At 36.9% G+C, this 72,089-nt stretch overlaps 3 protein-coding genes across 4 annotated transcripts; 1 reads left to right on the forward strand and 2 right to left on the reverse strand.

Annotated features, from left to right (window-relative positions):
• The first annotated feature begins 24,186 nt into the window (after positions 1–24,186).
• Positions 24,187–34,314, forward strand: LOC122274536 (GDP-mannose 3,5-epimerase 1-like). Its single transcript, XM_043083570.1, has 6 exons — positions 24,187–24,314; positions 32,573–32,669; positions 32,764–32,905; positions 32,968–33,106; positions 33,623–33,828; positions 33,981–34,314. The coding sequence occupies exons 1-6, from the start codon at positions 24,187–24,189 to the stop codon at positions 34,142–34,144; spliced, it is 876 nt and encodes a 291-aa protein (XP_042939504.1). The 3' UTR covers positions 34,145–34,314.
• A 2,153-nt stretch (positions 34,315–36,467) lies between these two features.
• On the reverse strand, positions 36,468–39,006 carry LOC122318052 (rust resistance kinase Lr10-like). Of its 2 annotated transcripts, XM_043135179.1 has the most exons (3): positions 38,981–39,006; positions 37,652–38,771; positions 36,468–36,759 (listed from the first exon to the last, which is right to left on the reverse strand). In XM_043135179.1, the coding sequence occupies exon 2, from the start codon at positions 38,686–38,688 to the stop codon at positions 37,666–37,668; it is 1,023 nt and encodes a 340-aa protein (XP_042991113.1). In that variant the 5' UTR covers positions 38,689–38,771; positions 38,981–39,006; the 3' UTR covers positions 36,468–36,759; positions 37,652–37,665. The 2 variants fall into 2 exon arrangements, with proteins under 2 accessions (XP_042991113.1, XP_042991115.1); XM_043135181.1 differs by lacking the exon at positions 38,981–39,006 and having other exon boundaries at positions 36,468–36,771; positions 37,652–38,949.
• Positions 39,007–42,244: 3,238 nt separating this feature from the next.
• LOC122318053 lies at positions 42,245–43,188 on the reverse strand. The gene has a single exon (XM_043135182.1). It carries the CDS (start codon positions 43,147–43,149, stop codon positions 42,313–42,315), a length of 837 nt encoding a protein of 278 aa, XP_042991116.1. The 5' UTR covers positions 43,150–43,188; the 3' UTR covers positions 42,245–42,312.
• Positions 43,189–72,089: the final 28,901 nt, after the last annotated feature.

Consider the following 72,089-nt stretch of genomic DNA (forward strand, 5'->3'; position numbering starts at 1 on the left):
GAAAGACTGGATAGAGGGTTAGCAAACAAAGGATGGCTTGACCATTTTAAAACTCTAAAGGTTGAAAATATGGCTGCTAGAAGCTCGGATCATAGACCATTATGCTTCTCATATGGGCAGTAGTCTCCATTCTCAAGAGGGGGCCACCAGTTATTCAAATATGAAGTGGCATGGGGTAAAGATGAAGGCTACAAGAAGATCATCAGGGAAGTATGGTTGCACGAGAGGCCCAATGATGATTCTATCAGACATGTTCAACATAATCTTAGAATGAGTAGAGTGTCTCTTTCAAGATGGAGAAGATCTTCTAACTCAGATTTTGATAAAGTCATAAAAGAGAAGTCAGCAATCTTGAAACAGCTGCAGGATGATGAAAACCAGCATAATGAAGTTGAGATTGTGAAACTCCAGGAGGAACTGGGGGTCTTACTACATAAAGAGGATCTCAAATGGAGGCAAATGGCTAAAAAGCATTGGTATCAAGAGGGAGATAGAAACACACGGTTTTTCCATGCATGTGTTATGCAAAGGAGGAAACAGAACTTCATACAAGAAATTAGAGATTCTGAAGGTGTTTTGAGAAGTAATGAGGTTGATATTGCTCATGCTTTTAAAGAACACTTTCAGAATATCTTTTCATCCTCAAACCCAAGGGCAGAAGACATTGAGGCTTGTCTTCAATGCATAAGTAGCAGAGTGTCAAGGGAGATGAATGCAGATCTAGTGGCTCCTTTTCAGCAAGATGAGGTCTCTAATGCTCTTCAACAAATGGGGCCTTTTAAATCTCCTGGTCCTGATGGATTTGGAGTAGATTTTTACCAACACCATTGGGATGTCGTGGGTCCTAAAGTGAGTAAGGCTGTATTAGAAGTGCTAAATGGGGGAGGTATGCATAGTGACTTGAACCAGACAAATGTTGTTTTGATTCCAAAAGTAGAAGCCCCTTTTTCTGTTAATGATTTTAGACCTATCTCTTTTTGTAATGTTCTGTACAAGCTTATAGCAAAAGTATTAGTGAACAGGCTTAAGCATGTTTTACCTCATATAATTTCTAGTCTTCAAAGTGTTTTTGTACCAGGCAGATCTATAATTGACAATGTGATGGTGGCCTATGAGATCCTACATACCATGAAAGCAAGACAAAGGGGAAGAGAGGGAAGCATGGCACTAAAGCTCGACATGTCTAAAGCCTATGATTGAATAGAGTGGTCCTTTTTGAAAGCTATCATGGAGAGGCTAGGTTTTTGTGAAAAATGGATCCAGTTGGTGTTGGCTTGTGTGGATTCAGTCTCATATTCTATTATTATTAATGGAAAGGTGGGAGAGAGATTCACTCCAACGAGAGGTTTAAGACAAGGAGACCCATTGTCTCCTTATCTTTTTATCTTATGTGCAGAAGGGCTTAGTTCTATGCTGAGTCAAGCTGCTTTTAATGGAAGAATCAAAGGGGTAGCAGCGGCAAGAGGAGGGACCCGTATTAATCATCTTCTTTTTGCTGATGATTGTGTGATTTTCAGTAAAGCAAGTAGAGAGGAATGGCTAGCTATCATGAGGTTCTGAAGCTGTATGAGGTCTCTTCAGGCCAAATGTTAAACAGACAGAAGACAGCTTTGCTCTTTAGTTCTAATATAAGAGATTCAGTTAAGAGGGATATTTTGCAAGAAGCTGGTGATGATTCTCTAGGGGCTTATGGTAAATATCTGGGTCTTCCTACTATGATTGGTAGATCTAAATATGAAACTTTCAAAGGCATTAAAGAAAGGGTGTGGAGGAAGGTCAGCAACTGGAAAAACTCATTTCTGTCAAGTGCTAGGCGTGAGATACTTACTAAGGCTGTTTTACAATCTATTCCAACTTATACCATGAATGTGTTTAGATTCCCAAAGAAGCTGAGTAGAGAGCTTAATTCTATGTTTGCAAGGTTCTGGGGGCATGGTAATAAAGAGGGCAGAGGTATTCATTGGAAAGGGTGGGATAAAATGGGAAATAATAAGAAGGAGGGGGGGCTGGGGTTCAGAGATATTGATAATTTTAACAAGGCTATGCTTGCCAAGCAAGGGTGGATGCTACAAACAAAGGTTGATTCATTGGCAGCAAGGATTTTTAAGGAGAAGCATTATAGACAGGGCCAATTTGTTGAGGCTAAGCTTGGATATAAACCTTCCTTTATGTGGAGGAGTTTATTGGCCGCACAAGCCTTGGTCAAAGCAGGAAGTGTGTGGAGAGTGGGAAATGGTAAGAGTTTGCCATTTGGATTGATAATTGGCTTCCCAATGTTGTAGGTTTCAAAGTTAGATCCCTAGTCAATCGGTTAGAGGTTGACTCCAAGGTGAGCTCTTTTATTTTTGAAGATATCCATTGCTGGAATGAGAGGTTGATTGGGGAGATTTTTAGTAGAAATGAAGCTGCTCAAATTTGTAACATACCATTGAGTTGGTATGGAGAGGAAGACAAAATTCTATGGGGTTACACTAAGGATGACAGGTTTACTGTGAAAAGTGCATATCATTTGTGTAATGACATGGAAAGGGAAGGGTCTGGTGAGTGTTCAAATAGACAAGATCAGAAAAAAGTATGGGAAGGAATATGGAGTCTTGATGTTCCTAATTCTGATAAACTTTTTCTGTGGAAGGCTGTAAACAGCATCTTGCCAACAAGATAGAACTTAAGTCAGAGGAGAGTTATTGAAGATGCTTCTTAGCCTATTTGTGATCTAAATGATGAAACAGTTGATCATGTGCTATGGTCGTGTCCAGCTGCTGCTGATGTGTGGGCAGAAAAGGACAGTGGCCTGCAAAAGTGGATTTGTGAGGAAAGGGAATTCTTCAAAATCTGGACTGATATGCAGGAAACTTTGCAGAAAAACAAGGTAGCAGAGGCAGTTATGATCTTGAGAGGCTTATGGTCCAGAAGGAATAACTTGGTCTTTGAAGGCAAGTTTGAGAGTCCAACCAGAGTTGTCACCAATGCATTATCCAGGCTTAAGTGCTTTCAAGCATCTCGAGCTGAGATGAAACTGATAAAGGACTCCAACACAAAAAGAAGGGAGGATACCAAGTGGAAGCCACCTGATATGGGAACCTCTAAACTAAACTTTGATGCGACCATAGATAAGGTTGGAAACAGGATGGGGTTGGGCATAATAGCAAGAAACCATTTGGGGGAGATTCTGTTTTCCTTTAGTGCTTCAAGACTGTTTCATGGTACCTCTGATATGGCTGAAGTTGCTGGACTTTGGAAAGCTATGGATCTAGCAGTGGAGCTGGATATAAGGAATGTAGTGTTTGAGGGAGATGCTGAAAGAATCATTAAAGGGGTAACAGAGGAAAGGGGAGTAAATGCTTGGATGGATCAGATGTTCAAAGATATGCGTGGCAGGCTACTAAATCGAATTGACTGGTCTGTGATGTTCATACATAGAGAAGGCAATAGTGTGGCTCATGAACTTGCCAAGAGAGCCTTGAGAATTGAAGGGGAATGGTGTTGGATTGAAGAAGGACCTGCAGAGATTGTTAGTCATATTATTAAAGAAAAACCTTGCTCTAATGTGGAACTATGAGATGGTTTTTGAGTGATTGTAATCAGGTACTGTTTTTGCACAATTTATGATGAATGAATGAAAGGTATTGTTTGATGATTCAAAAAAAAAAAAAAAAAGCACGTGTTTTTCGTGTGCTTGCCTGAGTTGGCGAGTATTGTTACTTTTTTGTGTGCTCAGTCAGGTTGGCGAGCACTATTATTCTTTAATGTGCTGCCCCTGTTGCGAGATGCTTTTACTCACCTCAATACAAGCAATCTATTTACAGTAATACATAAACTCAATCTACTTACAGTATTCATAAAAATATTATAACTATTACCATATGATATTATTTGGGGAAAAAAAGGGAATTATCTTCATCTTATTTCGTACAATAATTAAAAATATATATATTTATTTTTAACAATTTAAAATAAATATGATGTCTTATCGCTCTCCCAATCATATCTATGTCTGAACGAGAGAAAATTAACTTGAGCGTCCCACTGAGATAACTCGGAGTGTCCACGTTATTTTATAGGATAGCACAGTTAGAAAGCATTATGGATCTAAAAAAAGAGAAACTTTTCTAACCAAAACTAGTCTCCTAACCAAAAATGCTGACGTGACTACCATGTTATGAGCAAACAGAGGACGAAATGTGTCATCTTATATACATTCAACATTTAAAGATTTAAAAAATTTAGCATGCCACATCAGCATGAACAATAAAAAGAATTAAAAAATTTTTAAAATCAAGTGAGTCTTAAAATCTGAGAAAATCAACAAAATAAAGAATTAAAACACAAAGAAAGGAAAAACTATTCACTTTTTCTTTTAAAAAACCATAAAATTAATTTTCAAAAATAACTTCAAATTCAATAAATTCATAATTAAAAGAACATTGAGATTGTTATTAGAAAATAAAAAAAAAATTAAAAAGAAAACTAACTTACCAAATTAAAAAAAAAAAAAAAGAATACAACAAACTATCCAGTGATGAGGAGTGTCCATGCGTGGCTATCCCATTGGACAACAACTTCTTTGGACCACCTGATGTAGGTTGCCCCCGTTGAGTTTAATATTCAGGCCACCCCTTGAGCGGTCAAATCTGGACAGTCTAGAGCGGCCGCCGGCAACCCATGAGCGTAAAAAGTTTGCTACTCTCTGTTTGTTTTGTTTTATTTTATATATATATATATATATATATATATATATATATTTATAAATTTGATAAAGCAGTTAATTTTTTATTACCTAACTTATCTTAATATAATTTTTTGTTTATTTTTATAACATTTATAACCATTTAAAACAAATTCTTTATGAACTGATTAAATTCTAAGTGTTTAAAGGAAATTCAATGCTTTTCTTCATATTTCTGAGTTTTTTCTAATATATTTTAATGTTTTCTCCATTTTAATGTTTGTAAAGAAAATGATAGTATGCCCCATGAGTTTGCCTCCTGATTTTAACCGCTCATGTATTTAATTTTATTTTTTCAATAGTTAAGGAAGTAACTATTCGTATATTGATATTTTTTTATTTTTTTAAAATATTTAAAGATGTTAAAAAATTGTGGGAAGAAAAAAAGGAAAAAAAATAAAAAAGTTACATTTTGTACCAGGAGGCGTGACCAGTGATTAAAGCTGGACGATACAATAGCATCAATCTTGTTTAAATTTTAATTTTTTTAATAATTTTATTACTTTTATAATTTTATTAGTTTTATTTTTTAACTAATGCTTTTTATATTTTGTGTCTATATAATTTTTTTTTTAATTTTCTAAGACTTTATAATTTTGTCTTTTTAAATCATTTTATTCTTTTCTGATTTTTTAGATCTTTTTAATATTTATGATGACGTGGCATGTTTACTGTGTAGTTTTTAAAATTTTCAAATGTCTACTATACATAAGATGACACAAGTCATCTTTTAATTTGTCATGATATTGTAGTCTATGGCCACGTCATTTTATCTTACTTGACAGGGGTCGGGGAGGGCATTGGGTTACCCAAACTTGACCTACCCGCCCAACTAGGAATCGGCTAGCCAAGGCCCAAGTTGGCTCTTTTTTTGGGTTGTATTTACCGAGTAGGTGGCGAGTGGCCCATCCGCTGTCTTGGGTTTTATTTAACCACTTGATAAGTTAATATAAATATAACATATATATATATATATATATATCTGTGTGTGTGTATATTTTATATGTATTTCAAGTTCCAACTCTTTATCCTTGCTATCATTTTTCTTTGGAAAATGATATAGCTACCAAGAGTGGGTCTCGATATGAGTCCCAACATTTTTGCTTTTAAGTGATTAAGAAAGTGTTTTTTTAATGATGTTATGAATTTTATTTTAAAAATGTTTAAGAATATAAAAAAATGTATGAAAAAAAAAAGCATTTAGTCTTCTCGGGACAATTTGTCAGGCTACATCCTCAGTGAATGTAGCATGACTCTTTTTCTTTTCTCCATCTCTCATCTCCCTCGGTCTATAGCTTCTATGTCTTCTTCCTTTCTCCTCTTTACTTCTTATCTTCATTTTCTCTTATTTCTTTTTCTCCGCTTCTATTATTTTGTCACTCTCTCATCTCCCCAAATGTTGAGGGTCTCTCAAATCAAATGTCTCTTAGGTTAAATCTACAATAAGATTTGATGATTTGATCAAATGAAACGTCAAAGCTACTTTGTTTAGTGATCAAATCTCCCTAACTTGCTGTTGTTTGGTGATCTATTTAGATTGATGATGTTGATAATTTTCCTAGAAGTGTTGGAGCTGTGGATTTTGGATGCAGAGTTAATTTGGATAGATGGTAGCATTGAAATCCACCCGTCCATTTAACGAGAGCAGGCAATTGGATCCCGACATGGGCCCTAACACTTTTCTTAATTAGTGATTAAAAAAGTGTTTTTGAATAATATTGTATATATTTTTTTAAAATGTGTAAGGGTATAGAAAAATAAATAAGAAAAGGGAAATTACGTTATCAATTTTTTTTTATAAGTGTAGCAAGACTCTTTCTTTTTGGATAAAAAATAATGATATATACAAATTCCAAATATGCAAGGCATGCACATGCTTTGATGAAAAAGTGGACCTACCATGAATCATTTTTTCTTGACGAGCTACTATACTTTTCTACAAAAGACTTGCATGAAACTTGTGCATTTGGGGCTTGTTCATAGTATTACTCATTAATAAAATAAAGTACAAAAACTTGGGGGTGAGAGACGCAACAACCAGCTCAAAACTAATGTTACAATGAATGAAATAAAAACAAAAACTGACAAGGGAACCTAACGGTTCCAGTACCATATTTCTCATCTTGCTGTTGAATGAGAACCCATAAACATTTAAGTAAGCATTGGGACTATCTGAGTTTTAAGGCATTTGATGAGGATCTCCTAAACATTATAAAACAGAGTATCTAAACAAAAACAAGTCATCTAATTCTAAAATATAGCAAACCAGTTTTATCAGGCAACCAAAAGATACTATAGAGATGCTTTGGAAGTTGAGAAACTACAGAAAAGGATACATAATATTCAGTAGAACCTAAGTATGCAAATCTATCTGCTATACTATTGCCCTCTCTGAAAACATGAAATACATCATGAAAGGTTATTGAAATTGTGGAATGAGATAATATCATGCCAGGGCTCAAAAAACTACTTTAGTGTCTACCTTCCTTTTTGGAAGCATTTGACCACAAGCAAGGAATTAGTACCAACTATTAGATCGAAGATACGAATTAAGCTGGCTAGCATAGTAACATGCCATCGATCTCTTAAAACTGAAACTTCCAAGCTAGTCTTTAATAAAACCATCACAGCAAGCAAGCCCCGAATATCCCTTTTGAGGCACCATCAATGTTTAATTCTATCTTACCAGAAGGGAAACCATCTATCAAACCAGCAATAGTTTTCCTTCTTTTGTTGCAATTTTTGAGACGTGCATGAAAAAGTAATCTCATGCAGCCATTTAGCAACTTTCCAAATAATGACTGAAGGTGGCTTAATCATATCATCGTGCCTGGCAGAATTTCGAGCTAAGCACAGCTCCCAAAGAATTAAACATGAATCAAGATGCGCAAGAATAGAAATCAGACTGCCATTATTAAAGAAAGAACATCATGTACCTAACTTGTCCCTCCAATCCAAAGTTATATATAATCCAGAGACTCCAAAAATGTTAACAAAGTGAGCCGAAAATTGAAGATGCAAAACAGCAAGAGCTAAAGCAATACAACATACTCCAATCTTGTTGTCCAAAGGGACAACACCATTCCATAATTTCTAAACCAACACATAATTTCAGGTGCCAAATGGGATTCCACGTTGAGCGCTTCAATATTAATTTTCTTATGAATTTTCTTTTTTGGTTTTTAGTTTTTCTTTTTAATTTTCATTTCGTTTTCTTTCTTTCTTCTACTCTGGCATACTTAATTAATTGAATCCTTTTGAATGAAGCTTCCAATAACTCAAGAGGCCATGTCATGTGTCATTGGTTGTCATACTGCAAAAATATATATGCTACCTATATTAATCATATCCACCCAAAAAAAAAAAAAAAAAAAAAATAGATAAACTAAATAGATGACTCATGTCTTAGAAGCAAAAGAAAATCAAGAACTTAGAAATGTACGGATTCAAAGTTCTTGATTTCAAAGGGTAGATCATGTACGAATTATGAATATAGGATTATTTGACAGGATTTATTATCTTTCAACCAAAGCCCAAAAAAACGAAAATTCAGGGCTCGAAGTCACCTGAAGGGAGCAAGGTTTAGCTAAGGCTTGGATATAAAAAATATTTCATCTTATTCCATCTTATTTTTTAAACTTTCTCAAATTTTTACATAAAACATAATAAACAAATCAATTTTTTTAAATCTCAAAACAATAATAATATTAAAAAATAATATTCTAATAATATTTTATTCAACTTTCAATTTTTATTTCAACTTGCTGTCCAAATCTCCCTGACCCACCAATCATTGGATCTCATGTTATTGTTGAAATTAAGAATCATCAGAAGTTGATCGACGGCATGCTCTCATGTGTAAAAAGTCAGCAAACATCATGACCAATCAATATTAGTCATTAATTCACGTGTAAATACTGGGTAAATTAATCGACATTCTAAATTTTCAAAAAATCTACATAAAGTTGTCCCTTAGTACTTGAGATCATAATAATTCTCCCAAATGATTAAATTCTTAATCTTATTGAGACTTTTCAAAGCTAGCTAGTTGCTTTCGATCAAAGTCTGCACTAGAGATTACAGGGATTAGCCTCAATTTAATCCCACCCGCCATAAATTGACAAAAATTAAAGCCATTTTATATAATAACAGTAGCTATACATATACACCTGCAAAATAAATGGCTTTAAGTTCCATTCATGACTTTGCTTCACAGTCACTTCAGTGGAAAGTCCCATTAATGGCACGTAACAAACTCCAGTACTCCAGCAAGCAATGATTTTATGTTGCTCTAGTACTAGTACTTAAAATGCAGTCCCTCTGACGAACCATATCTATTACGTACGTGCGTACACGCCTATCCACATAATACATATTACATACCTAGAAAAGCAACAGAAGAAATAAGGCATGGTGAAGGTTCATTCATGGCGTAGAAAGTTGACCTTGTTTACTTGCAAATTTATATCCAGTAAATAATTAACAAGGACAAAAGATAGGAGGAAGAAAGACACGTGAGATATTAAGGGAAGAAGTTGTTGAAAGCTTGGAAATTCTTTTTGGTATGGAGATTTGGGGTGAAGTACTGAAGGGTCGAGGGTTTCACAATTTAATTAAATAAGATAAATTACCTTGCAGATGTTGAGGGTCGTAACATTATAAATTAAATTGTTTCAAAAATCGGTGAGTGGTATTTCTTTAGCAAAATGTGTCAGAATTTCGATAATCGGATTCATTACGGTCGATTCCTATGAGTAAAAAATGTTGATTTATTAGTGAGGTTCGAACTGATTTGAAACCAACTAATTAGGCAGTGAGAGAGAACATATATCATTAATCTAATTATTTAATGATATGTTTTTTGGCAGGGGATCACTGATCACAAAGTGGAGAACGTACATGATGAAATGTGGCGCCTTTAACCCCTGCTTGTATTGTGGCAGAAGTTGTGACTCCAAGATGTTGGCCGTTCGGGTCGTACATCACCAGCGCGATGTGTGTGCATACAGGCAATACAATAGTGTATAGTTAGTTCACAATGAAAAAATAAAAATGGCAACTATTAATTCTAACAGCACCATAAATTAAAACAACTTCACTAAGCTAATATCCATAAGCTACGAGTCTTCCAAATTTTGGCATAAAAATATTACAATCATCCAAATAAAATCAAGTCAAATAACAACACTTAAAATAAAATGGGGAAAAGGCCCCAAATCTTCACTCCTATGCATCAAAGTCAGAGAGGAACCACAAGTGGCAATACCAAAGTGAGATTTCACAAAATCTTCGTAAGTGAAACCAAAACTAATACTCAAAATACAAACAGGTGAAAATGTGGCACCCACAACTCCCACTGTAATTTGGGGGAAATCGTGGCACTGGGTTGATAACAACATGGGTTACGCATTGCCAATCGTCAAGTGATTAGTGTGTGAACATGTAATTAAGTGTACAATAATAATCTTAGCAGAGAAATAAAATATGGTTAACTAAGTACCATAATTTTAAAAATAGAATCATGAAAGTAAAAGATTCTCAAAGAGGTTATACAGTTATCCAGCAAAATAAAATAAAAAATCAAAAAAAAATAATCAAAAGGGGAAATAAATCCCTTGATCAACAAGCAACAATAAGTTACTCATCTGGCGGAGCCGATCCCTCAAGCTCAATGTCATCATCTATATCAAAATCTACAATTCTATAAAACGGAACCATAGGATATGTGATGCTCCCAGATTCCGCTTGGGATCGAATGAATATCTGGAGCGTCAGGACATGCAACACAAGGTTATCTGCCCCTGTTCATGACATATAAGATGCAATATTCCTAACATGCATCTAGCATTATGAAATATTCGCAGTGGATAATTTTCTTTTGAGCAATACTATGCACCAAACTTATAATATCCCAAATAGTTAAATCGTAATCCAAACATACTTAACAAAATAAACATCCATGATTTCAGTACGAGTCTCAGAAGACTGTAATCTCAAAAACATGGGAGACCAGACTCGACATTTACATTACCAAAATACACTATTGAGGAAGTTTGTCGAGTAACTTATGTAACTCAACTAACGAGGCCAGAATACTGTCCAAAAACTAACTATGGAAGATGTAAACTCCACGTCGTGTTTGCGGCATCTAGTTGACCTCCTCTAGTCTACAAGTGTCCGCTCCCTGCTCTGATCCTGACACATCGCCTACCATTCGGGGGGAATGGTAGTTGAGACTACCATGGTGAGATTTAATCACAAATCTCAGTAAGTTAATGGGAAACTCCCACACAGATTAATGATGTATGCATGGCAGTAAAAGCATGAATGCATAATTAAAGTCGTAAGTAAGTATAACATAACTTGACATATAGCATGACATAACTGACATAACCTGAACTGAAACGTGAATTGGACTTGACTTGACATGACATGAACTTGAACTTAAAATATAACATGGGCTAGCAACATAACATGAACGTGAACTTGAAACATAACATGTATTTGAATCATAGCATGAACATGAACATACATAACATAAACATGAACTTAAATTTAACATAAATCTGAGTATAACATGACATAAACGTGAACTTGAGACATAATGTATACGTGAATATAACATGACATGAATGTGAACTTGAAACATAACGTAAACATGAACATAACATAACAGGAACGTAAGCTTGAACATGACAAAAACATGAACATAACATGATATGAACATGAACTTGAAACTTAACGTAAACATGAACATAACATGTACGTGAACATAACATAACATAACATGAACTTGCTGAAGCTTATTCTTATCTCATAGGGTCACCATGATTGCTTATTCTTATCTCATGGGATTACCATGATGGTATATTCTTATCTCATGGGGTTACTATGATTGCTTATTCTTATCTCATGAGGTTACCATAATTGCTTACTCTTATCTCATGAGGTTACAATAATGGTGTATTCTTATCCCATGGGGTTACCATGATTACTTATTCTTATCTTATGGGTTTGCTATAATTGCTTATTCTTATCTCATGGGGTCACCATGATTACTTATTCTTATCTCATAGAGTCACCATGATTGCTTATTCTTAACTTCTTGACATGAACTTAGAATCTTGTTCAATAGACTTAATTAATAACGTGACCATATGGGTGCGACACGGGTCCCCTTGAGCCATGTGTCCCTGTCGATTACCACATCATAACACAAGTATCTACACCAATTGCGAGTGCGTTAATACGTACTCCACAGCTGTTGTGGTCCCACATATTCTACGTATCACAATTACTATGTCTCATGTAGTGTATACTCCACAATTGTTGTATCCCCATACTTCATGTTCTATAGTTGTTGTGGCCCCATGAATTGTTTGTGCCACACTTGCTGTGAACACATGTAAAATAAAATATGACTCCATTGGTGTTAGTGTCTAGCGTGCTCTGGTGACTAGCTAGTTAGGCCACATTCACAACCTGTTGATTGTACTTCGTCAACCCAAGAGATTTCACACCTATTTAGACACTCCAGTGTGAACAAAGGAGTTCCACTAGGATATTACCCCATCCTAGCACTTAGGGTCGTGATTGACATGAATAACTTAACATAAACGTGATCTGAAACTTGACTTAACATAAAGTTGATATGACTTCTTTACTTAACATGACATACTTGCAATAGTGTCGTGATAGAATAGATTGTGTAACAGAAATATTCGTGACAGAATAAATCATGCATAACAGATAAACATGTAATGATGTGACATGGCATGACATATTTGATAACATACATACATAAATTTTAGTTCCCTTACCCATCATACATACACAGTAAACTGATAGTAAGTTAGAATCTAATTTACCTCGATCGTCGCGTTCTATAAAAATAAAGTGCGAAACATGAGGAACTGTAAGAGGGTGTTCTAAAAGTTAGAAATTGAATTACTAACAATTAGAAGCATGAAAACAAGCTAACTTAGAGTAAAATTATCATTTTACCCTCTACATGTGGAAAAATGACCATTTTACCTCTAACTTAAGGATTTCACATCCTAGCTCCAAAAATTTCTAAAATTTATATTCCTCATGTAAATTTTTTCCTAAACTCAAATATCAACTCAAAAAAATTTAAAACAAATCACAACTATGTAACACACACTATGGCCAAAACATCCATAGGCCATTTATCTTGGTTTTTGTTGCAATTCCTTCCAACTTCAAAACTCATACTTAAACCAAAATTTTGCAACAAAGATTTTCCTATCCTAAATTTAAAAACATACTTAAAACATCCATTTAGAAAAAACTAATAATTAACACCAAACTTTTTGTAAAAAGATCTAAACATTTGAGTCACAAGCTTTGACCCTAAATCAAAACATCTCCAAGAATTCCAAAAAATAAAATATTACTTCTATCATATTTATAACATCAACCTAAGGTCAATCATGCTTTAAATCATCAAACTAAATTCACCAAAATCACAAAATAACATTTGGTTTTACACTTAGTCCAAAAATAGAAACTTTTTTCTTAACTAGCTGTGATCAATCTCTTGATCTATGGTTTAAAAAGATGAGATCTTCAAACTAAAACATCACATGGTTTAAAAATGTGTCCTAAAGAATATCCAACTATCAAACTTAAAATCACATGGCTAAAATGCAATAAAACATGGATCTAACCCAAAAAATCAAATTTTTGGCCTAACTGAAATCATCTTGCATAGAAAAATCATATCTTTAAAAATAATACTAAATATCTTCAAAATAACATCCTAACATGAAATTAAGAGACTTGGGATCATCATATAAAAATATCAACGCTTTTAGAGTAAGATCAAACCACGAAATATTCAAACTTTCTCCAAACAAAAACCGTTTTTCCACTTCCAATTTTGAAGTTTCTAAATCTAATAAAATCTATCATCAAAAACTTTATTCATGCAACAAAATCTTAGTGGAAACTCATAAACATATGCTAACAGCACTCCATAAAATTTTTGGACCAAGATATGTCCATTAGCTTGGTCAAAAACTCCAAAACATAACATACTCTCCAGTTTTACACCCAGAATGACTTTTCTATGGTTAAAAATACTTTTGACCAAACAAATGACCATGGAATGAGACGAATAATATATCTATGGAAACTAAACTCAAATACGAACAACTTTTATGAAAGAATCATTGTCTGAAAATACTTAAAAAAGGTCGACAATATCCATGCAATAAGACCTAGAAATCTACCCGAGAGAGCTCTTTTGAGTTTCTCTCTCATAATTGGGTGAAAAAGTGATTAAAGGGAAAGAAGTGTGTCTTGCATAACTCTAGGCTTCTGGAGGGGGAAGATATGGGCTTGAATGACCATTGATTAGAGGTGGCTATGTGACATAAAGTAGAGAATACTGAGGGCCAAAGGACTGCCTACAGAAGCTGTGAGGTATGGAGATTGATGAGGTGGATTCTCGTTCACATCAATGCACTATTGAGTGCAGCCAAGGGCAGTGGATGGTTTGCCATGTGGGGGAGGAAACTTCTTCAAGATGCTTTGCCAAGGTGAGCAAATTCTTGGGTCTTGGTGGGCCTCAATCAAGTAGACTTCAATTTGGGGTTTAAAGGGGGTTTGGTTAGGTTTTGAGATGCTATCAAGCCAAAATTCAACTTTTCTTGGCCCAATCAAATTTCTAAGGTTTAAAATGTTGGATAATAATGTCATAATAAGAATTTGAGAAATTATGTGTGAGTGATTTAATCAAGTGATTAAACACAATACTAGAAATTGGATAAAAAAGGGTTTGAAGGCCAACTCAGAAAAAATGCATAATAAACTTAATACTGAAAAATCCTAAATATTCATATTAACCTAGAGTGAAAATCGTTTATCAAAACTCAACCCCGAAGTGCCCCTAAAAATAATTTCACAGTTTTTAACAGCCGTTTTGTCCGAAATTATGAAAATGAGTTATTGTGCCATAAAATCCTAAATAATCAACTAAGTCTAGTGGCACAAATCATAACGTATTCTGACACTTCTAACTACCTCAAACAATTAAAATTATATTTCTAACACCATAGTGAGTGATAACACTGACTATGTTAACAGACTAAAACTTTTGGGATTAGTCGATTAATGAAAACTTATGGAGTTTTCACGAGGTTTCTAAACTTTATAAAAATTTCACTATTGAATTTCTAGTGGGCTGTTACAGGGTAAGAATACCACGGTGAGATTATGAATTTCAGGAAGTAATCAACCAAATAATCTAAGAGATAAAAACATATTAACACAACCAACATGTATGCATTCATATAATAAAATATGCAAGAAACAAAACCATCACTTTTCTCCAAAAATAACACATTTTCCAATACATGCTAAAAATTCATTTGGCCCAAAACACGTCCATTTATTTCCATCCGTCATTTTCCCAGACTAGTCCAATTATAAATGCACCATTTTTCCATAATAATGGCCCACCTATATCCAAAAAATGGCTCAAGCATATTCATTTATTATGCATGCACCATGGTCTCCCTTAGGGATCATCTGCACACCCTGACTCCCTTCGTCACACCACAGGTAATGACCATGCATGTGACTTCGTAACGAGCGATGCCCAACTTTGTGCCCATCGCATTCGTGACGAAACATCGTCTAGCCCCCGTTAACAAAGGGGCTCCAGAGTCAGCACGAGAGCATTACCATCTCATCTGATCTCATTGTCGTCCAGCAACAACCCAAGGGATATCACTTAATTTTGTATGCTCCTGAGTGATCAAAGGAGCTCCACTAAGATAATGCCCCATCCTAGCTTGGGGTCGTGATACGCACGCACCCATAAAAAATCATTTCTCAACACGGAAACCCAATTTTCAATCACGACACATGTCAAAACACATCACAGACAAAACACCAAACAAACATAATAAATAAATATGCAAATGCATGTAGATAGTATATTTGATGACATGGCATAGCACACATAAATAAAATAAATCAATACAACAGTCACAAAGCATAAATTTCACAAACCAACTCCACAAGTAAACCTATCCTCCAATTCGGCCCAAGGCCCAACATCTGACAACAACTACCTTTATTTTCCCAACACTTCAAGGACCCAAGGCCGATCACAACCAATCAAAATGTAGAAACAAGTTAGTATAAAAATATATTTAAATCCCAAGAAAATTCATTGAAAATTTACTTACAACGCAATCAAGTAAATCTGGAAGATCAAAGGTGAGCTAGATCATGGTGACGCCAAAAGTGGCTGAGCAGCAGTGGACATTGTTTTCCAATGTGTTGGTCATGGGTCTCAAAGCTGGAAAACATGGATGGGGAAGCTAGGGTTGCAAAAATATCCAAAAAATGGCCCAAACATATCCATTGATTATGCATGTACCATGGTCTCCCCTAGGGATCATTCGCACACCATATCTCCCTTTGTCATACCATGAGTAACAACCGTGGATGTGACACGTTCATGACCAAGCATCCTCTAGCCCTTGTTAGTAGAGGGGCCACAGAGTCAGCACGAGGGCGTTACCATCTCGTTTGATCTCATTGTCGCCCAGCGATAACCTAGGGGACATCACTCAATTTTATACGCTCCTGAGTAAGTAGAGGAGCTCCATCGAGATAATGCTTCATCCTGGCTTGGACTCATGATATGCACGCACCCACCAAAAGTCATTTCTCAACATGGAAACCCAGTTTTCAATCACGACACATGACAAAACACCAAACAAACTTAATAAATAAATATGCAAATGCATGCAGATTGTATATTTGATGACATGGCATAGCACACATCAGATAAAATAAATCAATACAATAGTCACGAAGCACAAAATTTCACAAACCAACTCCACAATTAAACCCATCCTCCAATCCGGCCCAAGGCCCAACATCCGACAACAACTACCTTTATTTTCCCAACACTTCATGGACCCAAGGCCCATTACTACCAATCAGACTGCAGAAACAAGTTAATGTAAAAATATATTTAAATCTCAAGAAAATGTTTTAAAAAATTACTTACAACGCAATCAGGCAAATCTAGAAGATCAAAGGTGAGCTAGATCATAGTGACACCAAAAGTTGTGGAGCAACGGCAGACAGTGTTTTCCAATGGGTTGATCATGGGTCTCAAAGTTGGAAAAAAACGGAGGGGGAAGCTAGGGGCCCACATATATCCAAAAAATGGTCCAAACATATCCATTTATTATGCATGCACCATGGTCTCCCCCAAGTACCATCCACATATCCTGGCTCCCTTCGTCACACCATGGTTAAAGACCGTGCATTTGACTTCACAATGAGTGAGGGGCCATAGAGTCGGCATGAGAGGGTTACCATCTCGTTGTCGCCCAGTGACAACTCAGGAGACGTCACTCAGTTTTATACACTCTTGAGTAACCAAAGAAGTTTTACCGAGATAATGCCCCATTCCGACTTGGGGCCGTGATACGCACGCTCCAGCCAAAAATCATTTCTCAACACGGAAACGCAGTTTCAATCACGACAAATGACAAAACACCAAACAAACATAATACATAAATATGCAAATGCATGCAGATAGTATATTTGATTACATGGTATAGCAAACAGCAGATATATATATATTTAAATCTTAAGTTAGTGTAAAAATATATTTAAATCTCAAGAAAATTTTTTTCAAAATTACTTACAGTGTAATCAAGCATATCTGGAAGATCAAAGGTAAGCTAGATCACAGTGATGCCAAAAGTGGCGAAGTAGCGGCAGACTGTGTTTTCCAATGGGTTGGCCATGGGTCTCAAAGCTGGAAAAAATGGAAGGGGAAGCTAGGAGCTTTGGGTCAAGGGGAGGAGGAAGGAGGTGGTCTTGGTGACATTGTGGTGGTGCTCGGTGGGGTTGGAGGCTGGCGACAGTGGCGCATGGTGGAGATCAAAGCCATGCATGAGAGAGAGCCCATGAGAGAGACGGGCGTGCGTGAGGGTAGATCGGGGCTATGGGTGGCAACGTGAGGCTGATGGTGGTCAGGGGAAGCTCGTGACAGTGGTGTGGGTTGCGAATCGGGGCCAAATGAGCGGAGAGAGACCGTGGGAGAGTGAAAGGGCGTGCGGTGGCTAGGGGCTATGGTGGGACATGAGGGTGGCCAAGGGAGGTCGCCAATGGAAGGGGAAGCTGTTAGTGGTGGTGTGGTGGCCAGGGGACAGCGGACGACAGCGCTGGGTTGAAGAACCCGTTGGTTTTAGGCTGAGCTATGGAGAGATAGGGAGGCTTACAGAGGGTGGAGACTGGTGTGGGGAAGGTCACTGACATGAGGGGGTGGCAACGGTGGTGGCTGGGCGTTATCGGTGGCTGGGCTGGAGGATAAGGGAATCAGTGAGGGGACATGGGGGGTTGCACGGGCTGAAGGAGAGTGAGGAGAGAGAGAAGGAAAGGAAATGTAGAAAAAGAGGAAGGGACTTGGGTTTTAATCCCAGGGCCTTCATCTTGGGGTCTTCAAACTGATTCAACGGTGAGAAATTAAACATAGAGTTAACTAACTTAAAATAGGTAGAAAGATAAATAAAACACAACTTATTAATAATAAAATAAAATAGTAAAAACCAACAATGTATATAATTTGAAATAATGAGCCAATAAATAATAGATAATAATTAATAATAAGAAAAAGCACAATAAATTAAATTACACAACTTAAGCAGTGATAACAAGAAAATACTATAGCCAAAATAATAATAACCAATTTAAAATAAAAGAACCAATAAAATAATTAATAAAATAAACACTTAAAAACACAAAGAAATGATGGTTATCACAGGAAAAATATGAAATTATACAAAATAAGAAATTCAAAAGAAGTATAACATTTTGCAAATTTCCTATAACATGAGGGTTATCATAGTAATTTATGTTGTACTCTTCCATAACTTGTATCACGTGGATGAGAACTGGATCTCCTTCTCTCAAGCTCATCTTGAATATTGGGCTGCTCTTACTAGACTCGTCCCAAGTGGATTGCACTAATCCTTGCATTGCTTTCTTGCTCTTCTTAGTTCTCAATCTTATGATTACCTCATCTAGAACTTACAAAGGATCTCTAAGGCTCGGTCTACCTTGGGGCCCATCAATAAGTGTATACCGATTTCTCACACAAGACACCACAAATTTGGAAATCACATTTTTTAAATTGCAAGTATCCATTTGATTAAGGTATGTACCATGGTCTCCCCTATGAACCATCCACAAACTCTTTGCTCCACTGGTTACACCACGAGTAACAACTAATGCCAGGCTCCACTCCCAGTGCGTATGTGACAAGTATCCTCTAGCCTCTGGTAGCGGAGAGGCATTGGAGTCGACCTGAGAGCATTACCATCTTGCCCGGCTTGTTGTGGCGGATGCCACTTAGTTTTACACACTACCGAGCGACTAGAGGAGTTCCATCAAGATAATGTCCCATCTCAACTTGGGGTCGTAATATACACGCACCCACAAAATAATCATTTGACTCCAAAAATAAAAAAATTTACATGTATCAGTATACACAAAAACATAGCACTATTACATAAATATTAATGACAGGTAACAAATATAATGCAGACATCATGCAATAATTAATTACTGAATGAAATATTAACAACATTAATTATGAATTAAAACAAAAACACACAATTTTACATCAATTCAATTCCCAACTTCACAACCATTGCAAATTTGTTCCATGTGATTCACAAGGCCCTTGGCCACAAATTCATAACCAACTACAATGAATTCCCAATGCTCCACCAGGCCCTTGATCAATCCCAAAGCTTCACATAAATAATCCAATCACAACTCACAACTAGACTTCACATAACATGGTTTCATCACCAAAGCAACGACCAAAACACCCAATGAATCTCCATCTGTAAAAACAGAGGCATAGCACCAATCCTATAGTCTATCCACAGTAATTTCACAATATACATAACAAAGGATTCAAGGGACATCAAGTAAAAGTATTTTGATTAGATTATCAACAACTCTTAAACATGTAAATAGAAAGATCCATAAACATGACAAATTTTGCAAACCCAATAGCAACATTTTGGAGCCCATTACCGAGTACCACTTACCTCCATGGATGGGGAGGATTTTCTAGATGCATGACATTGCTCCGATATTCTTCTCCATGGCTAGTGCGTCGTGAGTGGCGAAGGAGATGTGTGGTGTGGTGTCAAAATTCAGTTTACAGTAGGGGCCAGCTTGCGTGGACTGCAGGATTGGAGTAGGAGCCGAGTTTAGTTTAGTTAGTGTCATGGGTTTAGGGCCCAAGTAGATTACTAATGTAATGAACTTCTTTTAATTTTCTTGTTATGCTTATGTTAGTTGTTTCAACCATGGTCCACGAGGCCAGTAGATGGAAAGTCTTCCACTAGGGAATTCCTACTTATAGTTGTGGGGAGCGTATTGTTTGCTTTGTCTAGAAACTAATGGAAACCTTATTTTCATATTCATCCTTCTTCTTCCTCTCTAGTTATTCTAGTATTCTAGAGGTTCCCACCCTTGAGGTGAAATTGTTCATTCTATTCTCAGGGTGTGTTACAAATTGATATCAAAGAGACATTGATCTCTATGCTATCAAAATCTATGGAAGAAATTCTTGCACCATTACTCAAAATCAAGAGGTTCCCACCCTTGAAGTTATCCTACTGAAATTAAAGGAATGCAAGAACAACTTTAATGAAAACTTGAACTATTTGGAGACCCAAAGCTCAAAATACAGGAAGAAGAACATGTAGTTACTATGGAAGAAAAAAAGGTCCAACTCTTTTACTGCCCCTTTTGCCTCGTCCTCCATTCACGCACTAGAGCAAAACATCACACCCCATGCAGAATCTCCTTCTCCACCATTAGAAACCCAACATCTACTCCCAACCTCTCACACCCCAGTCCCAACAGCCAACAGTTGAAGACAAGTACACCCAGTGGAAGCCTCCCATTCCCGATTTCATGGGCACCAGAATAGAGTTTGACCCTGGTGGTATCGTTATCGGGCACATCTGCACATTCTGTCATTTGCCATAGTGGCAAGTTGTTTACATAGGGGTGGAACCAAAAAGGGACACTGGGACACCCACCAGAGACCAAACTTGGGGTTCCCATCCAAGTTAAGGTACTTGCCAGTGATAAATTTGTTCAAGCGGCCATTTGTTGGTGGCATTGTTTGACTGTTGATGAGTAAGGCTGAGTTTATGTAGAAGCAAGGAATGAGTATGGGCAGTGTGGGGAAAACCAGAGAGGGAAAATGATGTTAGTGAGCCATTGAGAATGGATATGATGATTCCTCAGCACTGCACGTCAAAGTTGGCATGTCCACAAACAAAAAATCCTAGAAAGCAAAGAGAGCTTCCAATCTGGATGGCAATAGTAGTTGGAGCAGGAGGAAAACTGGAAAAGACAAGGAGGAGAGGAGGGGGAGATAGAGTGGGATGACATGCATTCGATTTTGGGTTTAAGAAGTCTTTGGCCTCACACTAAGATTTTCCTTAACGGGCATGAGCATGCATAGTGGAGCTCGGATATAATCTAATTTGCATGCCCTGGAAGAGAAAATTGGGGTACTACTACTATTGAATCTACGAGGACTAGAGTCTCTTAATGATGTCTCACCATTTTTGTGCAATCTATTTGCAGATCTGGATATTATTTGTCTCCCAAGGTTATTTCAATTTTCTCTAGCTACTAGTGGCTAAGCTAATAGACGTGTTTCACGCTTCCAAAAGTAAGAAAAGCACTTCAACAATTGGTTTTGAAATAATCTTGTTCCTGGGAGCTTCAGTCAGGCCCTTCTCAAGCAACATAGAGATGACCTTCTTACCAATACACTCCAAAAATGGGTGGTTTTGAAGAACAGCACTGATGGGTACAAGTCTACCACCCTATTGTAGTCCATGAATAATACTTTTACTATATATGGGTTGAAATTTTGTAGGCACTGGGTCGTACACCCTTTATGTAATAAAAACATGATTTTTGCTTGTTTTGGGGATATTTTTGAGATTGCAAAATCAATGGGATTTTCAAAGCGGCGTTGTTTTATATACTCTGAAGATATAAGAATTTTTCTCCTTAGTTGTTTGATGAATTACAAGTTAGGGGGTGTATTTGAGCCATTTGATAAGGGAAGAGAAAGATTATTTGCAACTGTTACAACCAATCTATCAATTAATATGAGTTGGTCTTAGAAATTGTTGAACTGTAATGTCAAGTTCTCCTTAAATGTATCATTCACTTTTCTTGAGTATGTCACTATTGCTAGATATTGGCAATAAATGCGGGCTGTTGGAGTTGGATATTGGTTTACAAATACAACACAATTGCATGCACGAATCGAGAAACTAGAAAGATTACAATATCTTGAGAACAAAGATCCAAAGATTGTGCATTGTTATATAGAACATTAAATACTTCAAGTGTTTGCTGGTCTTTTTATAATCAACGGGGACAAGAAGGATAAGCTTTTGGTGGCTTTTCTAGCATGAAATTTTGAGGAGGAGAAAAGAAGGCAACTGCTTTGAAGAATCAATGGGCCCCAAGGTGGGCCGAGTCTTAGAGATCCTTTGCAAGTTACAGATGGGGCACAAGATTGAGAGCTAATAATAGCAAGGAAACAATGCATGGATTGGTGTAATCCACCTAGGACAGGTCTAGCAAAAGCCCAACATTCAAGATGGGCTTGAAGGATGAAGATCTAGTTTTGATTAATTTGATATAAGCTATAGAAGAGGGCTACAACATGACTCAAAGGCTTTGGGCACTTTAAGGCTTTCAACTTGTTTAATTCATTTAAATGACTTATTTTATTAGTTTAGAATAATTAGGTTTATTATGAGAAGGACTTAAGGGCATGTTGGGAAAATCATTATTTTGTTGAACTAGGGTTTCAAAAGGGTTACTGTAACCGAGTTACTATAGAGCGTTACTGTAACCGCGACACTATTCACTCAGGAGCATTTTTGGAAGATGGAGCTTTATTTTATCTAGGGTTTTGTAAGATTTTAGTTTAAATACTCTTTATAACCTCATTTTAACAGATATGATGAAAGTTTATAAAAATTGATGAAGTTTATTCATTGTGAGTTGAGTTTATCTCCTCTTTTTCTTGATTGAATTTTTAAACTTATCAAAGATAAATCACAACCTTTGTGGCGTTCCTCCTTTGTAATCGTTCTTGAGACAGGTTTTTCAATGAGTCTAGATTTTCATACAATCTAGGTTCTTGAAACTAGTTCCTAAATGGGTCTAGATTCTTCCATCTATTGACTTGATTTTGGCATTCTTGGGTGAGTTTTCAAATTGATTGTGGGTTCAAGGAATTCCAATTCGGCGGGTTCATATCATTGCTTCCTTTATGCTTGGAGGTGATACTGATGTTACCTTTGGATTTGAAGATGTTGACAACAACTCTTTTGTAGGTACAGTAAAATTAAGTTTTGAGATTATTGAGAACCCTGCTAATGTCAAAAAACCCAATTTGTTATCACTAATGCTAATCTGTTAAAACTCAACATTGACCTCTAGGAGGAAATACATGGTTCAAGTGAACCTTAAAATTCTAATATCTCATTGCGTTCTTCTTTTACTACTATTTCCTGCACAATCAATAACCCTACATTTCAGGCACTATGTATTGCTAATTTGATATAATAGCATTCACTAGTCTATTTTTGGGAGGTTGTCATACTAGATTGGGACATGTTCTATAGCGACCATTACACAGTTGAGTTCCATGGTTCTGCCAGAGCATTGGGCGAAGTGCCATACTTGTGCTTACTTTCACAACTCAACGTAACTTACACTCCAAACTTTCATGAAACTCAAAATTCTAATCTTTCATTGGGTTCTTCTTTTACTACTATTGCCTACATAGTCAATAAGCCTACATTTCAGACCCTACATAGTATTCCAGTAGCATTCACCCGTCTGGTTTTTGGGAGGACATCGTATCAAATTGGGACATGTTTATAGCGACCATTACATAGCTGAGTTCCATGGTTCAGCAAGAACTTTGGGCGAAGTGCCATACTTGCGCATACTTTCACAACTCAACGTAACTTACACTCTAAACCTTCATGAAACTCCCTCAGTGTTGCTTACTAAATAGGCAATAGCAGTTGTGGAAATGTTTTTTGTTATTCTGTACAATCTCACCCTCGATGTGAGATTGTTCGTTAAACCAAGGATGTGTTACATGTGCATAGGGGCAGCCTACATACAAAGAGAGAGAGAGAGAGAGAGAGAGAGAGAGAGAGAGAGAGAGAGAGAGAGAGAGAGAGAGAGAGGCATAGAGAGAGATTGGAAGGGATCTAAGAGGCATGAGGGAAGTGGATGGTTGTTGGTTAGAAGACCTTTGATGGGGTGTTTGTAGGTGGCGGATCTCGGTGGCGTGGAACAACATGATTAGGCCGAGAAAAATGGTGGAGAACAAAGGAAAGAAAGAGATCGGCAGATTTGAACCACGAAGATGGTCCAATTGGCATCCTCTGATGTCACTGGCGGTGGTTGCAGAACACAGTGGCAGATCGTACATGAAAAAGGTTAGGTGAAGCTCATGGTGGTGTTTTCCCAATGGAGAAGGATGAGTGTTTTGTTTTTGGGTTGGCTATACAGGGGCTTGTGGACGCTACGGTGGCTCACATGGGTGGCAACGTTGGCCTAGGTGGTTGAGGGTGTGCTAGGGCCGAGCAAGGTTGAGTTTCCCTTTGAGCGGTGCTGTCATGGTTGAGACATGAGCTACAGCTGTTGCTTCCTGCTGCTAGTTTATGCTACTACCGTGAGGGGGAAAGTGAAGCTATGGTGGTTTGTGATGGAGGAGCTTGGCTGCAATGGTTGTCCGATAGTGATGGGTCTTGGTGTTTGGGGGTTGTCACCTGCTGAGGGTAGCTCATAATGGTCTAGGGTTCAAAGGAACTAGAAGAAATAATAGAAATCATGGTGTTTAAATAGCGTGTAATCAGCAATGATGTGCTTTGCTCAACTTCAGTATGGAAGTGCTGTGTGAGAGAGAGTAAGGGAGAGAGATATTGGGTTAGGTAAGGCTCAGTCGGAAATTGAGTGGAAATTAGGTAAATTAGGGTGTGTTTGGTTGTTGAACACAATTCAACTCATCTCAATTCTTCTTAAACCAATCATTGATGGGACTCATCACTTATTCAATTTCCTATAAAAATGTTAAACTCATCTCAACCTACTTCATACATTTCATCTTAAAAAGTTAAATCTACCTTAACCTAAAAAAGGTAAACCCATGTCAATCGGACCGACAAAATACTACTATTCACAACTTAACTCATCTCAACATCTAAATGCAACTTAAAAGAAAAGAGCATGAGAGAGATGTTGAGTGGGGGAAAGAAAGAGAAAGGAGAGTGCGAGAGTGAAGGGTCTGTCGAGGAAAAGAGGGAGCAGTTGAACTAAGTGTATTAATGCATTGGGTGGGAATTGTGGGCATTTTGGCAATAGCATTAAATCTGAATGTGCATCTCGAAAAAAAATACAAGGAAGTCTGCTTTATGAAATAAATGAGTATTAAAAAGAAGAAAGGGAAAGGATGCGTGACAATATAATGATATCATTATATCTCTTTTATTATTGTTTTATTATCTTTTTTCTTTTCATTTTATTATTTGAATCTGGATTAAAAATTCTAGAATATGACCTTCATGTATAATTTAGAAGAAAATAAATTCAATCAGCTAAAAAAATTGTATAATTTAATTAAAAATAAATTCAATTTTATAAAAAATTGGCCTAAAGAGCAAAGGAAGGCCAATTTTTATAAAATTGAATTTTAATTTAATTTAATTACATGATTACGTTAGTTGATTGAATTTTTTTTTTTAAATTATGCAAAAGGGTCATGTTTAGAGAGTTTTAATCTAAATTCAAAGAAAAAAAAATAGTTAAATAGTAAAACAATAATAAAGGAAATGTAAGTGTATCATTACTCCATGCGACAAGGGGAATGACAACTATGTTTTGGTTTAAAATTAGCCCACACATCTTCTAGTCTAAACATTTGTTGCTACAATAAAGAAAGTAATGGAAAGCTATTTCAGATGTGTTATCCAACGCCACCAGCTAATATCGAGATACACTATGGTGACACGTGGCATTTTATTATTGGTCCACTTCACATTCAAAAATTTAAAAAAATATATAATTATTACACTTCAACTTTTAAAAATTTTAACCAATCAAATGGTGCAATTCTTTTTATGTAATTGTGATCCTACGTACCTAAATCAAAATCAACAAAGTTCCAAATTCCATAATCCATCAAATAAAATATTGGGGCCCGTAGCCTATTCAAGAAAAATCCAATAAATATCAATTGGAATTTTCTAAATTTTAGCTTATTAATAAGATCCAAAATGATCCACTTCATGCTATGGTTATTTATTACTACCAATTACTAATATGATCACTTCTGAATAACATATTATTGGCACTACCACAGAGATCAAACATTACGTATTGTAAGAGCACTTCTAATGGTTAATCTATATTTTTTAATTTGAAAAACTAATTACATCCTACTTTTCTTATTTTAATTAACTATTTTTTAAGAGTACCATTATTCAACTACTTATCTAAATTTTTTTATATATTTAGTTTATAAATTAAATAAATGAAAAAAAGTAGAGAGAAAATAATAAAAAGAGATAGATGAAAGGAGTGAGAACAAGAAATAATAGAGAGAGAGAGAGAGAGAGAGAGAGAGAGAGAGAGAGAGGTTTAAAAACTTTATACATGGATGAGTAGCATCAAACTATATTTAGATTGATACTTATTTTAAGGCACTGCGTAGTATACACGATAAGCATAGAAAGATTATGATCTTATATTGTCGATCTTCTCTTCTTCTTTTTTGTAGGCTTGAAGCGAAACTTTCATAGTTCAGTCAATACAAAGTCTTCTCTTAAAAAAGGATAGAAAGAGGTAGTTCAATTTTAGAAAGATAAATAATAAAAATTTTAGACATCAGCTTTATATGAAACGCCTCCAATGTTTTGGTAAACCATCTCAAGAGCCATGTATCCTAACGTTCCTCTTACATGAGTCAAAGGAACAATACTATCTTCCACATGGTACAATTTTGCCAAGCCAAAATCTGAAACCTTAGGGTTTAAATTCTCATCGAAAAGAATGTTGTGAGGCTTAATGTCAAAATGTAAGATTTGCATGTCACATCCTTGATGTAAATAATCAATCCCACAAGCCACTCCTAAAGCAATATAATATGTTTTATCCTAGTTGAGGATATTTGATTATGATGAAAAAATGTGTTTGTTTAGAGATCTGTTGGGCATGAACTCATATATAAGGGCATGCTTTGAACCATGAACACAAAAACCAATGAGTTGCACTATGTTCACATGATGGATCCTTCCAATGGTCGCTACTTCATTGATAAAATCTTGCCCATTTGCTTTGGATTGGCTTAACATCTTTACAGCTACAAAATGTCCAATTTGAAGTATTCCTTTAAATACTATGCCATATCCTTATTCACCCAATCTTTCCCTAAAACCTTTGGTCATTTTCTTAATTTCTGAAAAAGAATAGCTTATTGGCATGAGGTTATTTTGGCTTTGCAGAAATTTCTCAACATCATCATATATGGATAAGCGCCTCCTTCGCCATTTATATATAAAAAATGCAATCACAAATGGAGCACCAAATACTCTAATTGGCATATGCCATTTTTGAAATGAAAACACAAGTAATTATACGAAAGCTATCTTGTTGTTGCAACTTGCACTATCAGTTTAGCTACGGCATGTTGTCAGCATTGTGTCGTTACATTTGAAAAAATATATAGATAGTACTCATAACCAATTAATTACTCCCTTTGAAAATTGTTGTAGTTTGGCACAGTACTGTTTATTTTTATTGTCTATTTAATAATGATGTCTAATTAGTCTTGTGTTGTTATTTAAGAAATGATTAATTTACTTACACTGTTAAAACAGATAAATTACAAAGAGGATACAGGTTCTTACCAAGCAGTAGTCCAATTAATAGAGTTCCCAAAGCTGTAAAAGCATCTGCAAAAGAAGTGTTTGTGAAATACAAAATAATGTAATTAAAATTATAATAAAATTAACATTCAAACTAAACTAGTTTAGACTGAGACACAAAAATTTCGCTCTCTTTAAGAAGATTCAAGCCTTTTGTGATGTACAAAGTCTCAAATTAGCGAATATAGCAAAACTCCTCGACTTAACTCCTCTAAGATACAACGGTCCAACTGATCATTGTATAACCTGAACCAACTCTACATAAATGGTTAAACTCAAAACTCTACTCAAAATATGCCTCTCTATTATCTAAAAAATCTCTCAAAAATATAAATACACTTCTTTTATTATTTCTCAATTAAACTCTTCTATGTTGTACCCAAATTGATAAGTCAGTCAGACTCTTAAAAGCAGCCACACCTATAAACCCCTATAGGTGATCTTTTCCAAATACAAGAACTAATTACCAAGTAATTAAAACCTCAATAAAACCTCAATAAAGCTGCAAATAGTTATTAGTAAGTGACAGAAACGTACAACAGGCCATAAAATCGCTTTAATATTCCCACCATAAGGAATTAAGGCCAGACGATAAACTTTCATTTACAAGAATAAAGAGACAACGATAACAAAATAATTGAGAAACCAACATTAATACAAATAACAATTAAAGCTAAAAACCGCCTGGAGTTTGAGAAAGCCTGCTGAAAGCAAAGTAAGAAATTAAGAGCATGGTTACACATTGACCAACTTTATCAGTTATAAATTTAAAAAAAAAATTAAAAATACTGATCAACTTTAAAAGACACTCAATGGCCAAAAATAAACAAACGTTACAACTAATATTTATAAAAAAATACCAACATATTCTCACTATTTTTTAAAAATAATATAAATAGAAAAAATACTTCTAAACAAGGAATGATTATTATGCATCACGAAGGTGTCCTCTAAATTGAACCTTCACTTGGTGAAATAATAACATTTACTCCAAAGTCAATAGTGGTCTTAAACTTGAACTATGACTGCTTAAGGAAAATAAAGACTTATTACTCACACATAACAATCCAGGTGTTAACATGAGCTTTATTAGCCAGCACATTATGGCTTTGTGTTAATCCTGGTTTCATGAGTGTATTTGAGAATAAACCCAATTCTCATATAGAGCAGCCCCACTCCCACACTCACATAAGTGAAATTTGGTAAGGATGTTCCTGTAATTCTTATACCCTACTCATAAGACTATAGAATTTCATTAAGAGTTTCTCAAAAAACCTCGTCCTCCACAACATTACAGAATAAATACACTCATATCATAGGAATGAGAAATAAAATAAATAGTGCATTTCTTATGACAATCACATGATTCATTTTTTCCATTAAACCCGGTTCTCAAGATCTCTGATCTCCAGGTTGGGTATTCTCCTACATGGCCCATGAATTTATAGGTCTTAATCTAATTCCCCTCGATGTATTCCAGACCAATTATCTTGTCGAGGCCTTAGTTAGTGGATCTGCAAGATTATCACATGACTTAACATAATCCACGTTAATAACACCATTAATTAAATAAAATCTCACAGCTCTGTACGTGTTTTTCTTCTAAAAGATCTGGATTTATCATTATAATAACGGTTTTGTACTTTACCATTTGTAGCAGTACTATCACAATGTATTAATATGAGTGAAGCTGATTTTCCCACGAGAAAATCTCATGTAATAAATCTTTCAATCAATTTACTTCCTTATTGAAGCCAAAGCAACTCAACTTCCATGGCTGAATTTTGCAAACAATACGGCAGCCAAAGCATGCAATAAAACACACTTAAATTCAAAAACGGTTTGATATTAAAAACAAACCAAACGGCAACGAATATAAAAGTATCTGATGTTAATACAAAATTGTTTGGAAAAGTTTTCCCGCGCTTCTAAAATGCACAAATGTTCACCGACCACCAAAATATCAACCACTTGTTACTACTCCCAAAACTCAAAGAAAATCAACCTGAAGAATACGTTGGGGCAAAATCTTTTCAAAAAAAATTATTATCTTCCAAAAAATTGACCCCCACTAATTTTCCGATTTAAAAATAAATTTCCATTTCATAAAAAAAATACACCTCTTCAAAAAATCACTTTATTCCAATAAAAAAATATATATGGACGGCTATTTAATTTCATCTCTAAGAAAGACACAAGCGGTAGCTTCATAGATAATTCTCAATAACTGACCAAATGAATTAAACTCTTTTATACCAAATTGATTTTCAACTCCATGGAAGAGTTCTTTGATTTTTTCCAAAATCATCAAATTTATTATTTTAATAAATTAACATACGTTTATTTAAAAATTATAAAAAATCGATTTCTTCCACGAGTTAAAAAAACTTTCAAATTCACAAGAATCGTTGTGAATTTAATCTAACAATTAGGTATTTTTCTCATTAACACTTTTATATGCTTGACTACAATCTTCACATTTTTCCCAAAGTGAGGCCTAAATCTAGGGCCCACATGTACATTAAGATCCAACTTGAAGGAAACTTAGGGCTGAAGGCTAGCAAAATTTAGCCCCTTCACCATTCACTTGAATTACAATTCAGGTCTGGAAAGGAATACAAAAACCGCCCACCTAATCAGCTAATCAATCGCCCTACACATGTCATGGAAATTGGAAGAAGTGCAACAAGCATTGAGAAGGCCTTGTGCCTTGTTTCTCAATCTATGCATCCACCTAAACCATACCTTCTCTTTTCTACAAATCACATCCATTTTCCCATCATGTAATGGGTTGTCTTCATAGTGGGATGCAGCACTGACATCACCTACAAAAGCTTATGGAGAATGCACTTAGGTTGTGTTTGAATATTGAGTTGAGTTGAAATGAAAATTAAAAGTTGAATAAAATATTGTTAGAATATTATTTTTTTAATATTATTATTATTTTGAGATTTGAAAAAGTTGAATTGTTTATTATATTTTGTATTGAAATTTGAAAAAATTATAATAATTAGATGAGTTGAGTTGAAATGAGTTAAAGTGGGTTGAAGATCCAAACTGAACTTAATGAAGCTAAACCGAGAAAGGGAAGTGTACTGACTTGGGGCAGAAACCAACAACTACATTTGGTTTTCCTTGTGGAACCAAAACCCCATCTGATCTTCACATGTGACCCTATTTACCTCCGCACCCTACCCATGCACACACACAATTTGAAAATGTCATTGAGCACTACCAAGAATCTCTTCAAGTCTATCTTCATTTCACTTCTGCAAACTGAGCCTTCTAACCTCACCCTTCCTTCCTTTCTTCACCTCAAACCGTCACCAAGTGTAACACAAGTTCTTGTGAGCTAAGAGTCCATAGATCCCTTAGAAGAGAGTGAACCTGAGAGGTTACTCTAAACACCCTTGGAGAGTTGGTTCTTGTGTGCATCTAAGCTTCAGATTGGCGATTAGATCTTTCATACTCTTTTTATTAGAAGCTAGATCAACATGTTAAGCATTGATTTGAATGATGAAGCCGAGGTTTGAGTTGATTTTATAAAGTGTATTCTTGAAAGCATGATTTCGGTGCAAGCTTGAGATTTCTAGTTAATGACTTGTATTCATCTTGAAATATGGTCATATCATGAGTTACTTTGATGATATGATTATGTGTGACATGAATCTAAGGTGCTAGTTTGTTATTAAGCTTTAATCTAGTGTTGGATTAAGTGTTATCTAGTGGATCAAAAAGTTTTTTTAAGATCATAGCTAGGGCTTAAATCACACGTAATGAAATTTGGTGTAGTATATGTCTCGGGTCTAATGAGTTTCTTATGGTTATTGTTTGATTCATTTAATTCTAAGGTCAAAAATGGTTTGTGAAATTCCAAGTCTTCCCAATTGTCCTAGAAGAACTAACACAAGCATCTCTTGCCAAAATGTCTTATAACTTTGTGCATATATTACTTCAGCTTGAAGAACAAAAACTAGTGCAAAAAAGAGCAATATTAGTTCTTTAATTTCTTAATAGGCTCAAGTTTCAATTTTCAATTAAAAATTATTTAATTTCTTCCCATCGCCAATGCCAAAAGAAGCATGTGGGGTGGCGAGTGTGTGCCTGTGAGTGAAGGGCCAGGCACCTCTGTGTTCACCCCGTGTGCCTGAGGTGGCCGGTTCAAGACCTCCGACGAGGCGTGCTCGGACGCGTCGATGTTGCTGACGAAGCTGGCCTTGGCTAGGCACAGTACCGACAACGTTAGCATGGTGGTGGTGGACCTTAGAAGGACATGTGGCGATATACAATAGGGTTAGTTATTCATGGTAGTCGGGGGCTGGGGATTTTGTGATAGGATCAGATTTTTTTTCCTTCAAAAAAAAAAGAAAAGAAAAAGGAAATTCCGAGAAAAAAAGAAGTGAAGAGAATGTTTTGTTGGGCTCTGTGAATGAAATACCATTATTACATTAGCTACCGAGGATCTTCTCTCTATTATTTTTGTTCAATTTGAACGAGGTATTTCAAATTCTTAACTAAAAATAGTGGCCGATGAATGTTGAAGATAAGAATTTACTTCAAATGAAAATTTGGGAAGATTTTAAGGTTGATTATATTTTTTGTTTGGGTTTTAAAAATGTAGAGATAAGCTGTTATTTTAATTTAGTTAATATCATTGGTCTTGTTGTAGCGAACTCCCTATGAACAAATTGCCCATGCTGCACATGGAATTTCTCCTTTGAGTGCACATATATGTCTTTTCTTTTTGTATTTAATTTTGTTATCTGAGTTTGTGCAGGTTTTTCTGTGCCTCTAGTGCTTGTATCTACCCTGAATTTAAGCAATTGGAAACTAACGTGAACTTGAAAGAGTCGGATGCCTGGCCGCTGAGGTTTGTTACTCTTACTGGTCACATTTGTTTTAATCTCATAGTTTTCCTTCATAAGTTATGGATAGAGTTAATGAGTTAAATTTTACACCTAGGTTTAGCCTCAAGATGCTTATGGATTAGAGAAGCCTGCAACAGAGGAGTTGTGCAAGCACTACTCAAAAGGTTTTGGCAAAGAGTGCCGTATTGGAAGGTTCCACAACATTTATGGTAAGCTTTTGATTGTAGTGGTACCTAATAAATATGCATGATTTGCTGCTTGTTGGATTTTTCCTAATTTTATTACTTGGTTATATTTGTTGTACGGGTGGGAGAGAGTAGGCCCCGTGCAGCTGTGTTTGGTAGAAAGACTCTTACTTCAACTGATAAGTTTGAGATGTGGGGAGATGGACTTCAGACCAGATCCTTCACCTTCATTGATGAATGTGTAGAAGGTGTACTTAGGTAAGTGCTTGATGTTCTTATAGCTTGTATAGCTGAAATTCATATTCTCATTGATGAGATTCTTCTATCTGTTATAATGTTGACATTTATTGTATTTATTTAACAATTCTGGATTTTCTTGTTCCACTCTCTCCTTTTGTTATTTTACTTATTGAAAAAATCTCCTTTTGTTATTTAACTTATTGAAAAAATAATAATTCTGGATTGAGGTCACATCATTACAAATTCATGGTAAATATATGGTTGTTTTTTTAAATATCACTTGTATTTGACCTTTTCAGTAAGCATTCTAATTATTTTGCATAATTTTGGAAACTAAATATATAAATATGACTCTTTAGGATGTCAACGGGTCCCAGACTGCATAGTAATTGTTTGTTGTACCCAGTCTTTTGTTTAACATGAAAAATTTATGATAGGGTGTTCATAACATACCAATTTGCATGTTTGGGTTCTAAAATTATATCTTCCCACTTCTCATGAATTAACTGCCCTATAATCAACTCTTGTGTTTAGATTGACAAAGTCGGACTTCCGTGAGCCTGTGAATATTGGAAGCGATGAGATGGTTAGCATGAATGAGATGGCTGAGATTGTTCTTAGCTTTGAGAACAAGAAGCTCCCTATCCACCACATTCCTGGCCCAAAGGGAGTCCGCGGTTGTAACTCAGACAACACACTTATCAAAGAGAAACTTGGTTGGGCTCCAACAATGAAGTTGAAGGTATTTATAGAATGCCGGTTACTTTCTTGCGTTTAAGGTTTCCTAATAAATCCTGAGTTTGTGTAAAAAATAAGGTTACCTTCGTGTTTTATTGGTTCTAAACCAAGGTTTGCTCACCCACTAATTGCATATCTCAATACGCTATGTTGCAAGATGGCCTGAGATTTACCTACTTTTGGATCAAGGAACAGATTGAGAAGGAGAAGGCTCAAGGTGTTGACCTGGCTGTTTATGGATCATCAAAGGTGGTTGGAACCCAAGCTCCAGTTCAACTAGGCTCACTTTGTGCTGCTGATGGCAAGGAGGCCATATAGCTCATTAAGTTGCACTGAGAAAAGGCATGTTTTATTTAAGTTTTGGTTATGATTGAATAGAAAATTATCTATGGTTCAGGAAAAGTATTTAAGTTGAGCTATTATATCGATCTCCTGTTTGTTGTATGTATAAGGAAAGCTTTTATGCTCCCAATGGAAGCTTTTTGAGATTTGAAAAAATTAAATTGTTTATTGTATTCTATTTGAAAATTAAGGTTTGGAAAAATTATAATGATGAGATGAGATGGTATGTGTAATCAAAAAATTAGGCCTAAGTTTCGATTATGACTGCCTAGGAAACAAAAAGCGTTTGATCGTGATTAGTGTAAGCAATTGTGAGTAACCTGTTTCGGAGATGTGAAATAACTAATAAAGCGAAGCAAGTTGAATAAATTGCAATGTGAAGTGGAAATGAGGGACGACATAATATATAGTAACCTATGCCTTTGGAATCTCTACATTCTAGCCAACGCCCATCACCACAATCATTAATCTCGGTTGGGGATTAGCCACATGTTTCAAGCAATTATTCCTTTTCTGCAAAGGATATTCTTTTAGCTTTAGCAATTGATGACTATTTGGGAAATGGTATAGGGAACTTCTGCAAATAAGAAGTGCTCTGTTTGGCATGTCTTCATTTCTAGAAAGCGAAAGATGATATCTTGATTGTCAACAAACTTGACATTTAAGTCGTTAGGGGAGATCATGTGGTTTTTGATCTTGCTATGTGGTAACACAAAACTCCTAAAGAGTACTATAGTACTACACGTGCTTTATGACATAAAATGACTTCTCCCAATTCAATTCCATTTACAAGCTCCCATCCATCCCACGTGGGAGTTGGGACACTCTTGCACAATGCATTTTTTGCATTAAGATGTTGGGCATGTGATATTCTGGCTCTTGGATTAAAAAATTGTTATTCTTCGTTCTTTCAGTTATTATATTTTATAATTTTTGATGTCACAAAATGATTAATAAATTAATAATAAATAATAAATATTTTTTAATAATATAATATTAGATAAAAAATATATATAGAATGACAGATGTTTGAAAAGATAATAGAGAGTACATTCCAAAGTCTACCCAACAGTCGTAAATGAAATAACATATATAAGCATCTCTTGTCAAAACTTAGAACCTTGTGCATAGATTGTTGCCTAGTCCTATTGTGAGAGCTGTTGAAATTAAAAAGAATTGGTTTGTGTGAAATTTAGTACAATATTTGGACCAATTTGAAAATTTATATTTGTAAGAAATGGTCTGAAGAACAAAAACCAGTGCCAAAGGGAGTAGTGTCAATGTAAAATCTTTCATTTCTTCTTTATTAGTCTTAAGTTTCAATTTTCAAGTAACAATTCTTTAATTTTTACTGCATCAATGATGTGGATAGTATATTTTTCACAACAACTTTTGAATAAAATGAGTCTGAATAAAATGAATTCGACAACCTTTTTCAGTTTACAACTATTAAGGACCTTGATATTCTGGATGGTAGCAACAACTAAAAAGAACTGTGTCACAATTACAACTAAAAAGAAGAAAAGAAATGAAAATAACAAATAGAAGAGAGAGGCAGATAAAAGTTCAAAAAACAATTGTCAAAACAATTATTTTATAAATGTCTAGCGTATTGTACTTTATGTTCATCTGTGCATCCATTGATTTCGATAGGACGTTTGAGATCTAGTGACTATTTATTTGTTTTCATGGGTCCTTATGCACCCATGAAATTTGGATATCTCATGTATACCAGAATTGTTCAAAGGAGTAGTCTCTATTTTTGGCTCTCGCTTGTCTTTTAGCTCGATACTATTATTGCTATTGATTTTGTGTAAGAAACAACTCATGTTGTTGTTTTAGTGTTTTAGTCATTTGATGGATTGCATCCACCAACATGTGTCCTCCATCCAACGAATGATCTTTCTCTCTTCGGTTATTGGATCCATCATCATTTTGTTTCGTCCGTCACGTACCATTTCGCTTTAAGCTTCCAAATCCTAAGATAAGTGTACATCAAATTGAGCTTTAAACTTCAACAATTCACGCCTAATCGAATTAATGATTCAAACCTACATTCTGGTTCAATATCCCCATGACATGTGGTTTTATCTAGAGACATAATTTCTCTGATACCACCATGTGACGCCTCCCAACTTTCGCTCTGGATGGAACGGAGACTTGGAGTATTAAGACATGTAACACAAGGCTACATACTCACATCCATGATAGATAACATGCAATGTATCTTAGCATTCTTCTAACAGTATATAATAATTCGCAATAGAAAGGGCAACTTATAAAAAAGTTCGCACCAAAATTAACTAAACATCCCAACGCTTAATTAAAACATAATTAATGCCTTACTTAGTAGATGTCCAAGTGCAACGCAATAGTTCAAACATTTTTATGGATATTATATCTACTTATTACATATTGGGTTCATCAGGAGCTTTCAAAACAAAACAATTTCAAAGCATCTCTTAGATGCGCTGAATGGTGAACATGACCATTTCTAGGAACATCACAATTAACTCTAGTTGACGGTCAGGGTCTGGCTTGTCCTTAATCATCCTTAGCTAGGGGTTGGAATTCATCACCATCTTCTGGACCTGTCACAACTTCTATATTAAAATGGTAGTTGGGACTACTATAGTGAGATTCTTTAAAATCTTAGTACGTTAACAACTAACATACACATATATAATATAAATATGATTGATAATAAACATATAATGCATGCATGCATGCAAGATATGTGAAAAACTATATTTTTCTCTGATCTAGATTCCTCACAATCATTCAAAAAATGTTTTGATGCACATTTTCTTAGAGAGAATATTTTGTACTTCATCTTTTCAAAACATACCATTTCTTTTATTAGAACCATCATTAACATACAGTATCATCACGGCTCTCTACTTGCACTATGAGTACCTACCAGTGACCGTAGCACAACTTCAGTTCATACTATGTCATCAAAGTTGCTTAGATATAACTTTCAATGCATTGATCGTAACTTTTCATAACATATGCACCCACTAGCATTAGATGCCATAACTTGACTTCGCCCTGGGATCCTTTAAAGTGGAACTAGTTGAAACTTGTTGATTGTTCTTCGTTAACTCAGAACTACTCCATTTTTAATCACTTCAGGGTACTAAAGGAGTTTCAATAGGATATTTCTCCATCATAGTATTGTGTCATGACAAAAATGTTTCTCATGCTATGCTCATGACAAAACAAATTTCACGACGTGTGCTTCTTTTCTTAACATATAATATGCTTCATACAAAAATGATATATTTTCATGTATCATGCTCAATAGTACATGTTGAACATGCAAAATTAACAAATAATTAACCCATGTCATCCAAGTGACTAAATGCTCATCATGTATCATTAGACATTTCATGATCAAAATAATATTTATAAAAAGAATATTTATAAATCAACACAAAGCCATAAAAACAATATCCAAGAGTAAGTTAGAGGCCAACTTACAAACTTTCCAAGTACTAAGGGTGGTGTGACTGAATTGACGATGAAGCTTGATTTGAATTATCTCTAGCACCCTTTATCTCTCTATTTGGTGATGGTTGGAGAGGCTTGAGAGGAACTTGTAAGCATTCAACATCTCCTTCAATCATTTTGACGACTTTGTTCATTGATGGACGATCGGTAGGCTTCAATTGTATGCACCATAATGCGACTATCATCATCTTCTTACATATTTTCCTGTCATCTTCTGTAGCATCTTGTATTTCTATATTCTTTCCATCATGCAATTGATCATATATCCAAGTGGGGAAGTAAATTTGGCTTAAATGTTCAGTAAATGCATTCAAGTTCTTTCTTCTACTCGCCATTTCCATCAACAACATTCCAAAGCTATAGACATCAGCTTTATATGAAACGCCTCCAATGTTTTGGTAAACTATTTCAGGAGCCATGTATCCAAATGTTCCTCTTGCATGAGTCAAAGGAACAATACTATCTTCCACAGGGTACAATTTTGCTAAGCCAAAATCCGAAACCTTGGGGTTCCAATTCTCATCGAGGAGAATGTTGTGGGGCTTAATGTCGAAATGTAAGATTTGCATGTCACATCCTTGATGTAAATAATCAATTCCACGAGCCACTCCTAAAGCAATATCATATGTTTTATCGTAGTTGAGGATATTTGTCTCTGATGAAAAAATGTGTTTGTTTAGAGATCCGTTGGGCATGAACTCATATATGAGGGCACGCTTTGAACCATGAACACAAAAACCAATGAGTTGCACTATATTCACATGATGGATCCTTCCAATGGTCGTTACTTCATTGATAAAATCTTGCCCATTTGCTTTGGATTGGCTTAACATCTTTACTGCTACAAGACGTCCACTTCGAAGTGTTCCTTTAAAAACTGTGCCAAATCCTCCTTCACCCAAATTTTTCTTAAAACCTTTGGTCATTTTCTTAATTTCTGAGAAAGAGTACCTTATTGGCATGAGGTTTTTTTGGGTTTGCAGAAATTCCTCAACATTGTCGTACATGGATAAGTGCCTTCTTCGCCATTTATATATCAAAAATGCAATCACAAATGGAGCGCCTAATACACTAATTGCCACATGCCATTCTGGAAATGAAAACACAAAAGTAATTATACGAAAGTGATCCTATTCTTTTAATTTCCATTTCAAAATTCTTGTGGTTTGGCACAGTTTTTATTTTTAATGTCAATTTAATAATGATGTCTAACTATTTCTTGTTTCGTAGTTTAAGGAATGATTAATTCACTAAAAAAATTAAAAAAGATAAAAAGAGAGAAATGCATGAGATTCTTACCCAGCAGTAATCCAATTAATACACCTGCGTAATATATTAAAACAACTGCAAAAGAAGTAAAGGAATCTATTAATGCGCCAACATGCATAGAATGCATTCATCGATCTAATAGTCTAATTGTGTTATACATCGATCTAATAGAAAACTCACCAATATTTTTCATGTTATAAGGCATATAATATTGGGTTATCTGCACTGCAGGTTTGACAAAAAAAAGAAAGTTTCACGTGAGCGTTTGAATTCAATAATTAACAATCAGGCCATTATTATAATGCAAGCTAAACTATGATCAATAACTGTAGTCCTAATATATATCATTACAAGAATGACTATTTGGAATTTATTTTTATAGGAAATAAATAAAAACAAATAAACAATTTAATGTGATATTCATGTGTCATTCAGCAAGAATATAATTAAGTTTCGTGATCTTAAAGGTAAGTTCAACGTTAATCCTCAGAATTAAGCATATCAATAATGGTACTACAAATCAGAAAAATTAGAGTACAATCGTCTTACACTTGTTTATTGACCCAAATTATTCGAAGTCGGATTGACGAAAAGGATAAATTTAGTAGAGTACTTTCGAGTCATTCTTTGACGCTCCGGCTTGGAGAATCATTCTGTAAATATTTCCTCACTGATGATGTCAAAGGTCCATAAATATGAGAGAAGGTACTACATGTCCAACTGGACATCAATAAGTTTATTAACATATCTTGGATTTGTAACTAACATAATGACTGCCGTTAATACTTGTACTCTCTAATTATATATTGGTTTATAACATCAAGAGTTGTGTTTTTTGATTGCCCAAATAAATGAACAACCCAAGTATTAGTTGTTAATTTAAAACCGTCACTTGTATCAAATGGTTAAGACACTGGGAAGTAGTAGATTTAATTATTTATATTTATCTTAACACTCTTCTCACATGTGGGTCAGACTATCCCTTAATAAACTTAGTATCTCGATCTACTATAATACCATGTAAAAATAAATAAATAAAAATAAGTGTAGTGTGTGGTGTGTGGAGATGATTAGTATAATTTTTCTTCTAAAAATATTGTATGGGCATTGCACATCCTATATATGTGTGTACAAATAATTTTTTGTATATCATACATATATATTTACATATGCGTGTGTTTGTAATTAATATATTTTATCTTATCTGCAAGTTTAAACTATTTTCATGTTTCATATATAATTAATGATGGGTTAAAAGATGAAAGAAGACAAATAGATCAGAGAGATATAAATTCTTGCAGATGGGCTTTAATAATCCAGTATAATAAGCTGCGGATCATGGAGAAAAGAAATAAAGGTAAGTGATCAGTTAGTTATATATAGAAAATGATTTAAACAAAACTGTATAAACAAATCTATTTAGTAATGTTGCCAATAAATACAATAACTAGTTCATGTAGAGTCGCATCAATATTTCTTAACAAGTGATCTATATAATTTTCAGAGAATTACTACATCTATATAATTTTTTTTTATTATTATAAAAGATAAGTCGTTACACAATGACTTGGCAAAATCTTGACTTAGAAGAAGTCAACTAATAAAATGTATAATTGACTGACGCATGCATAATGGTACAAAATCACTTTTGTAAAACTAGTTCATCTTTTTTCACCACGGGGACCATTAATTATGGAAATATAGAGCCTTCTTTATCTTTTTTCTAGAATCTGAAATTTTACATGTGGGACGATTGATAGGGTAATAAAGTTGCACATATCTGCAAGTTTAAACTATTTTCATGTTTCATATATAATGATGGGTTAAAAGATGAAAGAAGACAAATAGATCGAAGAGATATGAATTCTTACCCCTGGGCAGGACTAATCCAGCATAAGAAGCTGCAGCCCATGCAGAAAAGATCTTTTCTGCATGGGCTGCAGCTTCTTATTCTAACCGAATTAATTTCATGATAAAAAGCCTGTTTTTTTGTCACGGATAATTTTGGAGACAATTAGTAGGTTTTTCCCACCAGTTTGTGTCATGGAGAAAGAATTCGTAGGAAAAACCATAATTTGTTGCAGTGAGAAATAAAAGTAAGTGATCAGTTAATATATACAGAAAAGTGATTTAAACAAAACTGTATAAACAAATCTATTCATTTATGTTACCAATAAATACAATAACTAGTTCATGTAGAGTCGCATCAATATTTCTTAAGTCTGACCCACTAGCGATCTATAGGGCCATAGAGAACAGTTTTCAGAGAATTACTACATCTATATAATTTTTTTTTTTATTACAAAAGATAAGTCGTTACACAATGACTTGGCAAGATCTTGACTTAGAAGAAGTTAACTTATAAAATATATAATTGCCTTACGCATGCATCATGGTACAAAATCACTTTTGTAAAACTAGCTCATCTTTTTGAGAATGCATCTTTTTTCACCACGGAGACCATTAATTATGAATATATAGAGCCTTCTTCATCTTTTTTCTAGAATCTGAAATTTTATATGTGGGACGATTGATAGGGTAATAAAGTTGCACATATGTTAGCGTGGCATGCTCGTGACATTGATGATACCCTTTAATGGTGGAATAGTTGTCTAGATGTTATTTTTAATAGTGTGATTATATGCCTTAATTAAGTATTTGCAATGATATGTACATCATTGACTTGACAGTTGACTTTCATTGTAATTTGTATCTTGCTAGTTTCTTGTTTGAATGAAGTTCAACTGTTCTTTAAAAAAATAAAAATAAAAAATCACTTTTTTAAAACTAGTCCTAAGTAGACAGTAATTTTAAAATTTTCAATGAAGAAGGGGGAGCTAGTTTGTTAATAAATTTTCAAATTGTCTTTTCATTTTGTTTATTGTTTCTGAGATGTAAAAAATGTGATGTCTAATAATCCAACAGTACTTAGAAATCACTGATGCCCGCGCACAAGGTTATAATATTTCTAACATCATATGGTTGAGATAGAAAACTGATCACCTACATATCCGGCCAGTAGTACTAAGAAAGCAAATAATCCTGCATGTTTTGACAGAAAAAAAAGGAATCACATTAGCGAATCTTCAATTAAAAATGAGGTCAATATAGACCCTATCATGTATATATCCCTTGAAATGGATATTGTGTTAAAAAATGTTCATCCTAAAAATAATTAAGTTCAATAAATAATGCATGGTACTACTGCTAATCAGTTGGAGTGGGATATCCAAGAATTCAGCCAGGTCCGAACAAGTAGTACTTAAATTGCAAAAGCAACATAACGAAGCATTCAAGATCGACATAGATCAGCACAGCATATATATAATATCTCATTAGAATTCTGAGCTCAAATTTATTAATTACTCACGAGTTTCAAGGCAAGAAACTTGATTATCGTCATGCACGTAGCAATAATCGTAGCTGCAGCTTCCACAATAAAGTCGGTACCATGAAAGCACAAAACCATATGAGAATAAATTGTGGAGGTCTGTACATGTGGAAATATTAATAGGATGATCAGCATCAATTATTCCTGGCCACGATGTCCGAGACATTTGCTCTATCGTGCACGACTCCTCCACATCCATCACACTCGCTTGGTCACGGCCAACAATAAGATATATGTACCGTTTGGAATATTGAGATAAAGACGAGTTGGAAGAAGACCCAGATCCTTTATTGATATTAGAACAATTTGTAGAAGCCGTGTACCAATAGAAATAGTTACTCGAAGGCATTGGCTTGTCACAATTCACAATAACCACTACTTTTGATATTGGTCTCATATAATATTGTAGATCATATGAAATATCCAATTCTGGCCAAGTCCTCAAATTATCATGATTTAGAAAATTACGAGGGATGAAGGAGTAATTATCCTCCTGAATACCTGAGTCTACAATTCGGATTGTGTAGTTGTTGTAATTGATTTGGCTTACGTAGTATTTACTACCATGTAAAAATAACAATGTATGGCTATTGTCATCACATGAGAGCTCATACCTTTGGTCTCCGCAGTTTGGTGGATCGGTTTTTAGTCGAAACGGATAACTGATGTTGGGGATATTGCCACAGGAAGAAGGAGGACAATAATGATGATTATTTTTAATACTAGAAGCTGAAGGAACAAGGATTAGGACCAGAATGGTACTTGTAAGGACCCTGAGTCCAGCAGAGAAGGCCATTCTTCTTCCCATCAACAGAGAGAGCCAGAGATCAGGGAGTTAGAGAAAGGAAGAGCTAGGATTAGGAAAGAGGGCGTGGTTAATTTCCACAGCTGTCTGTAGACAAACATATATATAAAATGTACAATAATGGAGATATAAAGGTACTACATTCAGGTACATTCAGGTCCAGGAGGAGTAAACATAAGCCCGCATTGATCAACAGAAGTTCACAAGAATATAATTGCATGGGTTGATGGAGTCAATTGTGAATACTATGAGAGACGAGGCAAAATTATTGTTGGTAGTGCATGCAGCTTTGTTGGCCAACTTGTTTTCTACAAAATTATGCCTTGACGCGCATGCTGATTTCTGATTACTGTGAAGAGAAAAGAAAAAGAAATTAGCTATTCTTGCATCGTTTTACGCACGCGTACATATTTATTCAGAAATTGGATGCGAAATAGTACATGATCACATTCTTTCAACCAAGATTATACGCTCCGCTCTGCAATTTTTAATTAAGAATAGATTAAAAGATTGTACGTTGGGGACTACTAGTTTTGAGTCTTTCTATTGACATTTTGGCATGATGAAGCATCCAAGAAAATGTTTGCACATGCATAGAGATGATGTAGATTAGCCCCACTTCGCACTGTGTAATTAAGAACAGATAATACCATGAGAGAGGCTTTCTTTTCTCGTATCTCTCATATCGTTCTCTCAATAGCCTTTCGGTAGTGGCAGGCATGTGCATTTTTCTCTTAAAAGAGAAGTTAAAACCCTAGAGTTTGAGTTCAACAAGATATATATATATATATATATATATATATTTTTTTTTATGAACGAGTAATGGAGCTACGCGCCAGCACGTTTGTCCTATATTATTATAAAAAAAAAAATTGTTCTAAAATATAAACATCCGGTATACAAGTACTATATATAATAAAAATTTATTTTTAAAAATGAAACGAAAATGATCTCAAAAAAAGAGACGTTGGGACCAAATTAAAATTTCGATTAAAAAAACAACGAAGTTGTTTACGTGTTTTCCCAAATCTTTTCTTATTTTTTTATTCTTTCCGACGCCACAGCATCTCCTTATTTCTCAACCACTCACCCGTACCAACCCTCCCACTCAGTCCTCACCTAGGCCAACTTTGCCTCCTTCTCGCCCTTTTCTTATCTTTATCTCCTTCACGGATCAGCGGTTTTACAGTCTCCGCCTTATTTCACTTTAACAACCCGCTATTTCTTTCTTTTATAATTATAAACTTTGTTTGTCGAGTATCAATGACATATTTTTAAAGATATCATGTAATTTTAAAGTAAGTTCAGTATTTTAAAATTTACGAATATTTTAAATGTGTTAAAAATATTTATATGTGATATTTTTAGTATTATTAGACTAAATTTAATTTTAAATAACAAAATTATAATATTTTTGAACAGCTCCAAAAATATTATAATTATGAAAAATTATTTAATTTAAATGATTTTAGTCATTTAAAAATATTATGATATTTAAATTATGTTAAAAACTCTAAATTAATTTAAATAGTTTTATTCTCTTCAAGTAATTAACAAGACTTGATCATTTTATTTAATGATGAAGGAATATTATTTTATGAACTTTAGTTTATAAAATAATATTATATCTTAATTCATCTCAATGTTTTAAATTAAGTAAATGCTTATGCATTTTCAAATCAGTATTTAAACTCACCGTTAGATCGTTTTGAAGATCCCAAGACGAATGACCTGGATTAATTACCCAAACCCCTACCCTTTTCCCCTCACTTTTCCCTTTCTCCTCTCTCTCCTCCCTCTCCTTCTCCAACCCAGCGCCACCGTGCGCCACCCAGTCTCACCGATGGTCACCAGCCACCCCCTTCCCTCCGGTGACCTCCCCTACCTTGGTCTCTCTTCCTCACGTGCTCTCTCTCTCCCCCTAGAGTAGCTCAACCGAAATGGGTTTCAAAGCCCATTTCTCCTCCTTGGGCCACCGTACGTGGCCAACTGGGCCTCTGAGCACCTCCACCAGCACCACAACCTCACAGGCTCCATCTCCACAACCTCCGCTCCCCGCAGCCCTCTCTCCTCCCTCGGATTTCCCCCCACACACATGCACGAAACCCATATTGGTTCCTTCACCACGTCGTCGTATGCAGCAACCCAGGCTGTCAGCCACCTCTCCATAGCCTCCCCTGCCACCTGTGGACCTCCTCTACCAAACCCAGTCTTCCCCTCCCTCTCAGTCGTGCAAACACACCGAGAACCCATAAATGGGTCTCTCACAAGGATTTACCACCACCGAAGGCCCTAGCGCCAATGTGCATAGGTTCTAACCCCTCAGAGCACCTCCCTTGACCACCATGGCACCTCCTAAGTCCTCCATGGCCAGCCTTAACCCCCGGCCTTGAAACCTATGAATTTCCCAATTTAGCTATACATGGCCCAAACTTCTCCATGGACCACGGTACCTACACCATGTGCCACCTCGGCACCACCATGAGACCACCACTCTAGGGCCACAACCAAGCCCTCCTACGCTCAGATCCACACCTGTAGCTACCTTCAATAGCCTAAATAGCCACCGTACGGGGTTTAACTGCCATGTACGACTCTTCCGACACCTTTAATCGTGACTGGCAGCGAGCAACGCACGGGTTATCCCGTTGATGCTATAAACCTATATCCCTCATTATTTATGATAAATGTTAGTTGATAGGTTGTGTACTGTGCTATTAGTATTGTGGAGTTTACTGCGTAGTTGTGAAGTGAAGTGTGGTTGTGTAGTGAAGTGTTAGGTGTAGTTGTGGAGTGTGATGTGTAGTGTTGTGGAGTGTGATGTGTAGTGTTGTGGACTGTGTTGTGAAGTATGGGTGCAAGGTGTGTGTCGTAGTTGTAATGCGGCTTAGTGTGTTAAGGGAGTACACGTGAGGTGTACTCCATATAGTGCGGCGATGCACCGTGTGGCATGCGTCGTAGTGATGCGTAACGTAGTGTGAATGGAAGAGAGTTCACGTGAAGTGTACTCTCTGTAGTGTCATGATACACCAGATGATGTGTGACGATGTGGCACGAAGGTTTGGATGGTGTAGTTGAGGAGCGTAGAGCATACAGTGCAATGTTGGGAACTGTGGAACGGTGTTTTAAAGTAGTTGTAATGTGACCCTTCATAGTGACGAGTCTCACGATGTAGCTTGGGAGTAGTCTTAAGCTACTCGATGAGACCGAGGCGTAGAATGAATGAGTCTTGTCGTGTAAGTGTTGGGGTGAACTTGTAAAGGGCCGGGAAATAGGAAGGTGCTGCTGACAGGGTTTGAGTGGAAGTTGATATCAGAGTATGGAGCTTGTTTATACAAGCAAGCGTTTAATGGACTATAAGTTGTTCTTATGTGATAAAGGGTAAGGTACATGTGCATCTGGTGAGACATGTGTACCGGACGGATTTACCAGATATAATGAGTAATATGTCCTAAGTATGGTTGCACGATGTTTAAGTCTCAGAGTTGACTTAAAGTCATGTGGCATGTATGGATGGGAATGAGGATTGAGAATGGGCTAGGATGCATGAAGGTAGTAAATGGTATGTTGTCTAGGATTGAGATGAGTGATTTAGCTGGTCTGAGTCATGCATTGGAATGGGGTTAATAAGAGAGTAAAACAAAGGTCTTAGTGTCTTAACCCTAAGGTGAATCACAGAGGTTCACTTTAAAGGATAAGACCTCAAAGTATAACGTTAGATTGGAAAAGATGACCCAAGTGGGTCCCAGAAAGAGGAAACGTGATAAGGAAGACATAGAAGATAGAGGTAGTGATGGTAAATGGACCCCTAAGGTTTTAGCATAGTAAATGGCACATAAGAACACAGGGATGAATGGAGAGTGTTCCAAGTGAAGTGTAGTTCTAGTTCTACTATAGTTGCTTATATACTAGATAGAGAATGACGTTGAGGTTATGTGTATGCATGTAAGTTGCCATCTGACATACATATGAATGGACTGCATGAAATGAGTATGGCATGTAGTCTTGGTAAGTATTATGTTCATACTCTTCTAGAGTTTTCTAAAGTAATGAAAATGAAAATGAAATGCTTTTCCTATACAATGTTTATGAAAGAATGCTAGGTATAAGTTTTCAAGCATAAGTATGTAACGGCACTCCTTGGCAGCCCCTTTTTACGCACCCCAAGTATGTAAGTGTATGCATGTGAATGGATGGTATACGTGGTAAGTATTATATGTATTTTCACGAAATGAAATGCGAGACTTAGGCCTTATGTTTTAAACGACGCAAGGAAAGAGTTTTAAATGTCCCTATGAACTAATGCTTTAAAGGATGCATGAACTGATGTTTTAAATGATGCCATAAAAGACGATGTTTAAACTCATGCTTTTAAAAAACTTTTACAAATGAACGGACTGAATTACTGAAAGAACTGAAAAAATTGAAAAGAACTGAAAGGACTAAAATGAATGAAAGGACTGAATGCTTTAATGTAAGAAAATACATAATGGCCACGTGAATGAACGGGTAAGGGTACCAAAGGACTGGACTGGGTAGATTGTAATGCCGAGTAAGTAGTACTGGTAATGCACCCAATGCTACACCCTAAAGGAATGGATTCCTAACCCGTGGCCACGGGTAGAATCAAGGTCCAAAATATCGCTAACCCTCACACATAGGATGTAATAGTGTGTAACGGCCAATGAAAGTGATAAAAAAAAAATGTATGCATGTTAAGAAAGAATGTATACATGCTAAGACTCTTTAAGAAATAAAGACAGCAAGGCGTGAGAAATTGTTTCATGAAAGAAAACCATTTTTAAAGAAAAACTCCATCTCACAAGGTTTTAAAAAGAAATGAATGTCTATGTATTGTATGCATGGAATGATGAATGTATGACTGAAAACCTATGTTGTTATATTTTAACTGTATGAAGTAATGCTTACGAGTCATCGACTCATTTTAGTTTTTATGTGTGCCCTCCTAGGGACAAGATGAGTATGATGTGTCAATACAGACACAGCCCAAGGAGAAGAGCACGAAAGCTTAACCACAACGTTTTGTACGAGAGACTTCAATTTATAAATTTAATGTTTTCCGCTGTAGCCTTCTAAATTAAGAAACACTTCTATTTATAAATATTGAGTCTTTTGTATCCTAGCATGAAAGGAAAAGAAATTCTAAAACCAATGATAATTCCCGTCTCTTTTCATAAAATTATTTTCTAAAAGACCCACCACAAGAACGAGTATTACAGTCACCATTCGTAGAAATTCTTAGGGATGATAATATGTGACACAATTCGTTAACCAAATACAAATATGATATGATAATAACGGATTTGAGTTTAATTTTAACTGGTTCGGATCAAAATAGGTTGACTCATTAAGACATGATTGTTTAACGGGTTAATAACAATCAACCCGTTAATAAAATTAAAATTATAATTATATCCTTATACCTAAAAGTAACATTTTTAGAATTTTAATTTCGATATTTTTATTATTTAGATTGTAATTTTGAACTAATAGTTGATTTATAATTTTTATTGTTAATGTGATTTTAACATTTATATAAAATTATACTAAATTTAATCAAGTCAAACCAATTAATTTCGAGTATATTCAATCCATTTACATAAATAGATTGATACAACACGACTTGTTATGTTAACGAGCATGTAACCCACGCAATGTGCAGAAAATTATAGACGTAGATTTTTTTAGATCTATGTTTAAATATGCACTATGCATAATCATGATTAAAACTATTTAAAATTAATAATTAATAACAATTGATCAAACATCACTAAACAATTAATATGTTTAAACATCATCTCTATGTCACTAAATTTTTTAGACAAACGTGCCACTAACTGAGTGTCAAACTTCACTAAATTATTAGAAATACATGACATAACATTTTATTCAAGTAAATATATATTATAGAAAATAATTTTAAAAATTTTAAGCTTTTTATATAGAACTAATAATAATATTATTTAAATGTTTTTTGATTTTCAAATTATAACTTAGTGAATAGTTATATTTTATCTACATCTATTAAAAGAAATAGCATAATGCTGGTTCATAAATAGAATTAATCATGCTTAAATAAAATCCTTTATAATTTATTACTGTAATCTAATTATAAATCAATACTTAGTAATATATTTTAACTGCCATTGAATATAAGTGTCATTCTCATAAAAACATAATCCAAACTAAAACAAATTCAAATCAAGCCCAAATCTTAAAAAGCAATCACTTTTGTCATGATTTATAATTCAAGAGAAATTATATAATAAGGGTCTTCAAATTGGTAATAATTTTAATAAGGATAGATCGTTTTTTATGCAATCATTTTAACTCTACATGTGTCTAACGGAAAAACTAGAGGCAAATAAATCTTAAAAGAATAAAGTATTCACTTTTGAAAAAAAAAAAAAGGTTTGGAATGTAATTTAGCCATTAAGAAGCAAATCTAACCTATTATGATTTACAGAGGGAGACTACGGAATTGACAAAAGCAAATCTAACTTCTTTTATGATTTACAAATGGAGGCTATAAGGAAAATAACATGATTTACTTAACAATTAAAGCTGCATATCTCACGTTAGAGAAGAAAATAATTTTCAAGCAAAAGGGGTCGTGCGAAAGACTCACCGAGAGGAAGGATAGATTGTGACAAAATTGGTAGCTGGACTGTGACTACCACAACGAAGGCTTTTGTGCAGCAAAAAATAAATTTAGGCTTAATTAGGCTCAAGAATAGTGGAGAAAAGAAAGAGGATTCAACATGATCTTATCGAGAGAAGATCAGATTGCTATGGTGGTGGCTGGGTCAGAACTTTTTGGGTTACTTAAATGGTCTTCCGACTCTCCTTATGATAACTCACCTTCAACACCTTCTAGGTGTCTTCCGATAGCAGTGAGGTAAGTGTTTCGGTTTGAAGAGAGATTGCAAAGGCTCTGTCGAGTTCTCTATTTGATTTTTTGAAAGATAGACTATATTTTGAAAAGTTGGCAAAATGGAAGATATATAGATAGGAGGAACCGTTTCAACATTTGAAATTCAAAATCCATCACTAATGAAGACTCGATATGAGAGCCTAAATTTATCTACGTTAGTTTTTTTTAATATAGTTCTCCATCCATTGTCTTGCAAAATCTATGAAAATTTGCCTCTAAGATTTTGTTTACTTATATGGGATTCACCAACTCCAATAAAGAACTCATCAAAGCCTATGTTCTTTGTTTCATGCCATATATGATGCTAATGAGTGGATGGCTTATTTCAACGGTAAGAAAGAAATGATAATCAAGAGAATTTCATTGGCATGGCTTCCGGATAGTTTTACTATGGGTTGTTTGAAAATCCAGAAATTGGGTCTATTTTATATCATTAAAGCATGAATCATTGCGAGGAAGAAAACATTGTGATGCTTTGAATCTTGGTTGAAATGTCGTTGTGATGCTTCAAATTTTGGCAAATTTTTCATGGGAACAATATACTGTTGAAACACGGAAGAAAATAAACAATTTTTTTCATCTTGTCCCATTTTTTAGTTGGAATGCTCATCTCTAAGTGCAAATAAACGATTTTATGCAATTTATATAATACAAATACCAAATAAGTTTTAACTTCGATTTTATATAATTAAATAAATGGATCAGGTTATGATTTGATATTTTGATATAATAAACTTAGCAAATCGGATTTGGATTTACTCATATAATATAATATCCATTTGATATGAGACAAACACGACCATTCACACAATTTGATATCCCTAGAAATTGTAAGTCCGTTACACTTCAAACACCGAATACCAGACCAGGAAAATACGTCTTCTCCTTCAACAAACCGGACCCTTCAAACCAAGCATGAAGAAAAACCGAGCCTTCCACCACCAACCTTCACATCTCGGAAATCACCTCCTCACGCAACAACCCGAGTACCTCCACGCCGCTGCCAAACCCCTCCACGCCTGCCACCCAGACCTTGACGCACCAACAGTCACTGCCACCCTACGCAACTGACCTCTGTTTTTAGCAACCAAAACAGAGCACGGTGGTGCTCTCAACCCGTGCATGCCAGAAACCAAGCGACGACGCCGCAGCTCCGCTCTCCACGACCGTCCCAGAGGAGGTTGCCTAGCGCCACTGACCTCCGTCCAGCCACTTTCGGGTCGCCGAGCTCAGCCACGTGTTCCTCCCTCTTGGTGAGCAGCTGCCGATCACCCACCTCGTTTTCTCCATCTCTCTCACTCTCTCTCTCTCTCTCTAGGTGCGACGCCAGCTTCGTCTGAGTGCTCTCCTGCACGGTGGCTTCAATTCTGTTATCCTTCTGGGTAAGTTGCAGCCGCCCAATACCCCATCTTTCCATTCTGAAATTCAAAGCTATAAATTCTTTTTGACTCACCCATAAACCTAGTGTTTATAAAGGTTGAGCTATTTACGTTATTAACCTTACGTTTGTGAAGAGGGTAGATTAAAGATTTTAAAGGTTTCGGGTATATTCTTCATGGGCCTTATGTGTTCAAGTTTGGGTTTATCTTAGATTGGGCTTAATATTTTAAATTTGGTTTAGTTTTGATTAAATAATTATTTTATCCCATAAATTTGTTTCACAGAAAATATTAACATATGTTATTTTAGATAGATTAAATATTATTTAGTACTTCCTATAAGTGATGAGTTACTAAATAAGATTCAAGAAGCAGCGCAGCAAGGTAAGTATTATGTTTGTACTTTATATATTTTTCTAAATGATATGAAATGAAAATGAAAGGAAAGTGATAACAGTAGAAATGAATGTTGTCGGATCATTTAGCTCTTTACGAGCGAATGTACAAGGTGATGTTTTATGAGAAAGGAAAACATTTAAAAAAAAAAAACACACATTGTAATGTTTCAAATGAAATGCATGTATTATGTATAACACGTAGATGAACGTGAATGAATGACTGAAAATCTATGTTAGTATATTTTGACTGTATGAAATAATGCTTATTGAGTATTTGAATCCTTTTAGTTCAATTTTATATCGTTAAATCACCTAGGTCAGGATGATGATCATTACGAGCAGGCGGGCCAAGTTTAGAATGAACAGACTATGAATTTAGTATTTTCAATCCAGCCAATTTGACAATTTGGTTATGTTTTCTTAAGACTGCTTATTTTATAAACTCTTTAAGTGATGAACAAAGATTTTAGTAAAATATGAAAATTATGTAAGTCTCTTGCCTGGCAATATGTACGTAAGCAAGTGACATTCCTGACCAGTATGTGAAAGGGGTGTTACATCCACGACTGCAACCAGGCGTGTCTCTAGCTTTGTCAGTTGAGTACTGATCAAGACTTGAGTCGCAAATATGGCATCAATCTTTGTATGTAAGTCAAAGATGTCAGCATTAATTTCTATATGTAAGTCAAACATGGCAGTACAGATCACCATACGCACTATATCGATCACTGTTAATGTATGTCCGCTGATCTCTACATGCACTATATCAGTCATCTCCTCACAAGTAGCTATGTGCTATGCCACGGCCTGTGTGGATGTCTCACTAGCCGATACTCCACGATATTCCGATTGTGGATCTCTGTGAGTATTGACATGGTCTGGAATAGGATCACAAAGACGAAGTATTAAGTATCTCGTGCTTCGTGTTAGGGTGGAGGAGTAGATCGGTCTCATCGACTCCCGAATATGCTGGACAATATTTGGTAGGATCGCGACATATAGTAGAAACTAGGTGATCAGGATCCCGAATGACAATATAGATGTCCTAACGTACCGAGCCTCTGATCGAATCCTATTGAATATATAATCCATTAGGTCTATATGAATGCCACGAGCAACGCATATCATAAACTTCTTCCGATCCATGCCAACCTCTATCTTGTCTTATTGAGGATTAATATTGTTGGTGATGATCAAGTTCATGATCAGTAAGAAACCAAATAGATCTGCCTGTTTGATGCTCTTCATCCCATCATAAGGAGGAGCATCTAGGCCAGCAACCAACTGCCTCACCTCATGATCAGAGAGGCCATCGAGTTCATCTGTATAAAATCCCTAGTCCTTAGCACTCTCCCCATCACCCAAAGCTGGAGACTCTCTAGGCACCACGTTTGGATATGTAGTGCGCAATCTAGGAATACCAATAAAATCGGCGAGTCTGTCTGTTGAAAATATAACTAAAGCTCCTCAAATAAAGATCGTGTATGCACCTCTATCATCTGAGCTAGCACCACTGAGCTCTTTATAAAACTCGGAGACGATGTCAATATAAGAAACGAGGTCCCATGCTTCGTCATTATGGTCAGGGGCAGACCTACATTTACCTAAGGAAAATATATCGTAGATGTTAATCATAATATTATTATAAATACAGAAAATGCCCCCCCCCCTTTCCCCAAAAAAAATTATAATTCCTAAATGCTCTACAAAATTTTATAAAATTCCAATATACTTAGAAATATCTCTCTAATTTTTTTCCTATAGTCCTAGAATTTTATATAATTTATATATATTATTTATTTTCAAGAGTGTGATCTCACCAAAGTTAAATCAAAATTAAGTTTCAGATAAATAATAAACTTATTAATAAGGATATTAAAGTTTTTTGTTATACAATATTAGATTTCTTAATTTGGAATCCTAAGTGAAAATACAAGAAAAACACTGCTTATGGTCTAGAATTGATGTCCAACCACAATCAATGATGTCTAATATCATGAAATGACCCTCCCAAATAAGAGTCAGAAAGTCATAAATTTTCACCTCACACTCTAATAAAATAGTTCTCTCTCAAACCATTTTGATGAAAGGCTGCCCTGATCTACCATGCATACGTCCCTTATAAGAAATTATCAACCAAAATCTAAAAAATAAAATATCTATGCAACATTAATTATAAATTATAATACATGAATATTCACATAATTATATACTAATGAAAACAGTAAGACTGTTTTTTGTTATACCATTCAATAGAATCCCTAACCGTTCGAACGTTATAATTTTTACAGCACTGTTCGAACTTGAAACATATACGTTGGAACTAAAAGGAAAGGAGTCTTCGACGGTGACGGTGACGATGGCGGCGACGACTGTGTTCGACTGAGTTGGGTTACGTTAGAAATTTTGAATGCTGTTATGGGGCGACAAAGCATTCAAAAGCCTCTATCGATACCTTATATCTATAGAGCCGTTCGAACGATATGTTATACGGTTTGAACAATTTTGAGACTATCTTACCGTTTGAATAGTAGTATATACAGTTCGAACTATGTTTATTTCAAATTTAGTAAATTAATTGATTTTTTATATTTAATATATTATATACTAGATGATATTATATGTCTGATCTATTATATAGTGATTTCATATATAAATACTATAATATATACCATATTATAATATATCATATATTACTATAATATGGTACTATATATATTATAGTATTTATATGGTACATGTTATATCACTATATCACTATACTATAGTATCATTGATATATATCATCTATAGTATATATATGTATCACGATATAGTATATATCACTATTTATATATATGTTATATCTATATATCACCATATGATATATAGTATATGCTTGTATATAATACTACGCACTATATAACTTGTTATATAACTGGTTTATATATATACATATATATAAATAATGTTGAATGTAGAAGTTTTGGATCATATGGAACAGAAACTTTTCTATAATATTATGTAAATTGGAGAGTATTTATCCATCACCATTCTTTGACGTCATAGTTCACCTAGCTGTTCATTTGCCACGTGAGGCTCGACTTGCAAGACTAGTCCAGTATAGATGGATGTATCACATTGAATGACTCCTTAGGAAGTTGAAATCCACAATGGGTAACAAGGCCCACCCAAAAGGATCAATTGAATAAACATATATTGATGATGAGTGTCATACATTTTGTTCCAAATACTTCCACAAAGTTGACATGAGTTTTGATCGGCCGGAAAGAAACTTTGATGTTAACCAAGCAAGACAATGAAATGGATTTTCTGTGGTTTCCCAACGAGTATGTCCACTTGGTGCAGCACGTGGTTATGATTTGTGTGGAAGAGAGTTCAAGAAAACTCAGTGGTACATGCTGAACAATTAACGTGAGATAAAGAGCCACTTGAAGTAAGTTGTCATTATTTTTTAATTAATATTGTGATTTACTTAAAAAAAATTATAAGAATATAAATTATTTGGTAATCTTCAACTTTAGTGATCATATTAACGTGTTCAAAGAATTGGGTGTAAATGATATAAACCAGAAACATGAGAAGAAGTTCCCGAAATGATTTGAGCAAAGGGTAATGACATTACAGATGTAATTTTAAATTACCAAAAAAATATAGTGATTGTTTATTTTTATACTATAAAGGATATGTCCCACCACCGAGCGTAATCGTCAACCTTCAAGTCAAAGATTGATAGCATCAGAGTGGTTGTAGATGGCATTGGATGCCTACAACCACTCTGATGCTTAAAGAGTGATGTATATTAACTCAAGTATGTGATCAGAGATGTTTTTAGAGTTACCTGGTACCCATATACATAGGTGTAGGGTCGTATGGGATTAGCACAGTGACTTGATTATCTTCATGACTAAGTAGGCATGAAGTGTATATCTAAATAATATGAGTAATATGTTCACCATATATATAGCATATCCATTCTACTAACCAAAAAAGTATTAGGCCTTCGTGGGCCTTTAGCTTGTAATTTGGGCCATGTCCAATATCATCATCCATGGTTGGGTTGGAACACTATTAGACCCTCCAATTACCTCGCTAATTCACTTTGCTTGTAGGCGTGGGGAATTTATCATTAGCTAATACTTATGACTATGTTGATTTATTCCAGAGCTGTAAATTCACTTTTCGAGCTGTGAGTGACCGGACTGGATTCCGGGCCTGTTAACTACCCTGCTAGCCCTTCACTGAACCCGATGGGCCACCTCGCTAGCCCATTAACTATTTTTTCCCACCGTTTTTACTCAGGGCGTGGTAACAGTTATTGGGTAACGTACAACTGTTCCCTTTCCATCGCATCACATTGTCAAGTCATAATGATTCTTGTTGTCGTTTCCTCGTATTCCCCATTTGATTTGCATGCCACTCCTGTTTCCCATTTTGCTTTTCATTTGCTTCCCCTTTCTCATTTCTCCTTTCTTGCTGCTCCCTTCTTGCAATTTCTTACCATTTCTTGCTCCCTCCGTATTTTTCTCCTACTTCCTTTTCGAGTCTCAATGGAGAAACACGACATTTCTTCTCGTCTCATTAATGTGGGATATTCTCATGTCCTAGATGTCCCAACTTTTGAAGGGTATGGGTGGCGCTCTTCTCTTAGGTCTCATGATCTGTAAAATTTGCGGGAAGATTTTGGTGTCCCAGACAGAGCTCACCTACAAATCCCTGACTGCAGTTGTGGACATCAAGAAGGTTTTAGTGGTAAGGTTGCCCTAACTATTTGTTCTTTGTCACACGGCTTGAGGTTCCCATTCTATCTCCCCATACGCTACCTTCTTGACCTCCTTCGCATTGCTCCTACCCAACTTCATTCTCAAGCGTGGAGGGTTCTTCTCTGTGCATGTGTTGTCTTTTGCATGGCTCTTGAGCCTGCTGGAGAAGAATACCCCGATCTAACTGCTAGGGAGTTCTTGGCATTTTACCATCTGTGACCATCTACTAAGGGCAACATTTTGAGCTTTAGGAAGAAAGATAAAGGATAAACATTGGCCTGGTTCGAGACTTGCCACTCAAACGCTAAAAATTGGGCTGCCAAGTTTTTCTTCATTTCTAATATCAGTTGGGAGTTCCCAAATTCAGAGAATCTCCAACGGGATTTTCCCATATAGGCCACTTGGGGAAAAATTTCCTAGGAAATGGGCTTGTTGGCTACCTTAGAACCCTTATTTGAGTAGGAACTAGCCCGAATTGAAATAGTTCATACTTGAGTAGAGGATCACAACGATGATCTTTGGACTAAGTACTTGCTGACCCCAACCAAGATTGACCACTTCTTGATGACTCCCAATTGCTCCCACATCAATGTTCACCTATTCTTGCTACTGCTTCCACCAATATGAGCTTCAAAACAAGCTTTGAAGAATTGTACCCACTCAAAAGCTGCTTCCTCTCCTGCAAGAAAGAAAAGAGCTTTGAAGAACCCCTCTCCAGGCTACTCCTTTTGATACTCCATCTTCTAAGTTCAACACATCACCCGCACCCACGATTTCCCCAAGCCTTGGCGACAACGAAGGTCTGGCAGGCCAAGCTCTCTCCAACTTAGCTACTACATTTGAGTTTGAAATTCCTCACCAGACGCTTGTCTTGGCATCTAGCCCTGTTTTTGAGTTCCTCGTGTTTGACAACTTGGTGGGCGATGGCCTTTCATTTTGACTCTGTTGCCGAAAAGACTATAGTTGGGGAGGTAGACTCCACTTGGTCGAAGAGGAGGTTGCCACCCACTAGTTGATTTCTGGCGGGCGCGACAACTAGACAAATGCCATCCTAGGTAGCTAGGTAGATACTGTCCACGAGGAAAGTCGAGAGGATGTCCCACTAGGTAGCGTGGACGGTCAGGGCGGTGAAGACAATGATGGATCTCCTCATACAGAGGAAGTTGATGAAGATGCTGAGGTGAGAAGCTCCCTTCCTTATTTGCTACCGACCACTATCTCTGGAGGGAGACTCCCTCCCCCAATGAGGGGGTGAGCAGTAAGTGCATTTCTATCCCTTCTCCTTTCCTTTCCTCTTTTGGGGATGATACTAGGTCCTCTCTCTTGGAGCACTGCATTTCCTTGGGCGGCCTTGTGAGCGAGGGTGTTAGTTTGGTCGATGTGGACCTTGCTTACAAAAGTACTGCTCACCCGTTGGGGGATTTTTATGGCCTCCCTAAGGGGGAGCTGACTCAACTTTCTTACCTCCTAGGGCCTTTTTGCTTAGTGGTTGCCATGGTCCTGAGGAGATTCGAGGTGGTGCATCTTCCTCCTCCGCCACTGCCTAGAGTGAAGCTACCACCAAAATGGCCAATCGACTGAGGCACTTTCTTTCTAGGGTAATTTCTATTGCTTATGATCCTATGTCCACTTACTTATTTGTTTGCTTGTTACTTATTCTGCTTTGGTATTTACCTTCTTCTACAGGGCATTGACGACTTAGCAGCCTGGATCATGCCGGATCGGGTTGATTTGGAGGAGCAAGTTCAGGAGAGATGCAAGTTTGGCTTCTATGCCAAGAAAGAGTTTGAGTGATGGAAAGCTAGGAGGGTGGAGTTGGAGGTAACAATGGAGTAGGCTAATGGCTGTGCCCGCTCTTTATATGGTGAGCTGGAGATCCTTCGTGATGAATTTTTCACCTTCGTGATGAACCTTGTCATGCTAAGGAAGTGAAAGTCAGAGATGACCTCGCCTTAGGGTTGTTGGAATCGAAGCAGGACTCTGCTAGGGTTGAACTCTCCCTTATTCAACGGGATTTTGAGTTCAAGCAAGGTCGCCTTCACTCCGAGCTTCTAGCCCATAAGGGGGAGTTGGACTTTGTTCACTTGGAGCAATCTTGTTCTCAGGATTGTAGCCATGGACTTATGCAAGAGATGGCGGCTTCACGAGAGAAGGGGTGGCTAGCTGAGGCTGATCAATCTGAGGTCTGAGACTCCTTAGAGGAGCTACATCAGCAACATGAGCAATACAAGAAGAGTCAAGCAAATGTCAACGAGGAGCAGAGAAAGCTGCTGACCATTTGGGGGTAATTACTCGCCTGCATCCTCAATTGGTGTTTGCCGTTGCAGCGAGAGACTGTGCTTTTGCTTACAGATACAGTCCTGGCATGCTGAGGCTCAAGTCCCATTTGCTCACCAACCAACCCTTTAACTAATTTGAAGTGCTTAGATTGGACCTCTTCAAACCTAATGCAACCTCTCGCCACTTTGTTGACAATTTTGGTCGAAAGGAAATGCCTAATACTTTTAAGGATATCCTTCTCCCAGCCTTCTACAAGCGATAATGCTTGAATCTCTTTTGTATTAGACTTTTTTTTTTTTTTTTTGTAACTCAGATGATCATCCATTTTGGCTTTATACAATCGCTTAGCTTTACATACTCCTAGAGTGTTTTTGTGTTGCTTGGGTTGTGATTTTGCTCTTATGACTAATTGCCTTACTTTTACCTTTTGTTTTTGTTGTTAGGTGGGTGTTGGGTGATGCAGTTTGCTCCCCTTTGTTCTCTTTTGCCCTTTTCGTTAATGTTATGCGCAATGAATTTTTAAAAATGGTGTGGTCTGTTGACCTCTGCGCCCTTTTTACATGGCCCTACAAGTCCTTTAGGCTCATCATTGCTATTTAAGGGTAGCATGGTCTGTTGATCTCCGCACCCTTTTTACATGGTACTGCAAGTCCTTTAGGTTCATCATTGGTATTTAAGGGTGACATGGTTTATTGACCTCCGCACCCTTTTTACATTGCATCGTGAGTCTTTTAAACTAGTCATTGGTGTTTAAGGGTGGCGTGGTCTATTAACCTCCACGCCCTTGTTGGAACAGCATGGTACTAGAAGGAGCACTTTATTCATAATAGGAGAAGATAATAATGGAGTTCCAATAAATGACTCGCCAACATAAACAAAATTCCAAAAATAAATTCTACAAGAGTAGAGAATAAAATGCTATTACGGGTAAAACTTTTTCAATAGCTCTACATTCCAAGGGTGTTGTAATTATTTGCCCTGGTTGTCCTTTAAAGGTAGGACCCTGGCCTATGGTTAGCTACTACCACATATGGTCCCTTCCATCGGGGTCCTAACTTGCCTTCTTCTTTGGTGGTGACTCTGCTCTCTTTCATGACCTGGTCTCATATCTTGAATGTTCTAGGTTTTACTCTTTTGTTGAAGTATTGCTCAGCTTTTTTCTTCTCATGCAACATTCTGATCTTGACTGCCTCCCTTTCTTCTTCTAGAAGGTCGAGGTGCTCCTCCATAGCTCTATCATTTTGTGTCGTCGAGAAGTGATGAGTTTAGAAAGTTGGCAGCCCTACTTCTATTGGGGGTACAACCTCACATCTGTATGCAATGTGAATGGGGTCTCTCCCGTGGGTGTCTTCACTTTTGTTCTATAAGCCCATAGTACTCCTGGCAATTCTATCGCCCACTTTCCTTTCTTGTCTGTGAGTTTCTTCTTTATAATTGCTAGCAGCGCCTTGTTTGTCGCCTCTGCTTGCCCATTTGCATGTGGGTGTCTTGGAGAGGGGTACTTAACTTGTATTGTTAGCTCGGCGCACCATTCTTAGTAATGATCTGAGTCAAATTGGCTCTCGTCGTCTGAGATAATGCTTTGTGGAATTCCATATCGGCAAGTGATGTTCTTCCATTAGAACTTCATCATGGCCTTGCTCTTTATGGTTGCTAGCAGCTCCACCTCTGCCCATTTGGTGAAGTAATCGACTACTGCAATCATGAATTTTACGCCCCCTTTTATGGGTGGGAGATGTCTGACTAAATCAACTCCCCACTGGGCAAATGGCCAAAGGGCGGTCATAGGGGTTAGCTCCTCTAAGGGGGCGTGGGGAACTAGCGCGTACGTCTGACACTCGAGACACTTCTTTGTAAACTCCCTAGCGTCCCTCAGTGCGTTGGGCCAATAATACCTAGCTCTTATCACCTTCCTGGCTAGCGCCTTCCCGCCTGAATGCTTTCCACATATTCCTTCGTGTATTTTGAGCAAAACATATTGTGCTTCTTGTGGGGGATGCATCGGAGTAAGGGGGTTGCAAAGCCCCTTTTGTAGAGAATCCCATTGATAAGCATAAATCTTGCCGCCTTCCTTCTTGTCCTCCTTGCCTCTTCCTTTCTCTCCGAGAGTTCGCCTATGTTAAGATATTTGACCACGTCGTCAGCCCACTCGGGGATGTCTGAGCCCATCATGCACACCTCCATCCCTGATGTCACGAGTGCCAACTTGTTTGCCACTACATTATCTTCTCAGGGTATTTGGGATATGCTAAAGTATGAGAACTGGTCGTGCGCCTCCCAAACCCAAGCTAGATACTTTTTTAACTTCTCGCCTTTGGTGGCATACAACCCCAACACTTGGTTGACCACACCTGTGAGTTTGATTTTACATTCACCTCGTTTGCCCCCAATGCCGTGGCTATCGAAAGTCCTGCCCACCAGCACTTCATACTCTGCTTCATTGTTGGTCGTCTTGAAGGTAAGGCTCACCATGTAATGATATTTTTGGCCTTCGTGACTAATTATGTGGATTTCTATCCCTCCTCTTTCATGTTTAGGATCGCATCAATCTTTTCAAAAGAGGCTTCAATTCCTCTTTCAAATACAATGAACCATAAGAACTTCCCAGATCTAACCCCGAACACACACTTCGCTAGGTTTAATTTGATTTTATACTAACATAAGATCGTGAATGCCTCTCTTTGGTCGGCTAGTTGTTGGACGAGTTCTTTGCTTTTCACCAATAAGTTGTCCACATATACTTTCATCGATCTTTATATCTGGTCTTTAAACATTCGGTTGACTAGCCTCTAATCGATTGCCCCCACATTCTTCAAACCAAATTGCATGACTTGGTAATAATATAACCCCTTGTCTGTAATGAACGACATTTTCTCTTCATCTATTGGCCGCATTTGGATCTGATTATAGCTTGAGTAGGCGTCCATGAAGCTTAACATCTTGTGTAGGGGAAATCTATCCTTTGGGCATGCTTTGTTTTTAGTCAGTAAAATCTACACATATTCTCCATTTCTCATTTGCCTTCTTCATAAGGACAGCGTTAGACAGCCACTCGGGGTAGTGAGCTTCTTTGATGAAACCAGTGGCAAGCAAGCATCCTACTTCCTTAGTGATGGCGTCCTCTTCTAGCATACTTTCTTGTGCATGGATCTACACAAAGGTGTTACTCTATAATATTCTTATCTATTCCTGGCATCTCTTCATGGCTCCAGGCAAATATGTCCCAGTGTTCTACCAGTAACTATTTTAGGGCTTCTTTATCTTCTGAGGGGGGGGGGGGGGGCTTCGATCCCGATACGTGTGGTGGCGTTGGGTTCATTAGGATATAACATCACTATCTCCAACGGTTCATTGGCTTCAGCCTACTATAAGTTTTGTTCATCTCTGACCTCCACGCCTTTTTCTAAGGAGACTGCTAGGGGTGGGGGTAAGGATGGTGGCAAGGTCTCCTAGTTGCAATTTTTGTTGCTGCTTGCAACTGTGCACACTTCATTCTTATTGCTTTTCAACTCCTGTACATAACACTATCTTGCTAGAGTTTGCTTGCTTCGTGCTTCACCTACCCCTCTATCGGTTGGGACATCTTAAGGTGATAGGTGAATGTGACTGCCCTGAGGTTGTTAAGCATCAGTCACCCTAGTACGGCATTATATGAGGACAGGGCCTTCATGACCATGAAGTTGATCATGGTGGTGGTTGTACGTGTTCCTGTTCCAACTGTAACTGGGAGGGTTATGGTGCCCACTGGTTGTATTATATATCCAAAGAAGCCCTTTAATGGTGTCGAGGAGGGTCTTAGCTTCGCCGCATCAATTCCCATTTTTGTGAAGGCCTCCCAAAATAATATTTTAGTTGAGCTGTTGTTATCAATAAGTATGCGCCTAGTCGTATAATTGGTGACCAGGAGGGTTACCACTAATGCATCGTCATGTGGGTACAAAACTCCTTCCCAGTCCTCTTCTCCAAAGGATATGGTCGTTGGGGTGTTGAGCTTTTGGGACTTAGGGTACCTATCTGCCACATAAACTTCTTCAGAACTTGCTCTTCTTGCGTGCGCCCTTCGGCTGGACGAGGAGACACCACCCTTGGCGAATCCCCCTACTATGGCCTTGATTTCCCCTATTGAGGCCCTGTCTTTATCTTTGTCATTATTTGTGGGCACTCGATCTCTATCATTACACAAGTATTTTCCCAATGTGATCGCCGCCTATCAGAACTGTTACTCCTTTGTGAATTGTTACCTAATTTGTATCGCTACTTAGGCTTTGAATGTTCTACGACCATCTGCTCTAATTCTCATGAGCCCACCAGTTCAGTGACTCTTTTCTTCATAGTCGTGCAATCTTCTATCCAATGCAAATTCATTTGAAATCCTAGACTAGCGATGTTCTCTATCTAGTTCCTCTTTCTCTTGCATATTTAGATTGTTGTGTATCAATCTGTTGTTGTATTCAGGCTACCTTTCCCATCTTCTACCTTGATGATTTGATATAGGTTTTTTGTCGCTTGAGTTGGTTTTCCATACTGTCTTGTGTTCGCCTTTTCTTGGATCTACAAAGGATTGAAGTGTGTCCTCAACATTAATGAAGTCGTTTGCCATATCTATGAATGCTCTTAGGGTAGAAGAAGTCTTTCTGGCCAGCTTAGCCATGAAGGGGCTCCGTCGCCAAATCCCACCCAGAAGGGCAGCTAAAGTGATCTTCTTGTCTTGATCATCAGTTGTTAACCTTTCTTTGTTAAAATGGGTGAGGTATGTCTTCAAATTCTCTTCTTCTCATTGCTTAACTGTTAGAAGGCACGCTGCTGGGTGCCAACTCCTTCTACTAGGCATGAATTATGTTAGAAACTACTTGGCTAATTCATTAAAGCTGTCTGTCGACCTCGATCAGAGAGTTCCAAACCATCCTCTCACCATTCCTCTCAAGGTCAGGGGAAAAGCTTGGTTGGTGATTTCTCTAGCAAGCCATGGAGAGTGATGTGCGCCTTGAAATTCTCCAAGTGATCTATTGGGTCCATAGATCCTTCATACATTTCTATCTGTTGTAATTTGAATTTTGGTGGAAGCGGCATGGCCATAATCTTCTCACTATATAATAAGTCGGTCCGGCTCATCAAATGTTCTATTCAAGAAGATCCCCTATCTTATTCACCATATTTTTTGGCAAGGCTCCCCAACTCATCATGCATCTTTTTCTTCTCTATATCCTCCACATTCCGTCCTTCATTGCTATGCACTTCTCCTTCACCTTGTTCGCTATGGCTGGGCATGGTTGCATCGCTAAGCTCCAAGTTTCGTCGCTTCATATCTTCGTTTTCTTTCTTCATCTGACACCCCGTTTTTATGTGTATTTTCACTGACGGAATATTTTAATTTAATTAATATAATAGTTCTTTTATTTTAAATTATCAGATTTTAATTGGATTTTAATTGCTGTTGAATTTAAATTGCTGTTTAATTTATTTTAGCTTGTCTTTGGATTTAAAATTAAATAATTTGTTTTTACTAGTTAATTATTATATTTTAGCTTTACGTTGTGTTTAAAATATTTTCTTAGTTTTATTGCTTTTAAACTTTTTTTCGTTGGATCAGTTGTTGGACTCCAGAGGTGAGGATTGGACCTCATTTCTTTTCATTTCTTTTTCTTTTTCCCTTTTTCCTTTTCTTTTCTTCTTTTCTTTCTTTTCTTCTTTTTTTCTTCTTCTTTTTCTTCCCGTTTTACCCCTCTCCCGTGCGCAGCTCCTCTCTTTTCTCCTTCCCGTCGCCGCCACTTTGACCGGCCAGTTCTCCGCCGTCCGGCCACCGTTTAGTGCACCGCCACCACCATTCTCTTCCCCTTCCACCAGAGATCATCCCCACCAATTTTCAGAGCCATCGGACTAGCCGTTAGCCTTCGAGAGCCGCCGGAAGTCGCTGCACCTACTCTGTTTTTGCCCCTGTTGCCGGTTACTTTCGCAGCCCAGAACCGCCTCTCGCCGGCGGCGTGGCCTACACCACCCACCTAGTTTTCTTCTCCTCTCATCGGTGAACACCCCCACCAAGTTTCACCTCCATCCGAGCCATCGTTAGCCGCCACGAGCTCCTCCAAGCCATAAGGTTTTTCACCGTTTCCGGCGCCATCGCACCACCTCCGGCCACCATCTCTTCACAGTTTCTTCTCCTACCTCTTGCCGACCTAAACCACCCATTTCCGGCCTCGATCCGTTTCCGGAGCAGCTCCCACGAGCTCAACTCCGTTCAGCCCCTTTTTGGCCTTCGACCGCCATTTCCACCACCATCCACGGCCAAAACTCATTTTCCTTACCTTCATAAATATCTCAAGGTCATTCCCTATCAATCCCGAGCCTTGGTTTGTCCCCGTTCAAAAGTGGGTATTTTACAACCCACGGCCACAGTGTAAATTACACTGTTACGTTGCTTTTCCTCCACCGTTTGCAACGCCGCGAGCTTTCAAAAAATACCATATAGCGCTGTAAGTATTTTCCAAACCCTACTTTTAGATTTAAATATATTTTGCTCTTACAATAAATTATTGCTGCTGGTTGGTTGATTCCGGACCGAGTCCGAGGAGTTCGGGGGTCGGATGGATGGAGGACGGAGTTGCTTGATTTATTGATTTGTGGTTGGTTGATTGTTTTGTGCATTGAAATTGCATTTACATGGTGCATGCACGTGCATTTTATTTTATTTGAGAAATCCTGTTTTGCTGGCGTGAATGGATTTTCGGGTGCGTGTGTCTCACGAGCCCAAGCCGGGATGGGTTATTATCTCGGTGGAGCTCCTCTGGTCACTCGGGAGTGGATAATACTGAGTGACGTCCCCTGAGTTGTCGCTGGGCGCGAGTCTGGGCATCACTCTACTCACCGACTCTGTGGCCCTTCGCTGGCGAGGGCTAGAGGATGGCCTGGCCAGGTACGCGCGAGGCGCGAGTCTGGGCATCGCTCGTTTAGGTGTCACATGCGTAGTCGTTACCTGCGGTGTGGCACAGAGCCAGGGTATGCGGGTGATCCCTAGGGGAGATCATGGTGCATGCATAACCGGATTGTTTTTATGGTTTTCGGATGTGGGCCATTTTCTGGGAAAATGGCGATGCTTGGTTTCCGAGGTTTTTGATCCATTTTCTGGGAAAATGGTGGTTTGGGCCATTATCTGGGATAATGGCGAGGCTTGGTTTTAAGGATATGTTTTTGGGCCAAATGGGTTTTTGGCGTGCGTTGTAAAATTATGGTTTTACGGGACATGTGCATTGGCTTTTCTTGCATACATGTTGTTTGAGTTCTATATGTTTTTATCTTGTAGTATTTGGATTTTACTTACCTGCGGTATCATTTTTGGTTCCGTAGATTTTGGTGCAGAGTACGAGGAGGAGGAGAAGGCTGAGCCCGAGGATGTGGCTCCGCCGGAGTTCTGAGTTGGTTTATGTTTTGTATTTGGCTTTTGAACTGTATTTGTGTTATGTAATATTTTATTTATGTCTGTTTTAAACAGCTTGTATTATATTAAGAAAAATTCTGGTACTTAGTTATATGACTTTCGTTATCCGCTGCGTTTCCTTTTACACATTTGTTGCTCTTACACACACTTGACACTCGTCTTAGGGTGGTGACCCGGGTTGTCATCATCCGGACGTCTCGATTTTTCCATGTTCGTGCATGGGGATTTGGGGGCGTCATAGGTGGTATCAGAGCGGTTCGGCTCTGGGTAAAACCATATGTCCCATAGGTGGAGTACCAGAAAGTTTTAAAAGCTTGAGTTAAAATTATTTTATCTATTTAATTTGAATTGTTTTTCTTTAACTTGATTGGATTTTATTTGATTTGAATTTATTTTATTTAATTCCATTTGATTTGATTTGGTTTGATTTGATGTTATTTGAATTGAAAGTATGTTGTTTTATTTGTTTTAGTTATTCCAATATATGTTATTTTATTTATTTTGTTTTAAATTGTTTTGTTTTGTTTTGTCCGGAGTTAAAAAGTGGGGTTGAGGATTATGCTATGGCAGGAGGACCATACTATCGAAAATGTCGTTGGTAGGAATAAATACTTAGTGTAGTAGGGTTGAATTTTATAGAGGTGGGCTACTTTTATAATATTGTGGCTAGAAGGGAACGACATGGATTAGGCAATTTCTTGGGAGTAGGAATGTAAGTTGCAACTAAGGAGGGGAGTTAGCTTTAAGTCGCTTAAGATGGTTGAGGTCTTAGGTTTTGTAGAATTTATATAATGAAGCTATAGAATAGGAGAGTGTAGGTTCAACGAACTTTAAGGATTGGTTTAAGATAATTTTATCTAAGGTTTGAGGCCTTATAGATTTTAGGAAATAAGATTTTGGTAATTAAGGTTTTAGGTTCGACAAGCTTTGGGGGAAATAATTAAATTTCAAGTTTTAAATTTCGTTGATTCGGATGAACAATTTGGTGGCAATTGGGGTTTTAAAATTTACAAGTTTTAAGGTGAATGTTTTGGATTAAAGCCATCAATCTTGAGGATTTCAGAAAATGATTTATTATCCGTTAGTGTATTAGATTTTAAAAGCTTTGGGAGCCGATTGTTCTATTATGGGGTGTAACCTCATTGATCTTAGAAATTTTAGAAATTATTCTTATTTGATTTAAGGTTTTAGAATTACAGATTTGAAGGACCAATTTATAATAAGAGTTGAGTTCTTAATTTTACAGACTTGGGGTGCTAGCTTGATCCACTCTGGAGAGTGATTAGTTTGCAACCATTAAAATGAGGTTGATCAGAGTTTAGTTAATAATATGAAATTTTTCTGGGGTACATCTCTTTGAGAATGGAAGGTAATGATTTAGCTCATATACTTCTTTGAGGATTGTAGATATTGACTTAGTTTAGAAAATGACGATTGTTAACTCGAGGTTGTAGTAATCGATTCTAGGAAATGATTTTTGTCGGTTCGGAAGAAATAGATCCATTGAGGTTTTGGAAGCAATAGTTTAATTGTTGGTATTGAATTCGATTGAAGTTGAGACCTTATGTTCTAGAGACTTTTGGGAACGGATTATTAGCAGGTTTAAGGTCATTTTCAGTACAAAACTTTAAGCGATAACTATTTGCTGATGTTAAGGGTATAAGTTAAGCAGATATAGGAATGATTCATGTTAATTTGCGGATATAAGTCCAGATGGTGGAAATAGTAGTAATGGATTACTTGTACGTTGGAATGACTATTGGTTTCGGCTAAGGACGTATGAGATTGACACGTGATAGTGGTGAATCGATTCGAGCGTTCAGTCGAAGCGTGTTAGTCAATGGAATGTGGGTTGGCAATAATTGTTATAACTCGAGGTTATAGTGACAAGTTTTAGGATTGATTCATACCGAGTTGAGGATAATAGATGATGCGGGTTTTGGGAAATGAAATTTTGTTTATTTTGAGGATAAGGTACGGATGTTGGAAATGGAAGTGATGGATCACTTATACGTTAGAATGATTATTGATCTTAGCTAAGGGTACATGAGATCCATTTATAGTGGTGGTGAGGGTGTATGGATTTCGGAGAGTACAAATCCTAGTCTCTTTTTGGCTTGAGAGAAGTGGCTTTGGTGAGTACTGAAGTGGATTAGATGTGATAGTATTAAATTCAATAGATTTTAACTTCGAGTTCTTAGTGAGTTGATCGGAGTGTACAGTTGAAGTGGGTTACCAATTGGAGTGATGGTTGACATTTATTGTTGAGACTATCTTCAAGAATTAATTGTGACTTGAGGTCACACAGGAATTTAAATTTTGAGGCTATACTTTCCTTTGGAGTTTGAGTGTCCAGTTGGGAGAATTATATACATTTTATTTAACTTGAAGAGAGATTGTTGAGTCGCCATGTGTAGGGGATAATAAAATCTTGAAAGTGGAAGTTTGGGAATCAATGGTGATTAGCCTAAACAGGTACGTAAGGTAATAAGTAGTAGAAGTCCGGAGGGTAGTGCCATAGTTTTGATGGATTGGAGGTTTGAATAGCATGATCTATCTTGAGATTTAATTTTGTATGCAATTGAAGGAAATAGTCGTGCTAATATTAGGGTTATGAGAATAGAAGTAGGTAAGTGAGTTTATAAGAAGGGTTTATTAAGGTTAGCGTGAATTTAATCGTGGTTCATAGTGAATTTAGTTATCTCTAAATTAGATGATATTCAAAATTTAGGTGATGGTCTTGAAAGTGTAAGTTGTTAAGTAGGAGTTATAGGTGCTTTATTAGTTGGTTGGGACAGATTCAAGCCCTATGTTCTTTATCTTAGATGAGATTGGCGTACTTTGAGATAATGATACTTGTTTTTAATTTGGAAGGTTGCAATTGATTGATATCGTCTTCTTTGTTGATGATCATGGGTGTCGTTGTGGAATTTTGATTTAGTTAAGGTAGCTAGAGATAATTGAGGAAATAGGAGTGATAGTTCATGATTAAGTGTGCTAATTTTGAGTAATTAGTGATGACTTAAAATTTCAAGAAGGTGCTTGTAATTGGAGAGTAATATTTTACTTGGGCAAATTATGTTTATTGATGGTTTATTTTGGAAGTGACTATTAGGTTACCAAGATATAGTATACAATGAAAGTTTCGATGATATAGCATGAAGGTTGATTGAGGTTAATACAATTCATTCTAAGAAGTAATAATTTTTAGAATTTTCTTGGGTGTGGTTTTGAAGTTCTTGACGATATGGTGATTCCGGTTTACGTGGCTGCTTTAGGAGTTCTAGACGTGATGCGTCGCTGGGAGACTAGTACGAATATGATGGAATTGCTTTAGGAGTATAATTGGAGAGATCTTTAATCATACTTGTGTGGAAATGGCTGATGGTATGATTTTCTCAAGTATACTCTGAGTTGCGTAGTGTATCCTACTTGGCGCTGATATTGATCTCACAAATTTCGAGGACGAAATTTATTTTAAGGGGGAGGATGTGACACCCCGTTTTTATGTGTATTTTCACTGACGGAATATTTTAATTTAATTAATATAATAGTTTTTTTATTTTAAATTATCAGATTTTAATTGGATTTTAATTGCTGTTGAATTTAAATTGCTGTTTAATTTATTTTAGCTTGTCTTTGGATTTAAAATTAAATAATTTGTTTTTACTAGTTAATTATTATATTTTAGCTTTACGTTCTGTTTAAAATATTTTCTTAGTTTTATTGCTTTGAAACTTTTTTTCGTTGGATAAGTTGTTGGACTCCAGAGGTGAGGATTGGACCTCATTTCTTTTCATTTCTTTTTCTTTTTTCCTTTTTCCTTTTCTTTTCTTCTTTTCTTTCTTTTCTTCTTTTTTTCTTCTTCTTTTTCTTCCTGTTTTCCCCCTCTCCCCGTGCGCAGCTCCTCTCTTTTCTCCTTCCCGTCGCCGCCACTTTGACCGGCCAGTTCTCCGCCGTCCGGCCACCGTTTAGTGCACCGCCACCACCATTCACTTCCCCTTCCACCAGAGATCATCCCCACCAATTTGCAGAGCCATCGGACCAGCCGTTAGCCTTCGAGAGCCACCGGAAGTCGCTGCACCTGCTCTGTTTTTGCCCCTGTCGCCGGTTGCTTTCGCAGCCCAGAACCGCCGCTCGCCGGTGGCATGGCCTACACCACCCACCCAGTTTTCTTCCCCTCTCACCAGTGAACACCCCCACCAAGTTTCACCTCCATCCGAGCCACCGTTAGCCGCCACGAGCTCCTCCAAGCCATAAGGTTTTTCACCGTTTCCGGCGTCGTCGCACCACCTCCGGCCACCATCTCTTCACAGCTTCTTCCCCTACCTCTTGCCGACCTAAACCACCCATTTCCGACCTCGATCCGTTGCCGAAGCAGCTCCCACGAGCTCAACTCCGTTCAACCCCTTTTTGGCCATCGACCGCCATTTCCACCACCATCCACGGCCAAAACTCATTTTCCTTAGTTTCATAAATATCTCAAGGCCATTCCCTATCAATCCCGAGCGTTGGTTTGTCCCCGTTCAAAAGTGGGTATTTTACAACCCACGGCCACAGTGTAAATTACACTGTTACGTTGCTTTTCCTCCGCCGTTTGCAACGCCACGAGCTTTCAAAAAATACCATATAGCGCTGTAAGTATTTTCCAAAACCTACTTTTAGATTTAAATATATTTTGCTCTTACAATAAATTATTGCTGCTGGTTGGTTGATTCCGGACTGAGTCCGAGGAGTTCGGGGGTCGGATGGATGGAGGACGGAGTTGCTTGATTTATTGATTTGTAGTTGGTTGATTGTTTTATGCATTGAAATTGCATTTACATAGTGCATGCACGTGCATTTTATTTTATTTGAGAAATCCTGTTTTGCTGGCGTGAATGGATTTTCGGGTGCGTGTGTCTCACGAGCCCAAGCTGGGATGGGTTATTATCTCGGTGGAGCTCCTCTGGTCACTCGAGAGTGGATAATACTGAGTGACGTCCCCTGAGTTGTCGCTGGGCGCGAGTCTGGGCATCGCTCTACTCACCGACTCCGTGGCCCTTCGCTGGCGAGGGCTAGAGGATGGCCTGGCCAGGTACGCGCGAGGCGCAAGTCTGGGCATCGCTCGTTTAGGTGTCACATGCGTAGTCGTTACCTGTGGTGTGGCACAGAGCCAGGGTATGCGGGTGATCCCTAGGGGAGATCATGGTGCATGCATAACCGGATTGTTTTTATGGTTTTCGGATGTAGGCCATTTTCTGGGAAAATGGCGATGCTTGGTTTCCGAGGTTTTTGATCCATTTTCTGGGAAAATGGTGGTTTGGGCCATTATCTGGGATAATGGCGAGGCTTGGTTTTAAGGATATGTTTTTGGGCCAAATGGGTTTTTGGCGTGCGTGGTAAAATTATGGTTTTACGGGACATGTGCATTGGCTTTTCTTGCATACATGTTGTTTGAGTTCTATATGTTTTTATCTTGTAGTATTTGGATTTTACTTACCTGCGGTACCATTTTTGGTTTCGTAGATTTTGGTGCAGAGTACGAGGAGGAGGAGGAGGCTGAGCCCGAGGATGCGGCTCCGCCGGAGTTCTGAGTTGGTTTATGTTTTGTATTTGGCTTTTGAACTGTATTTGTATTATGTAATATTTTATTTATGTCTGTTTTAAATAGCTTGTATTATATTAAGAAAAATTCTGATACTTAGTTATATGACTTTCGTTATCCGTTGCGTTTCCTTTTACACATTTGTTGCT

This window comes from Carya illinoinensis, chromosome 8 (assembly GCF_018687715.1).
Source record: "Carya illinoinensis cultivar Pawnee chromosome 8, C.illinoinensisPawnee_v1, whole genome shotgun sequence".
NCBI classification, from domain to species: domain Eukaryota; kingdom Viridiplantae; phylum Streptophyta; class Magnoliopsida; order Fagales; family Juglandaceae; genus Carya; species Carya illinoinensis.

Excerpts from the sequence above, each read along its gene's own strand:
- LOC122318052 (XM_043135179.1), bottom strand. The coding sequence starts at position 38,688 with ATGTACGACAATGTTGAGGAATTTCTGCAAACCCAAAAAAACCTCATG.
- LOC122274536 (XM_043083570.1), top strand. The coding sequence starts at position 24,187 with ATGGTGGAGAACAAAGGAAAGAAAGAGATCGGCAGATTTGAACCACGA. Across the intron at positions 32,906-32,967 it reads TGTAGTGGTACCTAATAAAT|GGGTGGGAGAGAGTAGGCCC; the intron begins ATGCATGATTTG and ends TATTTGTTGTAC. Across the intron at positions 33,829-33,980 it reads GGCTCCAACAATGAAGTTGA|AAGATGGCCTGAGATTTACC; the intron begins AGGTATTTATAG and ends ACGCTATGTTGC.
- LOC122318053 (XM_043135182.1), bottom strand. The coding sequence starts at position 43,149 with ATGGGAAGAAGAATGGCCTTCTCTGCTGGACTCAGGGTCCTTACAAGT.